General features: G+C 32.3%; 1 protein-coding gene across 1 annotated transcript; it reads left to right on the plus strand.

Annotated features, from left to right (window-relative positions):
* The first annotated feature begins 31,410 nt into the window (after positions 1 to 31,410).
* LOC134683999 (uncharacterized) lies at positions 31,411 to 57,849 on the plus strand. Its single transcript, XM_063543298.1, has 7 exons — positions 31,411 to 31,470; positions 32,004 to 32,110; positions 45,249 to 45,319; positions 46,729 to 46,782; positions 49,875 to 49,942; positions 54,728 to 54,842; positions 57,715 to 57,849. Exons 1-7 carry the CDS (start codon positions 31,433 to 31,435, stop codon positions 57,778 to 57,780), a joined length of 519 nt encoding a protein of 172 aa, XP_063399368.1. The 5' UTR covers positions 31,411 to 31,432; the 3' UTR covers positions 57,781 to 57,849.
* The last annotated feature ends 14,240 nt before the right edge of the window (positions 57,850 to 72,089 follow it).

Genomic DNA, 72,089 nt, shown 5'->3' on the forward strand with positions numbered 1-72,089 from the left:
GCTACAGAAAATTTAAATAACACAAAAAATCCGTATTTACATGCCAGTACCAGTACCAAGGAACTGGCTACTAGGCTGGTGATACCCCCGGGAACTGACAGTCCACCAGCAGAGACATCGACCCAGTGGAAGTAATAACATTAACGGTCCCAATTTTCATGCACTAGATGCGCATTTCGACAATACAATGTCTTTGAGGTGATGATCGTTGCCAAAATATTTTAAATCCAAAGCTTATATAAAAGAGGGAGTGCTATAATCCAAGGTCCAAAATATATAGCTAAATTTGTAAATAAGCGTCCATGTTGATAATAAAGACAGTTTCTGATTCACAAGATTTTTTTATTTTCGTTCGATTTGAAGTTGTTCAATTTATAGTCTGAGGCTACTCAGTTGGTTTCTTCAAAGATCGGGACAACAGCATTTGTACATTTTAATTTGTTTGGAATATTTATTTTACCATTTGAATATTCATTGCTGTATTGAATTGGATTGTTTGAATGAATGTTTTTTTTTCTTTTAAGTAATGATTTTTTTTTATTTCGATATTACCCATGTGGATAGGCTATAGGAGTGTGACCTCAAGGGCGGATTCAGCCGTTTCTAAAAGGGGGGTTTCAAACCCAGGATAAAAGGGGGTTTAACCATATATCCCCATTGAAATGCATTGATCGGCCAAAAAAGGGGGTTTCAACCCCCGCCCCCCTCCGGATCCGCCACTGGACCTTTATTAGAATCGAATAGGTCGGTAGACTATTTACAACCGCATTCAAATTCCGCCATTGCATCATCACTTCAAATAGAATTTGTCGGTTAAAGCATGTGATTGCAAAACAATAGACTAAACAGGTTGTTAACACTTTCAAATATCAATAGGGTCAAGCAACATTTTAAAAATGATAAGATCGTGTAAGCGTTAATTTTGTTACAGAAACGAAATTTTAGTGATATTGATACTCAAACATTAAGCCGGTCATGAAATACATTTGTGAATTATGTTTGCGGTTCTTTTGACATGCATTGTGACGTATCATCGTATTCATTCTATATTAGAAAACTATAGCAGTTATATTAGAAAAGTATCGCATTCATACATTTTTGATACTAAAAAAATATTGCTTTGATATAAGACAAACATCGCATTGATATTTTAAGATATAGCAGTATCTTTTACTTATAGGCGATTTTGGCTTATCCAACAATCTAATTCATCTCGATTGCATTCCACATAATTTGCTACATGACATTAATCGAATTTGTACATCTACAAATGATAAATCGTGCCTTTATGTCTCATTTATTCAACAATTCATTTTTTTCGTTTAAATACATCTTGCTTGGTATAACTTAAAATAATTCATGGAAATTATACAGCAGACGTATGTCTTGTTAAATGTCAGCCTGTTTTCAGAAAAGAATCATTACTTTATACCGAGAAATCTTCGTTCCTTCATAAAAATGTAAACATTCGTCTGAGATTTCCCACAATGCAACTCGTTGATATAAGACAATATCGCTCATTGATATAAGACAATATCGCTCATTGATATAAGAAAAGTTTTTATCGTATCGCACCTTCCATAGACTGACACTGTAATAGTTTTTCTTTCGTCTGATACAGAATACCCCATATCATTTCTTTTTCATACCTATCTGTTTATTATGTCCCCGGGATTATGTCAATTATACGTTGTTGCAATACCAACATGCTTGTACTTTGTCACATAAAAAACTGAAAGAAATTTCCTTCAAATCGAAGTAAAAAATACAAATGTTCCCTTTAACATTTGAAATGTTGAAGACAAAATTGCTCTATTTCTTAAGTTATTGACGAATATTTGAAATTTAAACCTCTATCAGATGTGATGTACGGCATTTCATTTTATCATTGGTAATAATCCATATTTGACAGAGAAGAAATATTCATAATTCTCAGAAATTTTTCGTAAATATTGTTAGATACCAGTAATCGTTCCAACAATCAAGACAACAGAGATCAAGACAAACAGGGAAAAAAATATGAAAATGAAAAGATATGACTTAAGTGTTAGCATGTTCAGGCACTCAATTTACCAAAAAATAATTGATGTTTTAAGGAACTGTAGAGGTCTCCACAGGTTTTCAACAAGAGTAGAATTCAAAATCTTGAACATGAAAGCCTCGAAATCCATAATACTTTTTCTGTGCGGTAGTTATATTTACAAAATCCAATCATGTACACGACATATAATACATGTATATTCATACATGTATATTTATATATTGGGAATTTATTTTTGTTTTCAAACAGAATTATAAGGTTATGTATAAGTGCCTCCGTTCACTTGACAATTTTACCTATTATGTCTGTTTTGTTCCCGCATCGTAGTAAATAATACAGATTTTGATGAGACTGTCATACACGTGAGAGGTTTAACTAGCTATGTATAACAATTATTGTTCACAAATACAACATAAAGCAAATTTTATAATGAAGCGCTGTGTTTTACTTATATACATAACTAAACAAATGCTATTAACTCTAAAATCAATGCGATACTTTTAAAATATCATAGCAGTGTTTTTTATATCAATATTAGTACTTGTTAGTATTGATATTCGACTGCTGTACCCATAACTTGACAATTTTACCTATATGTCTGTTTTGTTCACGCATCGTAGTAAATAATACAGATTATGATGAGACTGTCATACACGTGAGAGGTTTAACTAGCTATGTATAACAATTATAGTTCACAAATATAAAATAAAGCAAATTTTATAATGAACGCATCGAAATAATACATATCCGATATTCTCCAAACACACGCATGGAAGACTTTCTTTATTGGTAACAATGAAACTAACTTGTGCCAAAGACAAATCATAAGACCGTTGGTTTCCTATTTGAATGGTTTAACACTAGTAATTTTTTGGGTTCTATATAACGTGGTGTTCGCTGTGAGGCAAGGCATCGTGTTTAAGGCCCTACTTTGATCTATAATGGTTTACTTTAAACAAATTATTACCTTGATGGAAAGTTGTCTCATTTGAACTCATGCAACATCTTCTTATATAAATCTTTAAAATTTCCCCTTATAAAATAACTGCTTACAGTCCTCCAAAACGTCATTTGGGTGCTGAATCTTTATGTTGAGTAGTTATTTGGTCAAGTCAAAAAGGGTGAAATTTTATTACGTCTGAAGCTATCATACTGAATTTTACACCCCCTTAACACAGAATTGTCCATTTTTAGAGTTAGAGCTGGTAGAAGTTTCTATAATTTTGATATTATTTGTTCCACCAGTACTACACTGCACAGTAAACATCTTTTCAGAATAGAGCATGTGCAATTTTTTTTAATTTGAATTTATTGTTTGAAAGAAATGCACTACGAAATAATTGTGTTCTCGGGCCAAAAGGAAGAAGTTTATTTGCAAGGCCTCTAAAAATTGAATAAAATTGAATAAGAAAAAAAAGTAATAGAGTACTGAACACCGGATGACCGTAAGTTCTTGTGGATGGTCACAAGCACTTGTCTTTGAAAATAACCATATATTACCTGAAAGTGAGGTTAATGTACCGAGACCTTATTTCATTGACACACGTTCGAGCGTAAATGGTGAATATATAAATGACAGGCAATTCGACCTCATCGTTATAACTATTACATTGCAGTATACTCTGGTTTGTTGTTATATACTAATTTATATTAATATTTGTATATACCAATAACATGTATATTTAATTTTCATCCATTTTTATATCATTCTATTCTTTTATTTTAATAATAGAGCAGTGCAAATGCATGGTGGACACTTCTGTAATAATTCGATTTATCTAATCGATTGAATTTTAGGAGGCATTTATATTTTCCCACATAACGTTTTTGAGATATTCTTCCGTGTGTGCATAGATATTTATGATTTTTTTTATCATTATGTATATACATATATATGTATATAAAACGTCTGAATAATAGTCAACGATGTTCCCCACGAGTAACGATACATATACACAATAAATAAAGTATCATAGACGCCTAAAAAAAACACAACACCAAAAAAAAAAGAAAAAAAAAGGTAACTATAAAATGTAATTATTTATAAATATTTCGGATAACAGGTATCCTTCCTTAGTAAGATTCTGATGTTAATCATCTTTTAGGCCGTGTTCACACCAAACGCCATGTACTGTAAACATGTTTACAATAAGTTTAATGTAGTGTACACTGGTTTCACATTAATTTTGTTCACATCTATACACCTTGTTTAGTTACCTGTACATAAGTTTTGTTCACACTTGTAAACTGTATGTCATTTAAATATTTATTACGTAAAATGTAGAACCGCATGCAAAATGTTTCGGACAACTTTTCTAGAAGTTGTGGAACGACCATTTGACTTAAAAAAAGGGTGGGGAATGGATTTTTCCTTGCAAAATATTCTGATCCCCAATTTGATTAAAAAAAAATTATTCTGGTCATACAGATGATTAAAAAAATATTTTGAATCCCGTGCTTCCCAATCCATTACAGTGTTAGATATTGAAAACAAATTTTTGATTTCTAGCATCGAAAAAAACTGAATAAAAACGTTAGCGAGAAAAAAAATCTGACTCAGAAACAACACCCCTTTTTTTAAGTTAAGTGGTTGCTCCTTGCTATTTTGATGATTTGCAGTAGTTTAAAGATACTGAAAATATCTCGGTTACGCATTAGATAACGTAGGCTGCATCAGCGTGTTTATAGACGAAGAAAATGGATTATATTTCTATCTTTTAAGTTTGTTTGTTTCTTTTTATTTTGTTGGTATTTTTTCTCTAAGGAGTATATTTGGCAAAAGGAGGGGTAATGTTTTTCTTATATTTCTAAGTGTATTTAAACGGATCTGAGATACGAGACAAAACAATTTATCTCACACTTTTTTTAGTAAAGTAATGCATTTATGAGTAAATCGTTGTTTGAGTAAAGACCAGTGGCAAATATTTCTGTGTACGTCAAGTCGATCCGTGAAGACCTTTTCAAACGAATTATTTGTTCGGAAAGGATGATGCTTTGAGTCTTGATAAGGGTTAATAAAGCTACCGTACGATAAAAGTTTTTTATAACAAATAAATATATCAAGTAGGTTATACAAATATTTCTGCAAAGAACTTTATTTATAATTGTTATGAATATCAATTTTATTTAACAATCGTTTCTTCTTTAAATATACATGGTAAAATGCATGTTCTAAATACCTTGTTTTGTGTACACTTAATCTACACAAGGGGCCTACATTGACTATCGACTGCGAGTAGACAAAACATGATTTAAACTACATGTAAACATTGAGTTTTATCAATGGGAACGTAGTTTTGTTTAGTTTACGTGTGAGTTACACTAACACAACACCGAGTTTAGGTCAATGTGAACATGGCCTTAGTCTTCTTAGATTAAACTATAACAATCCTTTAAGTTTATACAATAAACAAGTCAAACCGAACATCAGTTAAGACGCTTGCACCATTTTAAAAATTTGTTAAACATGACATAGGTTATACGACTAATTACAACAGAGAGTTCAAATATCGTCCTGAACATGCATGAAACATTTCTGGACGTTAAGCAACCAACAATCAATCAATCAATCAAATATATGCTTGAAATAATAATAATAACGTGCGATATGAACTAGCACAATTCTAAAGCTTTAACGGTAACGACAGATATGATGGTGCAAAAACGGTTACGTCAATAAAAATACCAAATAAACAGCACTGAACGATCTAAATTTATAAATATAGATATATACACATTTCTAACGTCAAAAGACATTAACATCTTATTTATTTGTGTTCTCGAAATTCTTTTTTTTGAGTATTCATTTAAGAAATGAATTTTAAACAAGCGATACGGATTGTTATTTTGCACTAAGAAATTTACGCGTATTTATACGATCGGTTACCAGTCAAAAACGAAAGTGAAATATCTATGGCAACAATACATCGGAATGCCCTCACGGTCTTCGCGATGTAAAAGAGCGTCCAAGCGGCGAGCTGATTATGTTCATAAAGATTTCGATTTACCAACGGGAAAAGTCTTTGATATCCAACAAGAACTCAATATGGTTTTCTATGTTAATAATAAATACATTTTCTGTTTGACAAGATTTTTGATTTTCGTGGTATCTGAAGTTGTTCAATTAATAGTCTGAGGCTACTCAGTTGGTATCTTCAAAGTTCGAGACATCAGCATTTGTACATTTTAATTTGTTTGGAATATTTATTTTACCATTTGAATATGCATTGTCAAGTGTAATTGGGAACTGTATTGGATTGGATTGGATTGTTTGAATGAATAGCAGTGTGACCTATATTGGAATCTAAAAGGTCGGTAGACTATTTACAGTCGCATTTAAATTCCGCCATTGCATCATCACTTCAAACAGAATTGGTCGGTTAAACCATGTGATTGAAAACAATGGACTTAATAGTGGGAGATATTATGGACATAATTGTGCAAATCGTGATACAAGCATGAAATTTTGTATAAAGGTTAACTAGATGATACTTATACAAAATCCGCTGCTGGCCAGAAAAAAAATCATTTTTTCAAGATGGCCACCACACATTTTGAAAATGGCGTCATAACAAATTAGCCATTATTTGTTAATCCTTTGAAAGGTGTATTACATGTAAAATCCATTGTTAGATTTGATAAAAAGAAAATGACAGTTCATAAATAACGACTAGAAAATACATTAATGAAACTTCAGGTGACTTCCGGTTTCAAAATGTCGGCTAACGAGTCAAAAATTTCGATTTTTTGTACTTTCAAGCAATTTTACAAGGGATTTTAATCCTTGAAAGAGGAGTTATGTATAATCCAATGTAAGATATGATAAAACGTTAAAAACAGCTCCTTAGTACGACAAAACAACACATAAATGATGAAAAATAGTGGTTTCCGGTTCCAAATTAAAGGCAAATACGTGGAAAATATTTTAATAATTTTCATCAACTTAACAAGTAATATCACAAGCATGAAATACAAGCATGAAATTTTGTTTAAAGGTGGACTAAATGATAATTAAAAGAAATTGCTGGCCATCAAAAAATATTTTCTGGATGGCCACCGATTATTTAGCAAATGGCGTCATATCCAGTTGTAAATCTTTGAAAGTTGTGTTATAGGTATAATCCAATGTAAGTTTTATTAAGCGTAAATTACAGTTCCTAAAGTGCGAAAAAACAACACATAAATGACAAAAAAGAGTGATTTCCGGTTTCAAAATGGCGCCAAATGTTTTCAAAATGTATTTTTTTTTATAATTTTCATCAACCTAACAAGTGATATCACATTCTTTGTTAAGATAAAATGCCTAGTTTTGTTAGAAAGACATGTTCGTTATATATATTTCATTTCGTTTGAAATTGGGGTTTTTCCCTTTAGGTATTTGTAGTTATTATATATAGATGGGAATTAGTGTAACTAGTTTTAGAACTAGTTCTGCAGGAGTATGTACTATTTATAAAGTCTGATGTTACGTGTACAAAGCACGAGAAAAGTTTTGGCGGTTTCTACGGGTGGGGTACTATATAAAGTTTGGCATTTAAATGTATTATTATCGAAGGTGCTCGCAGTTAGGTCGTATAGTACGAAGTTAGTCACATTAATGGCTGCTATGTTTATTACATGTATTTATATTATGTTGTTTGTATCGAAGAAACTTGTATTATAGAGTGAAATAAAATTTGTGTCGCAAGAGAAGATAATAATGTTACTGCGAGCAACTAACTCTATTTATGTGTTTGTTTTGTTTAAAGCCTAATTGAATTTAGAGTAGAAATACTTTAAATTCGGACGAGCAGGGCGAGGGAGAATTTAACTTATAATTATCTGACAGTAGCCAATAACAAAACTCGCACAAGGAAGGACAGTAGCATTTACAGTCACCAACACCACTGGATTTTTCGCCTCCTCATTTCAAAAGATCCCGACAAGAGGATGCAACTTTAACGGCAGCAGAAGAAGTCCTTTTTGGTTCTCAGCTGTCATCGATTTTTTTCTTTTATCCAACCCCAGTGTTCATGAATTGGTACATAAATCAGGCTGAGCCCAAACTTATCCTCCGTGATACGGTGCTCTTTGGATGTGCTCCAGAATAAAAATTCTTGTAGGCGGAACTACATCACAATGCCGCTGCTTCCTGGATAAAAATTTACATCGTGATGCAAACAAGTGCTTCTTTTATGTCCATGTATGCGTCTTTATACTTCAGCAAGGAAATTAGTACGTCCCTTACATGTTGAAATACTTCCCATGTCATCTAAACTGACCTATTCCCTAAATGTCAAATGCACTGAATGTATGAATGAAAGAAAGAGTAGCTACACGAGGACCAAACGCATTTGTTATATCACGTACAGGAAGCCATCAAAAGTCTTCATTCCTGCCAAAACCTATTCACAGTTTGTTCCACCATATTTTTTGGGTATCCTTATTAGTCCATACAGAAGCATTTATGTCGGCAAGACACTTGAAAATTTTCGTTACGTTGTCATCTTCATAGAGAAAACTACTCCAGAACCCAACTTTTGTCTTCTCACATCTAGCCTTTCAAATATTCATTTAGTAAATCTAACACAATATCTACTCTTGAAAACTTTGCAATATTTTATTTAAGGCCGTATGACACAATTGCAAAATCATCCAATATTAAAATTGAGAATAGAAATAGGGAATGTGTCAAAGAGACAACAACACAGCTGGCCCCTAAACAAATATATACTAGTTCAGTGATAATGAACGCCATACTAATTTCCAAATTGTACACAAGAAACTAAAATTAAAATAAAACAAGACTAACAAAGGCCAGAGGCTCCTGACTTGGGACAGGCGCAAAAATGCGGCGAGGTTAAACATGTTTGTGAGATCTCCCCTCCCCCTATACCTCTAACCAATGTGGAAAAGTAAACGTATAACAATACGCACATTAGAATTCATTTCAAGAGAAGTCCGAATCTGATGTCAGAAGATGTAATCAAAGAAAATAAACAAAACACCTTGTTTCCCTACAAGGTGGCCTGGAATTAACCATTGCTGCACTATCAACGATAAATGCGTCAGAATTTGGATCTGAAAATTGCAAAATGTTTCAAGTTTATCTTTTTGCACCGATTTAATACCCCTGTTTAAAATGACATTCGAAGACAAAAACGGAGGAGCAGTTTGTCTTTATAGATTAAGAAATATTCCAAATCAATTTTTCCACTGCGACAAGAAATAAAAGTCTAGAAAAGATATCTAAGGTTCTCTAGCTTTGATTTTTGACAAAAACGTTTACAGTTTTATTGGACCGACATAATAAGAAGTTGTTCTTTTTGATCTGGTTATAAGAATCCGGTTCTCCTTCGTTTTGTATTTGATTCAAACGATCTTCAAATTATTTCCATTTGATCTTTTTAAAGAAATCCTTTTGTGTTCATTAAGTCGTTCATCTATTATAGAATGCCTCAAACCACTAGATCTTGCAAATTCATCTGATAGTCTACTGACTTCTGGTCTAGCTAATATCAATACGAAATGAGGTATTCGGTTAAACCTATAACAACACATCGCCCTTTACAATTGCATTATTCTGTTTTTTACTGACCAGTTGTGTTATAAGAAAAATATGTACTGGTCTTACGTACAGTAAAATTATCATTATCAAAATCAATTGCCACCTGTGGGCGACGTTAGAGAATGGAAGCCATATCTCGGAGAAGGTCGGTCGCGATCGAGAATATGTTACACGATCAAGACCTAAATGAATACAGTATCATGCTTTAAATGGATTATTTGTACAAAATCTGACTCATGAAATGAGCATCCTACCAAATTCACAAAGAGGTTCTTATTTTATAATTGAAAACCAGGAATTAAACTGTGGTAGAGATGACTATATTTTTTTTACACAAGTCTATCAAATCACTGAACGTCACAGAGTCATGACATGATTTTAATTTCTGTGTTGAGCTTTTTTAAGCCGATATATACCATTCAAGCTAAAACACATAGAGTTATCTGATGCGCATGTCTAGTCCTAGGTACATTTGAACATACATACAAGAATATGCCGTTCTAGGTGTTGCAATAATGGTTTTAGTTAGGACATATGTCCATCTACTTTCACGTAATATATCACTCAGAATTTTAAAACAAGTCATTTCAATGTGAAATCCACCTCACATGACGATAAACTTATCTTCTCTGTAAAAATCAGGCAATTCCCACTGAATATCCATTACCAAAAGTGGATGATCTGCCGTTACTATTGATGTTTTTCTCGTTTTAACCACATTTTCCGTCTTATCCATCAAATACCTGATCACTGCAACTGAATGGGCTTGTTTTTAAACAGTGGCATCATATATTTTAAACTTACTTGCTTTTTAGAGTAATGAGATGAACTATGATTTATACCATTTTGCCCTGGTAGTGCATACAAATCACTAGTTATGTCTATAAACAGTTTGCGCATGCGCAAAAGGGTTAAATCATGTGTGTCATAACCTTGAAAAATGTTATCAAACCAAATCATATTTTATCATTGAAAATCCCAAATCACTTATTTGATAGTAAATAATTAAAATATTTTTTAATGAATTTTGTTACATTTTCGCGCATGCGCAAACCCTGTATGTGTCAAATATTCATGTCACATGTAAGGAAGGTAGCTACCAAACCCGACAGCTGGTTTTTTTCACTAAAACAAGGTAGTCGAAAAGTTTTCCAGAAAAAATCAATATTTTCAAACTAAAAAAACAGCCATTTTAGAAAACGGCGGTGGCCATCTTGAAAAAAAATGACATTTTTAAATGGCCAGCAGTTGTTTCTTTAAAAGTATATAATAATGATGCTTTGTGGTAATTTTCATGCTTGTATCATCATTTGCACAACTCCCTCGATTTTGCCTGCTAATATCTTCCACTATAACAGGTTGTTAACACTGCCAACTATCATTAGGGTCAAGCAACACTGTTTTCGAAATGATAAATTCATGTAAGCGTTGATTCGTTACAGGTACGAATTTTAGTGATATTGATCCTCACGCATTAACCGGTCATGAACTAAGTTTGTGAACTATGTCTGCAGTTTTCTAAACTTGCATTTTTTTTAAAAATTAATTCAATGCTTCTTTTTGTAACTTCATTGAGGTGTAAAAGGGTTGACCGAAGTACATTTTGTATGAAGCGCGGAAAAATCATCGAATAAAAGTGGTATATACAATTGACAAAATTGTTTATATTGTGAAAAAGGGATTTAAAAAGAAGTTAGATGAAAAATATCAATATATTAATAGCACTTATTTATGTTCAAACCAACAGTATTCATACAGATGTATATTGCAACAATTGCTTTGAAACTTTATCGAAAAGGCTTTTTTGAAAAAAAACTTAATTACATAATTTTCAAAAAGATAAGATATCTGCGTTGTGAATTATATTTTGTCTTTGAGCAAAAGAGAAAGATAATATATATTTACTGGTAGGCAGTAGTGTCCTCCCTGATAGATTGTGTTGATTCATAGCCTTGACGGAGGAGAACCAAGACTGTTGTGATTTTTATAGTATTTCTTACTAGTAAAATCCTTGAACGAGTATACAGAGAAATTCTTTTATCGACAGATAACAATATGTGCATGGTGTTACTTCATACAAGACTATGTATTACCAATGCACATGTATTACTCCTCGTTCAAGGGTCGTCTAATTTTATAAAGTACTACATCCCTCAATCACATCCCAATCATTGAAACGGTTCAAAATTCCATATCCATGACGTATTTATAAAGAAAACATGTCTTAATTTTAGCTTCTCGCTTGGTGTAGATTATGTAGGTTGTAATTGTAGGTATATGCATTATATTTGACACGAACTATTCAAGTCGCTTATGTCGTCCAAGATGTTTTTTTTTGTTCTGTTTAATTTTAATAGAATTTTTGTCATTTTCTCCTGATTTGAAATGTTTCTCTTTTTGTCACTCCGTTTTTTTTATCTTAATATTCGGTTTGATGGAACTTTTCATTGTGAACATAACGTTGATCACATCTATGCACTGGTGTCTTTGGTGAATAACTGTCTCCTTGTTGTTTTTTTTTCAATTTCTTATTCAAAAGTTTAACATTTCTTTTTATTTATATTATTTATAGAGAGAATTCGTAAAGTATTTTGCAGTTATGTACATATTCACAGAGTTAATCAAAAATTGAAACCATTACTTAAAATTTAGTTTGCAATTTGCTTTTGGATTATTTCTGTAATGTGGCCTTTATCTTATGGATTGACCTGTGTTATGCTTTTGTGTAGTATAAATACATTTTTTCGTATTTTGAAGAGCGACAACACTACGAAGACGGAAGCGATAACTAGCAAAAATAGTTAAGCCAATATCCCAAAGCACCTCAATTTTAAAGTTTCCGTTCTGTTTTTTTTTAAAGAAATGACTGAGCTAAATCATTTGTGTAAAATTGCAGAGCAGATGACCATTGCATAAAGGTGTATTGATAAGAAAGTGCTTAAAGCAAACCGTAATTAATGCAAACATCATTGATAATCTTTTGAATTACAAAAAGGGTGAAAGCGACATGATGCATGTTTGGAATATGAAGGCACAACGTCGGGAATAAAGATTCATTACATTATTGTAGACAAATTGATAGCGAGACAGTCGTCTGCCATAAATGATATTGATCTTATGTACAATCTATAAAACCCTGAGCATAGATCAATATCCGAGAAACACACGTCATTTAAAAAATACTATATATATGGGATACATATTGAAAAGTAAAAAAACTACACTATCGATTTTGAAAGAACATTCATATTGATGAAATGTTTTATTTTATTTTTATTTTTAGGTGAAGAACAAGAAACAGAAAGGGACGAGTTCTATGGAAATGAACTAATATGAACATATTAACTTTTCTATTTTTTCTATTACATATGAAAAAACTATATATATATAATTGTATGTATGTCTAAACAAATGTAAAATTAAAATTTCTTAACCCTCACATATAAATATTGATAATTTTACCACAACTTCCAAAAAAATACTAACTAACTACTCCAGCTCATTATGTACTTTATTCCACTGCATGTTGATTTTGATAGCGAAATCAACATTGCATTGGATGAAACTATCACACATGACGTCGAACAAAACTTCATATTCCCCTCGGAGTATCATATTCCCCTCTAAACGTCGGGATTGCCTTGTGTGACGTTACCCGCGGTTAATGTTTAAATACAATATTTTGATAGGGTTTATTTTGAAAATCATTTCAGATAGAAAAAACAAATAGAAAAGAATAAATAATTGATTTACTTTAAATCGACACTGATTATCATTGTGTATGTTGTGTTTAGTACGAATAAGACAACAATTATGTAAATTTTATATTCAGAAGTTAAAAAAAAGTAAAGGCAATGGAATAAAACATTTATTTCCCTTGGTTTTGTGAGATATGAAGATTTGTTCACCCTCGAAAAGTCATATTTCCCTCAATCGATGCCCTCGTGAATTATGATTTTCTTTGGTGAACAAATCTTCATATTTCCCTCAGGCACGGGAAAAAATGTATAGTATTACATATTAATAATTTGACTATGAATAAAAGTATACAAATGTCTTGAACATTTCTTTCAGTCTTGAGGTATTCATTGACATGTTTATAATGATATTTGCTTATGTTTTGTGGACTGTTTTATATTTATTAAATGAAGAGATATTTCACAATGCACGGAGTGTATTACGAAAAAGGTGATACGAACACTGCTTTTATTTGATTGTCTTATCCATCATATGGAGACAATATAACGACGCGTTCATTGGTTATTCGTTACGTCATTGGTGACGTCCAAGGGTTACGACGATGTACATTTCGACCATGGCAACGGACATATCCATGCTTTTCACAAATATATAAAACTCTCACATTTTTCACTTGGAAATCATCTTTTGTAAAATCTTATTATATTCTGAAGCGTATAAAAAGTTTAAACATGTCTGGTGTAAAAGTTTGGCAACAGCACATGAAATATGAAGTCATAATGGTAAGTGCAATCGACTAAACGTATGATTTACGGATACATTTTGTATTATACTCAATGAGTGTTGAATTCAAAAGGAATATGTTTAACTGCAGGGAATTGGATTGAAATAAACTTTCGTTATTTTAGAGGGCATTCATTAGCTGTCAATTCATTGTTGATTTATAACATACCAAAACCTATATATAAAAATTACAACAATGAAAAGACTCGATAATATAATTCAGCGTTTCCTGTGTATTTCAATCTAAATGCCATGTATTAAACACATTAGGATGACCTCCAAAGACTGTTGGTTGTGACATAACAGATATAAACATACACATAAATATAAATATTCAATTGGACTTTTAGATTTGTTTGATTCATGTTATAGGTTAACCAAATCAGTCAAACATCGTTCTTATCTATATAAGAAGGTTTTTTTTTGTGGATCGAATCAGTCAATGAAATGGTTGACCTGTGTTTAACTTTCAATGTTGGCACTCTTTTCTTTGTAATGGCTCATCAAGGTAAAAAAAATGTAACCAATCGCCAGGTAATGGGTTGAATTGAAAGTCACATGAAAACGGAATAAAAGAGGTGGAAATATTCATTTGCAAGTGAGTAATTTAAATATTTTTTCTCAGCTTATTTTCACCAACAGAAGAAAACATGTCTTTCATTTTGTTTTATAAATGTCTCGTAATTGATGCCCCTTCAATTCAAATAGTAAAAACAAATTGCAAAAGGCTTGTTTATGATAATATTGTAATTAAATAACTCGAGTTAAGACATTCTAGGTAAGGTCCATTTTATACTGTACAATGAATGACTCGCACGCACCATGTCATATTTCCATGTACATTTAACAACCGAATATAATTTGACATATATCTGAAACCGTAGATATCATAATAAGCAAATGCAAAGTTTAAAACAAAATTATATAAAAAGTAAAATTACAAAAATACTGAACTCCGAGGAAAAATCAAAACGGAAAGTATCTAATCAATTGGCAAAATCAAAAGCTCAAACGTATCAAACGAATGGATAACAAGTGTTATATTCCTGACTTGGTACAGGCATTTTCTTATGTAGAAAATGGTGGATTGAACCTGGTTTTAGCTAAACTTGTCACTTGTGAAACAGTCGCATCAAATTCTAATATAATGACAACGATGCGTGAACAAAACAAAAAGACATAATGGATAAAAATGTCAAAACTACAGCAGTCAACATTGTGTTATAATCTTAATCACTAAAAAACCATACAAATATGTAACAAAGAAGCAAAAAATGGCATATAGACCAAGCATATTAGCAATAATTAAAGACAAGAATGCACAAATTTACCATAATACAACAACACAATGACGGGTTGTAGGAGTACAGAGCCACGCCAGTGTTTTTACTTTTTATACACGTAACAAAGAAGCATAAAAGGCATATAGACAATAAAATTAGCCTTTTTAAGGTGGCTTCCGATATTAAGGGAGATATCAACGTGAAACTGATGTAAAACTGGTTCCTTTTAAAAAAAATTAGGATATATCGCCTATATAATTGGGTCTCGGTAACAGTTACATTGTCGTCTGTTGATAAGGTGTGTAAACTTACAAGTTATGTACAGCTGTCAGCTCGCACGGCAGAGAAGAAGGTTTAGCATAAAGGATGAATTCATGCGTTCTTTTAAAATGAAGAATATGAATAGCTTTAGCCTGATAGTTCGCACAGTCTTACATGATTCTCAACTATAAAGATATTATTATTTGATTTGAATTGCAAACCAGGCTCTCCGTCTTCTGGATCTGTCTCCTCCGCCATGCATTGGAGCACCACCGACGACCCCGAGGTACTACAACCCCCCGACTTTATAAAAAGAGGAGTGAATCGAGGAGGGAAGGGGGTCAATCCCGATGGCGACTACACAAGGGTGAATCAAAAGGTTTTGGGTACAATAAAAAATGGGGACCCAGAAATTAAGAACCAAGCGGACCCTCCCGGTTTCACAACAACCCTGGAAATTAAACAACATGCGAACCCCCCGGTATCTCAACGACCATGGAACCCCTTAGACATTTTTCCCTGGATCATTTATATACAACTCAATTTATATCTGAAATTCATTCACAATTGGCCAACGGGCTCTTAAATTATTAATGGGTAGCCAACGGGCTCTAAATTTAATAACTGGTAGCCAACGGACTCTAAATTAATTATTGGAAGTCAACGGCCTCTTAAGTCAAACTATTTGTCCAAGGGGAGAGATGCCTGCCTACGGGTTAACTCCGTACAAACGACCAACATTAAGGCGGGCCAGCCGAAGAATATCTCTTGGAGAGTATGCCCTCACGTCCCCCACTGCCTTATTTACCTCATACAAGTTACGAGAATGGTCATGCCGTGCATTAGGCGAGGGAAAATAAGGTGCATCACTCTCTAATCGGAGACAAAATCCTCAAAGCGTCATTCTGCTGAAAGCTGAAGGAACGGGCGCCCATTCCAAACTCGAAGTAGGCGTTGCAGAAGGAGCGCTGCCACTCCCTCACCTGATCTATTCCTCCTGGATTGCGTCTATTGCCATGCTCCTCATGACCTTCAGTACCTCTCGATGAGCCCGGGCGTGAACCCGGTCCATTCGGTCGCCCCGAAAGTGCAAGACCACAGGCTGGTCAAAAAGATACAACTGGAGGGCCCATCTCAAAGTTAAGATCTGACGAGCATTCAACTTATCCTCTGCCGTGAAATCCACCCCGACCTATTCAAGGGCCGACACACTGGGATGAGACACCAGTTCATGGAACGTTAACTGGTGCTGAGTGGCTTCCTCAAACTGCCCAACACTCATAGGGTGGATCCCCACTGCCCCGACCCATCCCGGTTCCAGCGTAAGCGTCACACGGGGCCACGGCTTCGGATCACAGAAGACTGCAACCCCCTTTAGGCAGCTTAACTGGATTCACAGGATCGGGGTCAACCGTATCCGAAGGATATTTCCCAAGGATGTCTGGGGAGTCATCCCATTCTTGCTTAGGGACCGATTCAGGTGCATGTGTCTGTCAAAAGCTTTTGATGGTCCCTATAGAATTGTGGGTCCACTCCCCTACTTCCAGCTGATGAATCTCCTGTATGCTTTGATCTCCGTGCCCAACACACAGAGATGAGCCTCAAGATCCTAGACTTGGAAGTGACCGGCTGGGACTGGGACACAAAAGGGACAAAATGTAAAGTACGGGTCGGGTAGGGAGGGACATGACGGAGGGAACGGGCCTCGAATGGTGCCTCATTTGGCTGAACACCCCAACCTCCCCCATGGGCCTGTGAGACCCCTGTGTGCAAACTGCAGTCCCTTAACTACAGAAAACTCTTGCTTTGGCTGGTGGACTCCCCTACTCACTGATGGAGCTCGAATTGGAAGGCTAACTGAAGCTGAGGTTAACCTACCCCAGAAAGGCCCGGCGTTTACCATCCTGCAAGAGAGCCATCAACTCCACCTGCGCCCTTCAGTGAATGAGCACTGTAGGGAAGTTGATTGGCGACAGTGTGAAGGAAGTACACCGCAAAGTGGAAAGGGATTAATATAAGTTGTCAAACTTGTTTCCCAATCCACTATAAATAAATATGTTTAAACTAACTAAGTACATCACTATTTTATTGCCCTATTGCTTTCTATGTTAAATTCCTCCATTTCAAGCAGGCACACCACTTTTGTTTTAAGTTCAAATAAAGTGGAAATTATTCCATGTCCAAGCAACACTTCATTGTGTCTTTACTGACAAAATCAGCATACCTTTAATGGCATATAAGAAAGAACTGGTCCCCGGAACCTCGGATGTACCAAAACAGGTACTACAGATCTAATAAACAGGGAAATGAACCCTTTTTAAAAATTTGTTCGTGTTATTTTGATATTCAAAATTATAATGATCACCAGTCCTTCAGCTTTCATCTGACGCCAAAAATACCTAAATATTCTACATATTTTGAAAGTTACACTCATGCTTAGGAACTACTTTGTGTTAACAATGTACTATTTTCTGGTACATGTATGTGCTTTCTGAACGGGACCCAATTAGTTGTGTTACTCATATAAAGTCCGGGGAACCTACCACTGTGCCAATTTGCAAACTGCGGCCATGGCTCCCCACTCAGCGCTTAGGTCCTCTTGTGTCAGCCCCACAGTCTCCAGCTGATCGATTACCCGACGGACGGGGTTCCCCATTTCAGAAACCCCTAGGGCCATAAAGAGTGTGCTCAGGGAGGTGAGGCACACTTTTGCTAACCCTGGGTCGGTGCACCCAGGTCGCGGAACACATCTGCCACGTGTTCCGCTAGAATGTGCACTTCCAGGCCTGTCCCCGAGCTTCGCAGCCGGAAACTGGACATGACAGTCCAGCCCCAACCGATCCATCCTGCCCCTCAAAACGAGGTGTTTACTCCACACTTGGGGCGGGGAAGCCAGACTGGCCTTCTACACATTCAACCTGGACCCCCTTGAAAAAGGCTGTTGATGGGGAGGTTAGGCTCCTGCCTTGTTCATCCTCTTCGTGGCTTTCCAAAGGCGGTCTCTTCTGTTCCTGGTTCTTTTGTTCTTATTCTTTTCCCGACCTCTAACTCTGCATCTTTCCCAGTGGCGTCCTCAATCCCCCCTTTTGTCCCCTCTTTCCTCACTTACCTCTTCTATGAGCCCAGAATTTTTTTACACCAATATTGAAAGATATACAAAGAACTGCCGTTGATCACTGTGTCGTCAGGGGTTACACAAACGTTTTTCGGTCAAAAAATAGTCTGGTAACCCATATTTTTTTTTTTACAGCTCATTGTTTTTACCATCTTATGTCAAATTTAAAAAAAATATTCATTGGACCATTTTTTTCTGAAATTTAAGAAAAATAAAAATTTCTTACAAATTCTGTGTTTTTTGTGTGCAGCAGTGTTGATGAAATTGGAGTCAAAATAAATAAATATGAATAAAATATTTGTGTTATATTCACATTTTTTAAAATAATTGTGTAATTAATGAAGAACAAACCTTTTAAAATAATTTCAAAGGCTTGATAAGAATCCGGAGTTTCTACGTCAGGTATGTATCAATTTTTAGAAAATTGCGTCAAACTTAAAGTGAAAAAAAAGAACGAACGGTTGAACGGACTCTCTCTCTCTCTCTCTCTCTCTCTCTCTCTCTCTCTCTCTCTCTCTCTCTCTCTCTCTCTCTCTCTCTCTCTCTCTCTCTCTCTCTCTCTCTCATTAAACAAACAAACAAACACTATAGTTGAAGTGGTAGACGGTAATCGTTTGAAATACATTTTGAATATATAGTACTGTGTGTTTTGAGTACTAATATGTTTTTATATTATTTGTATATACATGTTATCTTGATTTAAGCAATATTGCATGAACGTTGAAAAATGAGAAAAGACCTCAGCCATTAACCCCATAATATAGTCGATTTTAAACTATTAAGTGAGACCTTAAGATAGCGGAGATTTCATTTTTTCGGGAAATGTTTAAAAAGAACTAGTAACGCACTCAAGGTCAATTGTGATTGGAATGAGGGTCAGTTGAAAACAAAGCTTTACGACAAAAAATGATTTCATCTTCCTAATTGTTTTCTCTAAATTTCTATATAGCATATGCCAGCAACACCTGTATCCGGAGTATATATCTCCTAGTTGATATGATATTCCAAGGCTGGTTTTCCCATCTATTTTCCTTGATAGATTTTGCTGATCACAAGGAAACTATCAGACCAAGAGTTTCAAGTGCTGAAGTTAAAATCATACCTTGAGGGATTCATTGCATGATGTTACAGACTCAATCTTGAGTTGGTTGACCGTTATGAGATACGATTATCGTAGATGAAAGCAAATATGTTCCGAAAGTCGTTACTACAATCCCCCTCCCTTTCCAGAGGACATAAGATTACTCGAAGTTTGTCAATTTATTTTCAACTTATGAGTTTGAATGTATCTTTGGCAACTCTCGTCTATGTTCATCAATTAATTTTATCTATACCAATTTTACTTTATAGAAAGTGAATAAACAATTATTTTTCTATGTTAGTACTCAATAGCTGACAACTGAGCTAGAGACACCTTTGTGGATTTTACGTTCATTAGCAGTTCATCGACCCAGTATACGTACTTGTTTAACTCATCAAAGATATCAGACATGCGTTTTGTCTACATCAAACTTTTTAAGGAGCTTTGATCAAACCATTTTGAAGGTAAAGTTAATCGCAAAGGCGCAAATATAATTGGATAAGTTGTATATAAAAATAATTTGGTAATTATTATCGGCCATCACAATAATGTAGTTGTATGCACCATGTGCACTATATTATTATTTTGAAACATGATATAGTTATGCCAACAATAATAGAAAGATAGAAAACAAAAACAAACTTCCGGTATTTAGGTAGTTTACTCTGTTTGTAAGTTCTGCATGTTTGATTAGGTTAAACAAGTTTCAACTAACCATAATATATTTTTTAATGCAAACAACCGTCATTCTAAAAATAGTTTGAGTTTGTATTTAAACTGTGGTATCACATTACTGAAGAACAAATTGTTGACAGAGGCTCTATTGATATGTATGAAAAGATGTGTACTATATTCATAAAATTATAGGATAGATATTGTTATTTTAGAGTTTGGTGAGTATGTGTTTGCTATATTTTTTACATATGTATATACTGTATACGACCGTACTGTTGTTATGTAAAAGGAAAATCATATACTGTTCCAGGCAAACTAAGTAAATTAAACAACACGTACATAATCCAAGATCAGGATAATATATTAGAGGAGCTTTAAAATATACGATCCAGGTAAAGTGTGACAAACACGAATTTTCAAACACATATATATGATAAACAGATAAGTGTTTTAAGGTTACAGGTCGATAATATCTTTTTATATGTCCTCTTTTTCAACATTGCGAAGCAATGACAACAAATACCGTTTTAATTAGAGAACAAATACAAGTCGTCATTTGTTTTATATACCCAGCCACAAATAACTTTGATATAATTGACAAAAAAAAAATACGGCCTTGTCCCAACCGAAGATTCAAAAACTACCATTAGACGCCTTACGTGACCTACAATTGTTAACCTTATGTCATGTGTTCCTTGGTGGAGATTTGTCTCATTTGAAATTATAACACTCCTTCTTTTTTATATTAAGGAAACAAGTTCCCAAATCTTGCAGGCAGAGTCGACTTAAGATGTTTGACAACTAGTTTTTAGTTTTGGTCAGATAGTTCGTAAACGTTAAGCCTTTATACACATATCTTACTTTGGAATGTTTTGATTTGAGCTTTTATGATAAAGGTAATTTCACAAAAGCGCGTCGGACGTATTAACATTATAAGAATGTTATTCATTTTCGGAACCAACATACTCTTTAAAGTCACATGCAATCGGACTTCAAGATATCAATTAAGGATTTTAACGGTATGGTATCTTGCTAATCAAGATATTGATGATATGTAGTCCTATATGTTATCCTGGTAAAAAACCCGAGCTAATTCCACAAAACTTTGTCTGTGGGGTTTTGAATAATGTTTTAATAAAATGTTATTTTTATATCCGTAAAATGTTGAATAAAATATCAGTAAGACTATTAAGTTATGTGTATGTCAAAATATTTTATAAAAAAATATTTAGCTGATATTTTTCAGATGTTTTATGTAAAACTTTTTAATTTTACGTTATAAAACATTTTATGCAAATAGCAAACTTATATTTTCTGTAAAATATTTGTTTTCAGAATGTTTTTTGGATATTTGGAAAATATTTACTTTAAATGTTGTTGCAATATAAAATACCAATTGAAGAATATTTTTTTTTTATATTATAAAATATCTACGAGATATTTTAGAACAATGTTTGTGAATTGAAATCATGTATAAAAAATATTCGCAAATAATATTTTGTTTATGTTGTAAAAACATTTTACTTAAATGTTAGAAATAAAACATTTCAAAAACAATAAAATAATAAATTTTGATGTTTAAGTTGGATCCCGATACTTTACTAATGTAAAACTGGTTCTCTGTTATAATCGTATGATATATCGCCTATATATTTGGGTCACGGTAACAGTTCCGTTGTCGTCTGTTGAAAACATGTGTAAACAACTTGCAAGTAATAATAATAATAATAAATTCTTTATTTAAAGAGGTTTCGAACTAGTCTAATTTTCATTGAGGCCCTCAAACAAAATACATGCATACAGTAAACTATCATACATTTGTACATTAAAATACAATTATATATTACAATCTATATTACTAGTATATACATAATTCAATAATTGAAATATACAAATGGTAATAAATGGCAATATTTGATAAAGTTTTGATATAGGAAAACAAATCATTTGACTTGCATATAATTTCAAGAAAATTATTTTAACAAAGTTTCTTAAAAAATTCCACATTCCGAAATTTTTTTCGAGTGGTAAATTATTCCATACTGTTGCAGAATAATGATTTTTTTTTACAATAATTTGTATTTGGTCTTGGAACAAAAAGATCATTATTAGAGACAGATCGTAAGTTGTGGGGTTACACATCATCAATATTTAGCATTGCTAAGTAATCAGGTGTTAGTCCATTTACAATTTTATACATTATAATTGATTGTTGGTATTTTATTCTTTTGGTAAAAGTCAGCCATTTTAAAGATGAAAACATGAAATTAGATGGAATAGAAATATCGTATTCCAGTATAATTCTTGCTACTCTTTTTTGAAGTTTTATGATTCTATTTGAATCTTTTTGTTATAAATTTCCCCAAACTGAACTATACTAGTCTATATATGGTAGAATATATGCATTATAAAATAGTTGCCTTGTGTGTATAGGCAGATATATTTTAATTTGATATAAAAGTGATATTTTAGATGAGATAATTTTACATATACGATCAACATGATCTTCCCAGCTTAAATTTTCATCAATGTCAATTCCAAATAATTTGAAAGAATGGACATTCTCAAAACATGTTTTGTAGACGGTAATACATAATTCTGATAGTTGTGTACGTTTTTGTTTTGAACCTAATTTCATACACTTAGATTTATGTACATTGATTTTCATGCTGTTATTTTTACACCAAGATTGTATAGCCTTTAAATCATTTTGCAATATGCTGTTTATTTTTTCAATGTTTTTATCATGAAAATGCAATGTTGAATCATCAGCATATAAATCCATGTTGGATTGTTTAACATCAAGTGGTAAATCATTTATATACAAACGATTTATCAGATTAAATGTTAGCGTATTGAACTTCTTGCTGTCTTTCAGAAAAATATGATTTCATCCAATCTATCATATTTTCTCCGAAATGATAAAAATCTTAACTTTACTAAAAGTATGGCATGGTCAATAAGGTCAAAAGCCTTACTGAAATCTATGAACACTGTACCGTCTATTTTTCCATTATCTAAATATTATAACCATTCGTCAATTAGTTTAGTTAGCGCTGTTTGGCACGAATGACCTTGTCGGAAACCTGACTGGGCGACATGTAACAATTTTTGATTGTTTAGGAATTCATTTAACTGTGAACATACATGTCTCTTGAAAATTTTAAATATGGTATTAAAATAGAAATTGGACGGTAATTTGAGGGAATTTCTCTTGGTCCTCCTTTATTTATAGCAGTTACTCTTGCAAGGTTTATTTTTTGCGGAAAACGATTTGAAGTTATACTTTTGTTTATTAAAAAAGTGATTGATAGCGATATTATTTCTGCACTTAGCTTTACAGAATTGGGATCAATTACATCTAAACCTGCGGATTTATTAATATTGAGATGTTTTAGTTGAGAACACACCTCTCAAACAGACATGAGTTTAATACATTTTCAGTTTTCTTTAATTCTTTACTAGCAAAATTTTGTAGCATAGAAAAATCCATATCTGAAGTATTATTTCCAAAAAGTTTTTCAGCTACGGATGAAAAATGAACATTAAGAGTATTTACATTATTTTGGTTGTCATAAACAGTTTGATTTTCATACTGCATTTTAGGTGGAAAATAGTATCCTCTTTTCGATTTAACTCTTAAATATGATTCAAATGTTCTTTACTATATTTGGAACTAGCGTTTTGGTAATATTCCTTTTTTGCATTAAATATTAACGACGTTGTTTTAATATGCCACTTTTTAAAGTTTACCCAGTCTTTTCTTGAATGATACATATTCCTATATTGAATCTAATTATCAATTTCTTCATTGAACCATTCAACTTGTTTAAATGTTTTTACTCTTTTAGTTTTCATTGGCGCATGCTTGTTAAGAACTTGATTTAAAAATGTCATACCATTTGTCGACAGCAATATCAATATCATCTTTCATTTCAACAATATGAAAAGGTGCTTGATGTAAGAATAAAAGTCATCTTCGTTATTTTTTTGAAACACCTATACTTTATTTCGATATGATTTTCCTTCTTTATCTTTATAATGATTTTTTCTATTTAAGCATAAAGGATAGTGATCACTTAAAGCATATGAAGGAACATGACAATGGGAATATTTTTAGGATTAGACGTGTTGCAGTGCAAATTTGTTGTTGAAGATTAAGATTTATTCATGAAATTCATCCATTTTTTATTCTCAATTTTTATCAAGTCAATATTAAAGTCCCCCATTAAAGTTATCTCTTTGTTCTATATTCTAAAAGAGCTGCATTAAATTCCTCCTCAAAAAGAATCCTCATTTTTTTCTTTCACTCGTTTTACACATTTTACTGGTTGAAAAAGATGTATGGTTTCGTGTATTGTAAAAATGAACCTGCCCCACACCTCTCTTTTTCTTTCTTCAATCCTCGCTATTATGATATAGGGTTTATGTGGTTTGAGGGCTTCAAGTTACAGCTGGTCGTACGGAAGGGATGAAGTTCTTTTAAAAGGAAGAATATAAAAAGCTTCAGCTTGAAAGTTCACACAGTCTTAAATGATTCTCAACTTATAAGATCATATGATATAAGTTTTTGTGAGTTGGAGAAATTCGGCGTCAAATCACAGACATCGACCTTTCGTTTTTCCTGAAAAGAAGGTCGACGGTTAGATCTAACTCACCACCTAGCGCAGAGTATGTTCGTTAAGATGTATGACTGTCACATGCAGATACTGTCTGCGAACGGAAATACGATTTTGGACCAGGAGGTGGAGGACGTGGTCGTGGAGCATATTGTCTACACCATTTTGTAGTAGCTGCAGTGCATGTAATCTGCATATCATGCATATGTAACAGTGTAGAAACGAGAAAAGGAAATGGGACCAGTGAATTTGTTATCACTTCAAAAGCTGGACATGGTAAGAGATTTAAATTTTCTCTTTATATTCTATTAACACATTTTACTAGTTGAAAAAGGTGTATGGTTTCATGTCTTGTATGAATAAACCTGCCCCACACCTCTCTTTTTCTTCCTTCAATTTCCCTCTGTTATGGTCTGGGGTTTATGTGGTTTAAGGGTAAAAAGCATTATTTTGAGGGGAAGTGCTTCCCAAATTTTGTATTAAGCTGGACTTTTTTTCTGGAATTTTGCCCCTGGAAGTTATTTATCATTTTTGCAATGAACAGAAAGACATCTATGCATAAGGGGCTTATTAGTTTTGCATCCAAAAGGGGAGGAAATTGCTTTGTAAATAATTAATTATCATTAATGAAGTTAGAATTGAAGAAAGAAAACAAATACAGTCACAATGATTCATTCACAGAAATAAAGTTTTACAAACTCAAAATATTAGTTGTCTATTTTCATTATCAGAATTTTCATATTAATTAATCTTTTGTCTGTGATCATAAACCAACCTTGTGGTCTGAAACCTCACAGATTTAGTCATTTGAAAACACACGAAGAATGATGTGTAGAATGCAGGATAATGCATGAAGGCAAAATAGAAAATGAGGAAGGGGCACCTACCCTCACTCCACATTATTATAAATTTGTATGAGTCTGTGATCTATAAGAAAAAAGCCAAATATGAATTTACAATCATATTATATAAATATAAACTAACAAAACAATTGTTTATTCCAAATACAATTATGAACTCAAGTCTAAATAGTTTATAGTTTATCTAATTAACCAATATGCAGACTGACATATCATATCATATTTTTCAGGAATGATACATGCAGGAATAGGTGCCATACATTGTTGCAATTTCCGTAATGGATTGAATGTACTTTCTGTGAATTCATGAACTATATATAAAGAAAAAAGGAGAATGAAACTGGAAAGAAAATATTTGCAGTTGCAAAAGAATCCTGTAAATTTATTCAGTAGAAGACACAGAATTAAACATGGTTAATATAATGAGTAATTGGAAGGTAATTCAATCTTTAGTTAAAAATGTATATAATTTCAAAGTTTTTTTTGGATAATTTTCCAAAGTAGATATAAAGTATAATGAGGACCATAATTATATTCATATTTGCCCTAGCAGTCATAAAAATGAATTAACAGATCTTGGTAATTATTTTTCAAGTTTAGTGTCAAGTTTTCAAATTAATTTTGTGGTAAAGCAGTGTACTTAATATATATACTTAAAGACTTTTAGGTAAAGATCATGACAGAATTTGTTCCTAATTGGTTTTGAAAGCCTTAATACATTATTATTACAAAAATAACAAAAAATCTGAGTTTCCAGTTAAATTTTAAATGAAATATGTTTTAGCTATAGTATTTGAACACTGCATGTACTTTCATTTATACATTTGGTACTACTTTTTTTCATTAGGTTGAAGCCAGTTTGTTTGCAGAATGGCAAATGTTTGGTACTGGTTGGAACTATGAAAGTAATACAGATGAATATAAAGAAGTTTGGCTTTAACTTTATTAATAGAAAAGATATTCCCAAATGTCAAGGTCAAAGTGGACATTGTTGATTCTAAAGACCCTTGTGAAATCTATAGAAGCAACAGTCTTCTGTGGTGAGAGGATGCCATACTTTGCAATGCTCTTGTTATTATATGGAATAAGATTTTGTGTTCAGTTTCAATGTGAGTGAATTTATAGTCAAAATTGATGACAAAAAAATGGCTCGTTTGTCATTCTTTTCATTAGTTTGTTATTGAACATCCACAGTTGATAACAAGTAATATAAAAGTTTCACTCATTATGAACCTTATACTTATAAAAATTTACTCTTAATACAATTTTTGTTATATTTCTCATCAATTGTAGGTTGTTATGGTCATCCTTTAACAGCAGGTTACATGTATTAACAAAAAGTGCTTTTATTTATTTGTCTTGTGGACCTGTGTAAGTTTAACAAAGGATATGGCAACATGTGTCACACTTTTTACACAGATTTTGAAAGATATACAAAGAACTGCTGTTCATCGCTGTGTCGTTAGGGTTCACAAAAACGTTGTTCGGTAAAAAAAAATAGTCTGGTGACCCATATTTTTTTAATTTTTTTTTAAAGCTCATTGTTTTGACCATCTTATGTCAAATTAAAAAAAACTATTCAATGAACCATTGTTTTTTTAAATTTAAGAAAAATAGAAATTTTTAACAGAATCCGTGTTTTTTGTGTGCAGCAGTGATGATAAATTGGAGCCGAAATTAATAAATATGAATAAAACTGCCATTATGTGAGTTTTATTTACATTTTTAATAATAATTTGTAATAAATGAAGAAAAAACCTTTCAAAATACTTTCAAAAGCTTGAAAAAATCCAGAGTTTCTACATAAGGTACATGTTTGTATTTATGCATACATGTGATGTACCAATTTGGTGACCGTTACCATGGAAACGAGTCTGGTGACATAGTATTTTTAACTCAAATTTTTATAGAGGCCATTGCAAAGTAGATGTATGCAAATTTTAAGAAAAATTCAATGGTGAAAAAAAATTTGCTAAATCTGTAGGGATCCACCTTAAATGACATCTTATTGAAATAATTTGTAAGAGACGTCCATATGACATTTAAAGTGTTGTGTGTGTGCTGGGTAATTCGCTAGACTGGTTTCCGATCGCAATATTCAGTTTGATAAACATATACCAATATAACAAGTTTTGCAAGTAATAGCTCTTCCTTTATGATTCCGATTTTAATAATTCTAACACCCAAGCCAAAAAAACAAAACAACCTCAAAATGACAACCAAACTTCTATTCTTTGATTGTTTACTATGCCGACATTAATCAACTGGTGAATGCGTGATCACTGACTATTGATTGGATGAGATTTGTTAAACACGTGTTGCCTCCTTTGGTAAAATTTCAAAATCGGAAAAAAAAATATCTTGCGTGTTAATTTCCATAGTATCGTGTTTTGGGGCTATTGTGACAAACATGTTCGTGTAATCGAAGGGTCAACATCATGTTGTTCACGCCTAAATCGTTAAAGTTCGCAGGTATTAGTCTTACACGAAACGTAAGTTCGTTTCATTCTGATGTTATTTAATAAATACACGGAAATCGGTGTATAGGTCAATGTTTAAAGAAATGCGGGACAACTCGTCCCAGAGACAAGTCGGACCGAGTCTACTCGGACCCTTTGTCAGATTTATTTAAGGTATTCTTTAATTAGATGTAAAACTAACATGGGTAGCGGAGCCATCAATGTGTTTTTTTAAATTTTGTCCCAACTACAAAACCTAGGTTTTCTTTACCTAGATATATTTAATTCTGAACGTTGACTGAAATACATATTTAAGATCAATATATAACCAAGGTAGATGTATAGTTTGACGAAAATTCAAGTTGATTTGAAAAAGTAATAAAAAAAAATAGTGTAGTATCTGAATTTCGTCCGAACTGCAATTCATAGCTTTTTTTATCTAGATTATTTTAATTCTTTAATTTGACAGCAATACATCAAACTACATAAAGACATTAGATTCAGTAAGATCAATACATTACCAAGGTATATGTATAGTTTAATGAAAATCCAAGTTGATTTGAAAAAAATAAAAGAAAATTAAAGTGTGCTATCTGAATTTTGTCTGAACTACAAGTCCTAGATTTTTTTGCCTTGATTAATTGAATTCTTAAATTTGAAAACAACACACCAAACTAAATAAGGACCTGGGATTTAGTAAGATCAATATATTACTGGGATAGCTTTAAAGTCTGATGAAAATCCAAGTTGATTTTTAAAAAGGGATAACAAAATTAAAGTGAAGCATCTGAATTTTGTCCGAACTGCAATCCATAGCTGTTTTGACTTAGATTATTTAAATTCCTAAATTTGGCAGCAATACACCAAACTACATAATGACCTGGAATTCAGTAAGATCAATATATTAATTACATAGCTGCATTGTTTGATAAATATTTAAATATATTAAGTTGATTTAAAAAAAGTTATAAAAATAATTAAAGATTCCTATCTGAATTTAATAATTTTTTTTTAACTATTAATCAAATTCTTTAATTTCACAGCGATGAACCAAACTACCAAATAAACTGGAATTTTGTAAGATCTGTATTTACTTTAGTTAGATGGCGTTATTTACGCCAGTCAAGACTAAATTTGAAGGTCCACACTAGTCAAAACTGGTCGAGCCTTGGTCGAGACAATTTCAGACTACACCAATATCACCAAGTACTAAATCAGACTTATTATGTAAAGTCGAGACCTAGTCGATTACAGTTGAGTACAGTTAATTACTGTCGAGACAGTGTCAAGACTAGACGAGTAAAATGTGTGCTCAACTTAACTGATCGAGCACAAAATCTGGTCTTTCAGATTTTGAGCAGTTTGTAGTGTTTTCATGCTGTTCTTTGATGGTCTTAGTTTGTAAGTAGGATATTATTACTGATAATTAGTAATTCAGCCATTTGTCATATACTTTTGACTTGTTTTTATTCTTAATCAACTGAAAAGGTGGAAATTTGTGAAGAATTAAAATTGGGCTTAATATGTTGCTTTTTTTTAATCAAGTCAAAATACTAAAAGTTTTAAATAGAGATAGTTTTGATATAACATTAAATAAAAGACATTATCTTTTGCATATGGTCATCAAACTTGATGAAGAACGGACTTTTTAAGTGTGCATTAGTTTCGTTGAAGCGACAATTTTAACAATACTTAATAGTTCTAAAACATATTTTGACATGAATATCAATTATGTTGCCCATTTTTTATAAATTTTCTGTTTACAAAACTTTGAATTTTTCGAAAAACTAAGGATTTTCTTGTCCCAGGAATAGATTACCTTAGCCGTATTTGGCACAACTTTTTGGAATTTTGGATCCTCAATGCTCTTCAACTTTGTACTTGTTTGGCGTTATAACTATTTTGATACGAGTGTCTCTGATGAGTCTTATCTAGACGAAACGCGCGTCTTGCGTACTAAATTATAATCCTGTTTTTTTTATAACTTTTGTATTGCATTATCTACTTTTGTCGGCATTGCTGACGCAATAGGTGTTCGTGAACAGGGACTTATTGGCAGCTTTTTGAAACAAAACATTTTGACTCCATTGATGCAGCCAAAGTATCTCATAAGCTCTAATACCCGAACAACGCACACAACCATTGCCAAGACAGTGTTTGATGCTTAGAATGTACTCTTATGAACACATTTACTTAATCTTAACTTTGAAATAGAACCTTTTGAGAACCACATTAAACATTGTAGTTTGGAAATCATATGATAAAGTTTTAACTGACCGCAATATTTGACATTTGCAGTTAAGGAAGTTTGTGTTTAGTATGTGTTATTTTCGACTCATAAAATACACTGATCTTAATAATTATGTGTTAATACTATAATTTTTATTGTAGAATCTATCCTTGTTTTGTATTATACAAATGTTGTTAATTTTGTAATTATAATCATACGTTTGCAAATGTTGTGTGGTTATAGACCAGTTATATTTGATGATAGATTTTTCATTATGTATACTATTTTTTTTTCTACTAAGAGTGTTGAACCAATATTTTTTATCTGATTTTAAATTTCCTAAAATGACAAATAATTTGTTAAAAGTGTGTAAATGTTTCGCTTTGTCCGTATGTTCTGTGTATATAATGTTTATATAATTTGTCAGTTGTTCAATTGATTTGAAAGGGTTAGAAACGATAAAAATATATTTTTTTTAATATAGTATACATTTAACATCCATACACATGGTACTGATATACATTTAACCCTATTCATCATTTGCATATAGACAAATGCCATTGCAAAAGTAGACACAGCGGTTATTCCTTTTAATAATAGGTTAATTAGTATTATATACTTAATATTATGGAGTATTCTATTTGGCAATTTGTGTCGACTGCATATTACGTAAAAAGTATTTTAATATAATAGTATTTTCCAAAAGATTATAGACTTGTTCTTCCCAGATATTATAACATTTTTTTTTAATTTTCTAGTGCCAATTGACTTATTTAGCTGATGCTGAAGATTGAAAATATGGCAGGTTTAACAGCAAGGTATGATCAAATGAAAATCGAACACTATACCTTTTAGCATGCTTTTCAAAATAAAAAAAAAACAGTATCTAAAAATCTTCAATAACATTGTTATACATGTATTTGATTGATTTAATCATTAGATTATAATCTTATGTATATCTTTCTCAATGGAGTCTTTTCATTTATGATTTTATACTATTTTGTTTTCTGTTTTCACTTAAAAAATTGCAAACTGTATTATTTCAAATACCATTTATATGAACTAGAAAATGTATGCTAATACCACTATCAGATATAACAGCAATCATATTCTTTAAGGACTATGATAATAGTGAATTTTTAAATTCATATTGATTTTTCATATTGTTATAGCACATTTACTCTTCACATGAATGTTCTGGCATTAGTAAATTATCATTTTCAAAATCTGTGTATTATTTTATTGTAAACTTCACTCGGACACTTCTTTCCATTTCAACGTTTTAATTATGAAGATACGAGCACAGGAAAAAATAATTACGAATACATTATTCCGTACCTTATTTTTACAGGATAGGAAGACATTTCCTAAAATTGAGAAAACCGTATATAAGACACAACCTTAGACATTTTTCATACATTAAGACGTTTAAGGACATTTTTACCAAAAAAGGTACCGGTATGTATTTTACATTATTATCAAGATACTGTTCTATCTTTTTTTACACACACTAAAGCCTTCCTTTAAATAAAACTATTAGTTCATGCCTTACGTAGCACTATGATTTCTATATCAGATGCATTTTGAACACCGATGGAGTTCAAGAATTGATTTTTTTATAGTCATAAATTTTGAATGCAATCTAAAAAAATCAGGAAAAAAGGTTATTATTACTGTCAAACAGACGATATCAGCAGAATTCATCATATCATGTTAAAGGTGTTAATCTTGTCATAGCGAAATTTAAGATGGCATAATGGCATAGGAAAATTCAGATATGGAGCCACGAACAAACATTTCAAATATGACCACCAAATAATAGATGACTGCCATGATAATATATACATACAACAATTTACTGAGGAAGCCTACCAATATGAGTTGGCTATGATCATGATGATTTCAAGTAAGGTATTAAATGAAAGTCCGTGGTAAACATGTTAAGCTTTTGAAATGTTATCAGGGGTTTTGAGCTTCGTTGTTCATAATCAATATCCCAATTGAAATATAAACCCTAACCAATAAAAAATTGACAAATCGCTAAAATTTTCAATTCATTGTAAACAATAACCAAAATATAATAAACAATATTATTTGATGATTTTAAGTGATTATTGAAATATAAATGCAATATTCGATAACAAAAATTTAAGCTCTGAATTTTAAATATGATGTGTGTTTAAAATATTAAGCGTAAATGAAATAAATTTTAAGATTTCCAGATTATATAAAAATCACATCCTTTTGCTTTTGATGACCATTCCGCTTTAGGTAAAACAGTTCGGTTGATTTATATTATAAAAATAATGTATACACTCTATAAATATATTTATGTAAATCGGATGATTACTACACATTTTGAAAACGTCAACTCTTCCTCATACAAATTTCAACCCGAAAAGGCGAAAACAAACAATTTTCTTAAATTCAGTTACACTTATCTCATTTTTATCAAAAGACGATGGTATTTCATAAACTATAATCTTTACTAGGTTTTGTAATGAAAACGGACAAGATATTGTATGAACCATATCGATGTAGCATTTGTATTTATAACAAGAACACATATATATATACATGGCCAGCGAAAGCTCTTTTTTTGAGAGGCCAGGTGGTCGTGTGGTCTAGCGGGACGGCTGCAGTGCAGGCGATTTGGTGTCACGATATCACAGTAGCATGGGTTCGAATCCCGGCGAGGGAAGAACCAAAAATTTGCGAAAGCAAATTTACAGATCTAACATTGTTGGGTTGATGTTTAGACGAGTTGTATATACATTATGTACACAGCCATGTATCAACATCATTGATGGCGATCCGATGGATACATCTGTTGTAGAGTTGTCACTGACTCAGACGTACTTATGAATATAATTATTTTCTGTGACTGTATATTACATTAATTTGTAGGATCCTTTTATTATAGATAAATTAGCTGATCTGTAACAATAACATCTTCATGCCTTATATATCATGTACTGTAGTACGCCGCTAGATTAAAACTGACGTGGAAAGGTTACACATGGCCAGCGAAAGCTCTTTTTTTTGAAAGCCCAGGTGGTCGTGTGGTCTAGCGGGACGGCTGCAGTGCAGGCGATTTGGTGTCACGATATCACAGTAGCATGGGTTCGAATCCCGGCGAGGGAAGAACCAAAAATTTGCGAAAGCAAATTTACAGATCTAACACTGTTGGGTTGATGTTTAGACGAGTTGTATATACATTATGTACACAGCCATGTATCACCATCATTGATGGCGATCCGATGGATACATCTGTTGTAGAGTTGTCACTGACTCAGACGTACTTATAATATAATTATTTTCTGTGACTGTATATTATTAGTACATTAATTTGTAGGATCCTTTACTATAGATAATTTAGCTGATCTGTAACAATAACATCTTGATGCCTTATATATCATGTACTGTAGTACGCCGCTAGATTAAAACTGACGTGGAAAGGTAACATATGGCCACCGAAAGCTCTTTTTTTGAGAGCCCAGGTGGTCGTGTGGTCTAGCGGGACGGCTGCAGTGCAGGCGATTTGGTGTCACGATATCACAGAAGCATGGGTTCGAATCTCGGCGAGGGAAGAACCAAAAATTTGCGAAAGCAAATTTACAGATCTAACATTGTTGGGTTGATGTTTAGACGAGTTGTATATACATTATGTACACAGCCATGTATCACCATCATTGATGGCGATCCGATGGATACATCTGTTGTAGGGTTGTCACTGACTCAGACGTACTTATGAATATAATTATTTTCTGTGACTGTATCTTACATTAATTTGTAGGATCCTTTACTTTAGATAATTTAGCTGATCTGTAACAATAACATCTTCATGCCTTATATATCATGTACTGTAGTACGCCGCTAGATTAAAACTGACGTGGAAAGGTTACACATGGCCAGCGAAAGCTCTTTTTTTTGAGAGCCCAGGTGGTCGTGTGGTCTAGCGGGACGGCTGCAGTGCAGGCGATTTGGTGTCACGATATCACAGAAGCATGGGTTCGAATCTCGGCGAGGGAAGAACCAAAAATTTGCGAAAGCAAATTTACAGATCTAACATTGTTGGGTTGATGTTTAGACGAGTTGTATATACATTATGTACACAGCCATGTATCACCATCATTGATGGCGATCCGATGGATACATCTGTTGTAGAGTTGTCACTGACTCAGACGTACTTATAATATAATTATTTTCTGTGACTGTATATTATTAGTACATTAATTTGTAGGATCCTTTACTATAGATAATTTAGCTGATCTGTAACAATAACATCTTGATGCCTTATATATCATGTACTGTAGTACGCCGCTAGATTAAAACTGACGTGGAAAGGTAACATATGGCCACCGAAAGCTCTTTTTTTGAGAGCCCAGGTGGTCGTGTGGTCTAGCGGGACGGCTGCAGTGCAGGCGATTTGGTGTCACGATATCACAGAAGCATGGGTTCGAATCTCGGCGAGGGAAGAACCAAAAATTTGCGAAAGCAAATTTACAGATCTAACATTGTTGGGTTGATGTTTAGACGAGTTGTATATACATTATGTACACAGCCATGTATCACCATCATTGATGGCGATCCGATGGATACATCTGTTGTAGGGTTGTCACTGACTCAGACGTACTTATGAATATAATTATTTTCTGTGACTGTATCTTACATTAATTTGTAGGATCCTTTACTTTAGATAATTTAGCTGATCTGTAACAATAACATCTTCATGCCTTATATATCATGTACTGTAGTACGCCGCTAGATTAAAACTGACGTGGAAAGGTTACACATGGCCAGCGAAAGCTCTTTTTTTTTGAGAGCCCAGGTGGTCGTGTGGTCTAGCGGGACGGCTGCAGTGCAGGCGATTTGGTGTCACGATATCACAGAAGCATGGGTTCGAATCTCGGCGAGGGAAGAACCAAAAATTTGCGAAAGCAAATTTACAGATCTAACATTGTTGGGTTGATGTTTAGACGAGTTGTATTTTTTTTTTCTGTGACGCATTAAATTTATATTAGGATCCATTTTGTAACATCTTGTGATCAATTTTATTTGGCAATCGCCAATGGCAGTCAGCAGGGTTAAAGAACATCAGTTGTTCGACCTGTTAGTCAAATGCGTTTTGTTTAAATATACTTTTTCACTCTTTTGGTCTTTTGGAAAATGTTGTTTGTGCTGTTTTTAGACCCTTCTACAACGAAATTTGTTTGACATGCACACGTATAAAAACTGCGGTTTTTATCCAACGCAGTCATAGGTTTGAACGTAGTTTTCAATTTAGACTCGTTTATATTTTTTGTTTGGGCATGTATCATATTTTCCCTCCGGTTTATATGATCCGTTCATCCTATATATTGACTCTTAAAATTCAAGAGTTAATCTAAAAATGAGGGTACTTTCTCTAAAAATGAGGGTACTTTTTATATGGCCTTCCAAATACCGTTTCGATCCCTAACATCACTGAAGAGACATTTATTGTCGAAATCCGGATATGGTGTACTAAAGAAATATTGACACCGAATGTTTGTGGCACAACATCCTGTCCACAAGTTAACATTTTTTTTTTTCTGTGACGCATTAAATTTATATTAGGATCCATTTTGTAACATCTTGTGATCAATTTTATTTGGCAATCGCCAATGGCAGTCAGCAGGGTTAAAGAACATCAGTTGTTCGACCTGTTAGTCAAATGCGTTTTGTTTAAATATACTTCTTCACTCTTTTGGTCTTTTGGAAAATGTTGTTTGTGCTGTTTTTAGACCCTTCTACAACGAAATTTGTTTGACATGCACACGTATAAAAACTGCGGTTTTTATCCAACGCAGTCATAGGTTTGAACGTAGTTTTCAATTTAGACTCGTTTATATTTTTTGTTTGGGCATGTATCATATTTTCCCTCCGGTTTATATGATCCGTTCATCCTATATATTGACTCTTAAAATTCAAGAGTTAATCTAAAAATGAGGGTACTTTCTCTAAAAATGAGGGTACTTTTTATATGGCCTTCCAAATACCGTTTCGATCCCTAACATCACTGAAGAGACATTTATTGTCGAAATCCGGATATGGTGTACTAAAGAAATATTGACACCGAATGTTTGTGGCACAACATCCTGTCCACAAGATAACATTTTTTTTTTTTCTGTGACGCATTAAATTTATATTAGGATCCATTTTACAAATTAATGTAAGATACAGTCACAGAAAATAATTATATTCATAAGTACGTCTGAGTCAGTGACAACCCTACAACAGATGTATCCATCGGATCGCCATCAATGATGGTGATACATGGCTGTGTACATAATGTATATACAACTCGTCTAAACATCAACCCAACAATGTTAGATCTGTAAATTTGCTTTCGCAAATTTTTGGTTCTTCCCTCGCCGAGATTCGAACCCATGCTTCTGTGATATCGTGACACCAAATCGCCTGCACTGCAGCCGTCCCGCTAGACCACACGACCACCTGGGCTCTCAAAAAAAGAGCTTTCGGTGGCCATATGTTACCTTTCCACGTCAGTTTTAATCTAGCGGCGTACTACAGTACATGATATATAAGGCATGAAGATGAAGAGTCAGTGACAACCCTACAACAGATATATATATGATCTGTTCATCCTATATATTGACTCTTAAAATTCAAGAGTTAATCTAAAAATGAGGGTACTTTCTCTAAAAATGAGGGTACTTTTTATATGGCCTTCCAAATACCGTTTCGATCCCTAACATCACTGAAGAGACATTTATTGTCGAAATCCGGATATGGTGTACTAAGGAAATATTGACACCGAATGTTTGTGGCACAACATCCTGTCCACAAGTTAACAATTTTTTCTTTCTTTCTGTGACGTATTAAATTTATATTAAGATCCATTTTGTTACATCTTGTGATCAATTTTATTTGGCAATCGCCAATGGAAGTCAGCAGGGTTAAAGAACATCTGTTGTTCGACCTGTTAGTCAAATGCGTTTTGTTTAAATGTACTTTTTCACTCTTTTGGTCTTTTGGAAAATGTTGTTTGTGCTGTTTTTAGACCCTTCTACAACGAAATTTGTTTGTCATGCACACGTATAAAAATTGCGGTTTTTATCCAACGCAGTCGTAGGTTTGAACGTAGTTTTCAATTTAGACTCGTTTATATTTTTTGTTTGGGCATGTATCATATTTTCCCTCCGGTTTACATGATCCGTTCATCCTATATATTGACTCTTAAAATTCAAGAGTTAATCTAAAAATGAGGGTACTTTCTCTAAAAATTTGTAAGGGTTCCGCGGAACCCAGTGTCTCGCCTACTTTTGCTGTAAATCCCAGGCTCAACAAAAATGAGGAAAAAAAAATCTATAAAAATATTCCTCTTGATACTATCTTATGATTGTAAGAAGCTTCTGTCCAAGTTTGGTAAAAATCTAGGATAGTTAATGAATCTATTAAATGTTTTGAAAACTTTAACTGCAGACTGTATGTAATGTTAACTGGAAGAAAATCTAAGTCCATTTAAAAGTAAAATATAGAAAAAATGGAGTTATCTTTTTACAAAATGTACTTCTGGATACTATCTTATGATCATAAATAAGCTTCTATCAAAGTTTGGTACAAACCCAGGATATTTTAAGAAAGTTAATTAAATTTAAAAACTTGAACCACAGAGTGAATGTAATGTTTCACCACAAAAAAAATAAGTCCATTTAAAAGTAAAATATGGAAAAAATGAATTAATTTTTTAACAAAATTTACTTCTGGATACTATCTTATGATCATAAACAAGCTTCTGTCCAAGTTTGGTACAAACCCAGGATAGTTTAAGAAAGTTATTAAAATCCTGAAAACTTTAACCACAGAGTGAATGTTATGTTTCCCCCCAGAAAAAAAACTAAGTCCATTTATAAGTAAAATACAGAAAAAATGGAATTTTATTTTTACAAAATATACTTCTGGATACTATCTTATGATCATAAACAGGTTTCTGTCTGAGTTTGGTACAAACCCAGGATAGTTTAAGAAAGTTATTAAAATTCTAAAAACTTTAACCACAGAGTGAATGTTATGTTTCCCGCAGAAAAAACTAAGTCCATTTATAAGTAAAATACGGAAAAAGTGGAATTTTATTTTTACAAAATTTACTTCTGGATACTATCTTATGATCATAAACAAGCTTCTGTCCAAGTTTGGTAGAAATCCAGTATAGTTTAAGAAAGAAATTAAAATTTCAAAAACTTTAACCACAGAGTGAATATTTGTGGACGCCGCCGACGACGACACCGACGACGACGGAAAGTAGGATCGCTTAGTCTCGCTTTTTCGACTAAAGTCGAAGGCTCGACAAAAATCAGGGTACTTTTTATATGGCCTTCCAAATACCGTTTCGATCCCTAACATCACTGAAGAGACATTTATTGTCGAAATCCGGATATGGTGTACTAAAGAAATATTGACACCGAATGTTTGTGGCACAACATCCTGTCCACAAGTTAACAATTTTTTTTTCTTTCTGTGACGTATTAAATTTATATTAAGATCCATTTTGTTACATCTTGTGATCAATTTTATTTGGCAATCGCCAATGGCAGTCAGCAGGGTTAAAGAACATCAGTTGTTCGACCTGTTAGTCAAATGCGTTTTGTTTAAATATACTTTTTCACTCTTTTGATCTTTTGGAAAATGTTGTTTGTGCTGTTTTTAGACCCTTCTACAACGAAATTTGTTTGACATGCACACGTATAAAAATTGCGGTTTTTATCCAACGCAGTCGTAGGTTTGAACGTAGTTTTCAATTTAGACTCGTATAGAGAGCCCAGATGGTCGTGTGGTCTAGCGGGACGGCTGCAGTGCAGGCGATTTGGTGTCACGATATCACAGTAGCATGGGTTCGAATCCCGGCGAGGGAAGAACCAAAGATTTGCGAAAGCAAATTTACAGATCTAACTTTGTTGGGTTGATGTTTAGACGAGTTGTATATATACATATATATATATATATATATAAAGAAACCTAAACTGTTATTTTTTTTCATAAAATAATAGTTAGTTGCAATGCTATTAACATACATTAATCAATTAGACCAATGCATTGAACTATAATCTAACATTACACACTTAAGGGCATACGATATAGTTTTGATGCCGTATTTCCATATAGACTATTTTTACCTGATTAAATCAAATATGTAATAAAATAATCTACCTTCATGGGCTACTTTTTGAGTAAAATGAGGTCAAAATTTTGTAAATTTGCACTAAATTCGGATTTGTGGCCGTATTTTTCGTTTCGAAAGATAGACATAGCTTTTTTGTTTTAAAAGATAAACACAAAAGTATCCTAAAAATGTATGCATTTTTTTATCCAGAAATAACTCATATTCGTCAAATGTTCATGAATGTAGAAAAAACAGCATTTTTTGCTGTATATCTATCAAATTTTAAAAAAAATGCACTATTTACGTTTTTGTGAAAATTGGCACTTATTATCTTCTTGCATATATAATCAAACCAAATGGCATTTTCAAAAGAGGGGTCCAGGAACTCATTTTTAAGTTAAATCAGTTTAAATGATGAAAATCAGCAGAAAACTGCATCTTTTCCCGATAAGTCACCGTTTCACGTCGCGAAAATAACAATTTACATTAGCAACGTCATTACCTCCCCTGTAACTGTATCGTATGCCCTTTGGATGAATTTGGCTACTTATTTTAGGCATGTTTGACATATAGCTCTGCAACTGTTTCGGTACTTATACATGTTCGGATTTCAAATGTTTGGCTTTGGGCGTTCTTGATGATGGTCAATCCAGAAAAGCGCTTCGGACGGAAGAAATCATTAATCGTGTGGTTTTCAATTGTATACACATTTTTATGGAAATAATCATATCATGAGACTTATTAGGATAATGTATGTCATTAATGCAAAGCCCTGATTCTTTGTCTATCAATATTTTATTTTAGATTGGTCCTCTTACATTTCAGAAGCTCTTTAATATTTGTATTTTTCAAACAAGGAGTATTACCATAAACACAAACTAGTAAAATGCGCATAATGTACATAGCACTACAAATATTGGCTTATATGTTATTACTACCATTATATATAATGAAGACGGAAGAAATAAAACATTTCCAAATGATTCCAAATATCTTATTTCTATTATGTTGATCAATGCATTTTTATTGTAGCATATTTACCCGACGATATCTAGTCGGAACTTAACATGTACTTGTGATTTGTTTTCAAACCGGTATGATACAAATAAACAAAAAAATATTGAAATGTTCAGGACTTTATTTAATCTGTATTTGGGTAAGATGATGCAAGCATACGATTTTTAAAGCGTTTTACACTTTGAGAAGCAAGTTAATTTTAACTACTTAATTAAAGTATTGTGTAAAAACGTTAATTATGAGCTATGAAAGTGAAGTGGCTCGGGCATCTTTCTGAGGAAGTTTAAAAAAAATTCAAAGAAATATTTTTTACAGTGGGTAACCTTTCATTAGTCTTCACTATTTTATAGATTAACAACTTTTGGTTATATTCATAATTTAGAATCTTCATTGAAGGTGGAGCACGAATGCAAAGTTAGTTAATTACATTGATGTGTCATATGTATGCAAGAGTGACGTTCCTTTGTATCATGTGCCGATTCGAAAAATAAGTTATGCGAGTATTGTCTCCCTTTAACAGGTTCATTATTTTATAATTAAGTATAGGTTTCTGATATAATTTTGAATAATTACAAAATGTATCAATTCAATATATTTCAGTTTTAGTTATTGGTGTATCAAAAACATTGATGTACAACTATAATTTAATAAATTTGAAACCTTTAAAATGATTCCATACCAATATAAAGAACCGTTCATCATTTTTGAAAAAAGTCTATTTTAATCCCGCTACAAATGTTTGCACCTGTCCTAAGTCAGGAATTTGATGTACAGTAGTTGTCGTTTGTTTATGTAATTTATACGTGTTTCTCGTTTCTCGTTTTTTATATAGATTAGACCGTTGGTTTTCCCGTTTGAATGCTTTTACACGTCTAGTATTTTTAGGGCCCTTTATAGCTTGTTGTTCGGTGTGAGCCAAGCTCCGTGTTGAAGGCCGTACATTGACCTATAATGGTTTACTTTAATGTTTGTTATTTAGACGGAGAGTTGTTTCATTGGCACTCATACCACATCTTCTTATATCTATCTATAAATGAAAGACGAATTATTTATCTCCTCTTTATGATAGATTGATGGATTGAAATTAACCAGAGTTGTCTAATATTAATCACAGAGAGGGACTATCAAGCAATTTTTAATTGTAGCGTATTTAATGTTAAAACATTTCTTCACTATTAACGAATGTTACTGTTAACATATGTAAGGACTTTGTAAGTTAAATGTACAAATTGTGTTAGATATTATGAATTGTTATTACAATAGATTAATATGCTAGTTATTGTCCTTCCTTTCTCACTACTGATATCAGAAAATTAAAACAGCAGCAGTATATATATATACAACTCGTCTAAACAATAACCCAACAATGTTAGATCTGTAAATTTGCTTTCGCAAATTTTTTGTTCTTCCCTCGCCGGGATTCGAACCCATGCTACTGAGATATCATGACACCAAATCGCCTGCACTGCAGCCGTCCCGCTAGACCACACGACCACCTGGGCTATATATATATATATATATACCGCTGTTCGAAAGTCATATATCGATTTGGAGAAAACAAACTATAACCGCGAGAAACTAAAAAGGAAAAGAATTGAACAACAGAAACACCGACGAGCAACACAAATAAACGCCAATATACACGGGCTATTAGATAAAATCTGCCTTATCCTGATTAATACAGAACATTTAAAAAAAAACTTTGGGCTTAACCTGGTTTTATGGCCAGCCAAACATTGCAAAAGATGAAAAGTCTGAAAAGACCAATATTTGTCTGAATTAGCATGCAAATGTACTCGAATTCTTTCTTATTTCCATTTATATTTTGAAATCGGCAAAAAGGTATGAATTTGTCTCATAAAGTTCTTGATTCGAGAGTATTAACATTGTTTAAAAATTTCTTGACACTTTCTGTATCATCCGATAAGAGACTTGACCAGTCTCGACCAATTTTTGGCTGTCTAATATTTGTCCCGATCAGTGTTGAAATATTCTTGAAAATGTCTGAATATGTCTTGCAGCATTCTTTACAGTCTTCAAGTTGTCTGAATATCTATCTCGACAAATCATTGAGGGACTTAAAGATGTCTTGACACCATCTCCCGCACCATACATGTAGTTTCTTTTGCTGTTATATTCTAATTTGCATCATCGCTAAACAGAACTTAAAAGAATATTATAAAACCCCATATTTTGGTTCAAATTGTTTATCAACTATATTAACATTGCATAGTATGCATGAATAATGAAATATGTCTACAGTATGATTAATTTTATTCATTTAGCAATTATTTGTTAGATTCATGATCAATACAAAGTCTTGTAATAATTGACAAAGCCACATTTAAATTGGATTATATCAATATACACACATTTGCATTTGTTGATATTTAAATTTTATACTTGTAAAAACATATTTATTTACAAAAATCTATAATTAAAAAAATATTTACACTTTAGACCGGTGGTTTTCCCGTTTGATGGTTTAACACTAGTAATGTTGGGGCCCTTTATAGCTTTTTGTTCGGTGTGAGCCAAGGCTCCGTGTTGAAGGCCGTACATTGACCTATAATGGTTTACTTTTATAAATTGTTATTTGGATGCAGAGTTGTCTCAGGCCGTCTTCACACCAAACGCCGTGTATAGAAAACTGAAGGACGCCTCCGGGTGCGGGAATTTCTCGCTACATTGAAGACCTGTTGGTGACCTTCTGCTGTTGTTTTTTATTTGGTCAGGTTGTTGTCTCTTTGACACATTCCCCATTTCCATTCTCAATTTTATGTTTACATTTGTTTTAATGTAATGTACACTAGTTTCACATTAAATTTGTTCACATCTATACACCTCTTGTTTAGCTACCTGTACATAAGATTTGTTCACACTTGTAAGGACTTGTAAACTATATGTCATTAAAACATTTATTAAGTAGAACCGAATTCAAATTTTCAAACAACTTTTTTAGCAGTTAGGTAACGACCATTGACTTAAAAAAAACCAGGGGTGGATGGTTTTTTCCACAATTTGATTTTAAAATAATCGGGCCATACAGATGATAATAATGAAAAAAGTTTCCCCATACATATAGTGTTAAATATTGAATTGGTACCATCGACAAAAAAGTATATATAAACTTTCGCGCGAGAAAGAATTCTGACTCAGACCCCCCCCCCCCCCCTCCCTTTTTGAAAAAAAAAAAGTAAAGTGGTTGCTCCTTTTAAAAAGTCTGTTTGTATGATTTGCAGTAGTTTAAAGATGTTTCGATTACGCATTAAAAGCGTAGGCTGCATCAGCGTGCTTACAGAGTATTTTGCAAAGAGAGGAGCTAGTTTTTTTTTATTATTTCAAATGGTATTTTAACGGATCTGAGATACTACACAAACAAACAATTAACCTCACCCTTTTTTCAGTAATGTATTTATGAGTGAATCGTTCTTTGAGTAAATACTAGTGGCAAATATTTCTGTCAGTGTGTACGTCCAGTCGATTCGGGAAGACCTTTTCAAATGAATTATGTGTTCGGCAATGACGATGGATGAGTCTTGATAAGAGGTTAATAAGGCTACGTCAAGTGTTTTTTATAACAAATAAATATATCAAGTTTAGACAAATATTTCTGTAAAGAACTTTATTAATAAGTGTTATAAGTATCAATTTTATATAAAAATCGTTTCATTTTTAAATATACATGGAACATTAAAGTTCTGAATACCTAGTTTTGTGTACACTTAGCCTTCACAAGGCCTACACGGACCATCGACTGCATGTTGACAAAAAAGGATTTATTGAGATTCCAGCATAAGATAAAAAAAATAAAAAAATAAATAAAAACATTAAAAAACATTCACTTCAAAAAACAATTGGATAACAAAACAACATGACTACATGTTAACATTGAGTTTTATCAATGGGAACGTAATTATGTTTAGTTTATGTGTGAGTTACACTAACACAACACCGATTTTAGGTCAATGTGAACACGGCCTCATTGGCACTCACACCACATCTTCCTATATCTACTTACTTTTATTTTGTTATAATAAGTGTAACTAGAAACAACAGTATATTATATAAAGAGAAAAACAGATACAGTAATAGCAGATACAATGTATATTGATCAAGATTTGTAGAACTCAGAATTGTCAAGCCATTTTAAAACACAATTCAAAATGTTTAGAATATGTAATGCCATACTGAGAAAAAATAAGACTGTCGAAAATCTGGCGAGTTAGTGAAATCTCCTGCATACTTCAAATTACTATTCTATTATGTCCGATTGTAGTCGTTCTTCTTACTATCAATACTTGCGGTTTTGTGTTATGCTCGATTTACTTTTTTCAAAGTTCAATGTTAATCTTAAGTTGATGAACGTATCATATAAGCCAGTCATATACACGACAGCTAAATTGTTTTTACGATACTGATACATCTTTTCAGTTATAACAACTGTTGCTGCTGGTTGCATTGCGACTTCAATAGCTGGATACGTGGTATATACGAAAAAACAAGTATGTTTCTATGTGATAAATCATATACTTCGACGTACAACTTTGACATTGTTTTGTATTGCATATGTTAGTATATAGTAAAGTTACCTTTAATTCATGATGCAGTTATTTGCATCAACTAATAACATCAAAGTTCTGTAATCATTTCATATCTGATGACATTAGGTAAGTTAATATGTCGAAGAAACTATTAATGCATGTATTTGTTACATACGGTATTGTTCTTGCGAAGAAGGTCTTAAAGATAATCTGTATATAATATTATTAACCATGTTTTCTCCAACCTAAAAAAAAGGAAAACAAATTATCAAATTGTACATGGTAAGTTTTCCTAAATTTAAAAAATATGAAATCACAGAATAAACTGCGTGACTGGTTGGCATTATTAAAAAGTGCATACAAGTAGATTATAACTATGACCAGTTGTTTTTCTTTGTTGACATATATAATTATATTTTTTTAATATGCTTGTGCAATGTAGAAATATGATGGATGATATTTCATATCATACCTTTATGTTACGGCATGGCTAAATGAAAATAATATCGAAGACCAAAAATCATTTAGAGTAAACATTTCCTATTTTTTTTTTCAATATCTTAATTCTTTTTGTCTTATTAACATACACATGCGTATTCGTTTTATTTTTACGATTTTGCAACTGGAATGAGACCTTAAAACGGCCTCTATATTCAAACGTAAGCGACAATTCACTAGTGTCAATAGTATAAAGCCTGAGGCAAAATCAAGACGTTACTGATATAAACTAGCACAACCGGTGAAATGATCATCCATTTTTAGTTGACAAATTTCATTTTTTGTATGATTTAAAAAACATATGCTGCAAAAAATATGCTAAAGACGAACATATATACAAGTTTTACATTTTTAATCTTTCCACAATTCCGGAAAAAAAGAGAGACATCGTTATATGCACTTCTGTTATTTTTAAATCTTCAAAACAATAGATAGAGCATGTTTTAGTTGAAATATCAATTTTTATACTAAAGAAAATGCGAAATTTCATTGATTAAAAAAGGTGGTCGTTTCTGATGTTATGAAAATGAGTAAGATTTGAGTACAGGATATTTAATGGATGCAATTTCAGTAACCCACTGAGTTAACGATACATCTGCTTGTCTAAAATATACAAAACATAGTTTTTACTACAAATTGATAAGGTTTGATATAAGTATTATCTAGTCGTCTTGCGGATGCGACGCCATACCCATTTGTTTTTTCAAAAACGGTTGTTTGACTATATACAGTTATATTGTTTTGTTATCCAATTATTTTCTGATGTGAATGTTTTTTAATGTTTTGATTTGTTTTTTATTTTGATCTTATGCTGGAATCTCAATAAATTGTATCCTGATTTAAATGTTTTTAATTTAATATCTTACATATAGAACTATTCAGATGGGTGCACTTCAAAGGCAACGTTCCAAAACACAAACAACAAGGTATATACGTTTAATATTAAACTCTAGTTCACTCAACTATGTAACCATTTTCTACATATAGTTGATTATGTAATTGACTGAATGAACTGCAAAATGTGAACTAAAACAAATAGTATATAATTCTAAACAAAATGATTTCGAATAATTCATTCTAAATACAGTTTGATACCAATTATTCTTATTGAATATACACAAAGCAAATGCCTAATATTTGATAATGTGTGTGAGTTTTAATTTAACCCGACGTATGAGCGTTATTTAATTCGAGGACTTCTTTATAAAGGTCTTTTTCAGTTAAGTTGATTTTACCAGGTTGTTGTTTATCGTTAATATTTTTGTCTATTATCTAAAAGAAGAAAGGAAACATGACATGTCTTTTCAGGCCTTAAATATATGCAACAGTTGTTTACCACTGTTCATGGGTCATACATCAATTGAGAAAAAACAAATGCAGATTGCAAACTGAAACCGAGTAAAAAAAAACAACAAAGGCAAAACAGAAACGCTGAATTGAATAAAAAAAACAGACGTCACACTATATAGAAACGAGCAGTTTTATAACAACCGCCATATTCCTGATTGTGTACAGAAAATTTTAAGAAAAAACCTGGGTTTATAGCTTCATGTAGCAAAACCTCCTGCATATATCATGTATATGGAAATGTTAAAAAAACTTGCTTAAATAACAACACTACGGGACAGAAATACAGCACATTAACAAGCAAGAACACTCATCAGAAGGAGACGCAAAAAATAAACGAACATAAATAGTCAATACAAAATATAATCCGCAGAATAATCACAAACATCTTCCATATCATAAACGACAGACAGCACGATACATCAAAAACACTGACGTATTTTTGTAACAAATACTGATCTTGAAATTGACACATGTATTTTTAAATAAAATAAAAATACTAGTCAAAACAAATATCATGCTAATGACGGTATTGAAAGACTGTTTTATCATTAACATATTATCCAAACGAAACCGGAACCACAACAGAAACAAAAAATAGATACATGTATGTTGGATCTATAAATTATTACCGAGACACGTCGTAAAGCAATTCAAATTCCCACTCGGCAAAACAGTCATATTCGGGTTATAGGTCACATTCGGTACTTACAGACGATGTAGATGTTAAACCAAAATTAAAAATGTCATGTTAATTTAGACACAGACACACCATATAAATCAACAAATGTGTTATGGTGTCAGAAAATTTACCGAGTGTAATTTTGATTCTTTCCTTAAAATTCTGATAGAGCAATTTCAGCGTAAGGAACACACTCCTGTATATAAAGTCTGTATAGTGTGAACATGCACGTGCATAACGTATTCATTGGAAATTGTTACTGCTGAAGAATGGACAATTGATAATTTGGAAGATAAAATTATCCCGTTTTAATACATTTTAGTGTGAAGTCGACCATCTATGTCAATATTGTTTATCTTTTTTGTATCAGTACTGACTGAAATATGAATTATTCATTGATAGGACACCATCAATATATCTGAAAGTAAAACTAGAGAATTTTGCAAGGTGCCATTTATTTTTGTCTTTTAGAAGGGTGCAAAGGAAGGCTCTGAATGAATTCTGCCTCATACTAGTACAAACACGAGTTGGCTAGAAGTGATACACTATAAGTACCCACTGGATTACCGACTGTTAAAATGTATTATTGAAAACCCAATGGTGGCCTTCGGTTGATTTTTCCATTTTGTTCGGGCTACTTTCCCTTTGACACATGCCCTGTTTACATTCGCCATAATGACGTTATTTCAATGACACCGTTATCAAATTGCCTTAATAGGTAAAAGCATTTTCATGAAAGGTTTCATTAGGTAGGATGGAAAAGAAACCATTAGTTGTGCATTATAATTATTTCATTTTTATCTAATTTGCAGGGCCAAATAAGTATAACATGTATAAGATTGTATTTCCATCTCTTATTTCAATATTTAGGTTTAATTATTTTTTTGATACGTTAAATGAATCTTCAGCGGATATTCACCGTGTCTCGTATACCTAATTGTTTGCAATAATTCTTTAAAACAATGAGTGAGTTATTTTCGTTTTTTACATCATGATCTTCGAGAGAGAGGGATGGTACAATGAAAAAGCTTGAGCATTGAAATGCTATGGAAAAAATTACGACAGAAATTTTGATACCAGGTTTCGGGTTGTATTTATGTTCTCTCTGTGACAGGGGTCGAAATAAGCGGTGGTCCGATGGTCCAAGACCAGTAGAATAACGTCGGACCAGTATATTTTGTCAGCTGGTGGTCCGGCAGACCAGTAGAATTTTGTCCATTAAAATCACTGATTGCATAGCAATCTCTGTTTGTTTATTAAAAAAAAAATACTTCCGAAATCAATAACACCGTACTGGGAGGTACTAAGTATTACAATTGACCAAGTTAATTTATATCTCGGGTGAACGTCCATGTCTAAACATTCATCATTGTTTTATTTTCTGAAAACTTTTATTCTTGTTTTTTTGGGGGGTTCCTTGCTGACTTCTTTAAGAGCAGCCACTTCAACAAATTAAGTATTTTATTTTGTTTCTTGCCAGAGAAACAGTTATTACGTAGTGCATTTCTCTTTAAGACAATAAACACCAAATTTAAAATTTGGCAACGGCTCTATCCTGAAAAGATTTTTACAGTGTCATGTATTACTTTTTTGGACAATTGATATTAAAAAGAATATCGGCTCTAACTCGAAAAATTGACACTTCTAATTTGAGTGGGTCTGTGATTGAGTTTGACAGTTTCAAACATACATCTGTTTTACTTTTTCAAACCTGACCAAAACACTAGTGTACCTAAAATGTAAGGCCAAAAAATGTTTTTCATGTAATCTCACAACTTACTTTCATTTTTTAGCATTACATATAAATGAAACAAATACAAGTTACACACTGTCCATACTACATGTTCGGACTCTTCTGTCATTATATCACATTTAAATGTATGTTAATATTCTCAAGTTAGGCGTTTTTTATTACATATACGCCAAAATTACAAATGATATTATATTTTGGGACCCCTTTTAAGTTAGTTTTTATATTGTGTATTCTAGTTAGAGTTTGAAACCTACCCAAGAGGAAAAATTATTGGTGAGGTGAATATTGAGGTAGGACCTACTGGGTAAGTATATTAACAACGAATACAATGGCTAATGTACAAAATGCTTGTGTTTCTCAGTTGAGAAAATAACTTGATATCGTCATCAGAAGCACCCAGTGAACAACATAAGATAATGCGAAATAAACATACATTATTCCATACCCGGAAATTAAGTTTTGAATTAAAATGATAATGAACAATATAAACCATTGTGTTCACCTAATTTCCCCTTCGAGTGTGGATTATTCAAACAATTATATGGATATCAAGTTATATGACCATCGACGCCTTTTCTCTATGTCAACTGCTATATATCAATTCGAAGTTTTTGAACATGGTTTAACGACAACAATGTTCTTCCACTTTAATTACCTAAAAGAGTTGTATGATTGAAACATAATATGAATGAAACATAATTTGAATGAAACATAAACATATACTACTGTATATGCCTTTTGGTGTTACCTCGAAAAAAATCGTGTTGCTCATCGTTCATTTTTGCTATAACCTTTGTCTATATGTTTCTTTGTTACGTATATGACGTGGCTCTGTACTTCTGCATCCCGTCATTGTGTTATGGTTCTATCGTAAATTTGTGTATTCTTGTCCTTTATTTTTGCTAATATGCTTGGCATGTATGCCTTTTTGTGCTTCTTTGTCACATATTTGTATGTTTGTTTAGTGATTAAGATTATAACACTATGTTGATTCCTGTAATTTTGATATCTTCACCTATTATGTCTGATTGTTTTGTTCATGCATAGTTGTCAATATAATGGAATTTGATGCGACTGTCATACACGTGAGAGGTTTAACTAGCTATAACAGCAGGTTCAATCCACCACTTTCTACGGAAAAAAAGATGTCTGTACCAAGTCAAGAGTATGACAGTTGTTATCCATTCGTTTGATGTGTTTGAGCTTTTGATTTTGCCGTTTGATATGAGACTTTCCGTTTTGAATGTTCCTAAGAATTTTGCATGTTTTTGTAATTTTACTTTTTATTATCATGATTTTTCTACCGATGAGTGATAACTATATAAAATTTAGGTGGTTCAGCTCTTTAACATATTTTTCATGTTTTATCCACGTCCAATATTCTCCTAGAATTCAATCCGTAATAGAAATTTAGGAATGCAACTGTTTGCATGGTCGTATTCAAATCAACATTCGCAGATCATAATAATCCAATAAAACTATACAAAAAAGTAAAAATAACACAAATTCCGAATTCCAAGGTAAATTCATATGGGAAAGTCTCTTATCAAACCGGAAAATCAAAAGCTAAAAACACATAAAACGAAAAAAAAATGGTCGGACTTCTGACGTGATACAAGCATTTCCTTGTGTAAAAACTAGCGGATTAAAACTTGTTTAAAAGCTAGCTTAACTTTATTCTATCACCGAAAACAGAATTAAAATTTAAACGGTAGTTTGGATTTGAACAGGTGTTTTAAGACTAATAATAACAAATCTTGAGTCTATGTTTAGTCTCTCAATTAATTTCAAACTGATTTAATACTGTTAAACGTAATCAAACCAGCAACACACTGAATTGTTTGAAATACAACTGAACAAGTACTGGAACTAGTGCTAGCAAAATGTATGAACAGTACTGCTTTTACAACAAGAACATACATGCAAATTTACTTTCTGATGAAGTGTTTAATGTTTTGAGTTTTCTTTAATCTTTGACGTGATATCGAAATAAGACGATTCTAGCATACTAGGACACACTCGCGAAATCGCGGGCATTTACAACTTGTAACCTGTTGTAGGACGAATTTTTGTAAAATATTGTTTGTCGAGAGAATTTTCGAAATGGTATCAAAAGCCTCCCATTTTCAAAAGTCCGTTATGTTGTCCCTTTCTGTTCAACTAGTAACAAATATATATACTAGTTCAGTAATAATAAACGCCATACTAAACTCCAAATTGTACACAAGAAAATAAAATTAAAAATAACACAAGACTAACAAAGGCCTGAGGCTCCTGACTAAGGATAGGCGCAAAAATGCGGCCGAATTAAACATGTTTATTAGATCTCAACCCTCCTCCTATACATCTAGCCAATGTAGAAAAGTAAACCCATAACAATACGCACATTCCAATTCAGTTCAAGAGAAGTTCAAGTCTGATGTCAGAAGATATAACCCCAAAAAATAAACAAAATGACAATAATACATAAATAACAACGGATAATTAGCAGTTAACTGACATGCCAGCTCCACACTATAATTAAACTGATTGAAAGATTATGTCTTCATCATATGAATATCAGCCACTATCCTTCCCGTAAGGAGTTTAGTAGCATACCATCATAACAAATATGAGAAGAACATAAACTGTGTCATGCCAACAACTGATTAAATATATGTGTTTAGTTCCGATGCAAAACCCCTATAAGTGAATCAATATTAACGCCTAAATATGCAGTTTATAATGACCTGACAACAGTATCGTACCTATATCCTTTCATAATAAGTCTATTTAAAGGTTCTGTTAGCTTCTTATGTGGATACTGACATTTTTATGCTTTATACAGAATATTTCCATAAACAATTGGATGTGAAATACCTGAACATATAAGACGTCTGCATGTTGAGCTATGCATTTTTTGGTAAAGGTCTAATTAAATTGAAAATTTTTCACCGCTTCAAACATGAAATAAAGGTTACTGCTTATAAACCATTGTTATTGTAATTTATTGTAAAGTAATATGCTTCTAGGACAATCCATAAGTGATTTTCTTTTGAGAGCCCTATTAACATGCCAATTGTAGGATTTGAATCATGTATAAATGACTAAGGCTAATTCCTACCCTACTTTCAATTTGGCCAAATCACTACTTTCACTTTCAACAATACATCTTTTCCTCAGTATGTATATTAATGAAATTTATCCTGCTGAACTTACTTTAAATAAAGCTAATACTAACAATGACCACTGCCCTTTCCTCGATCTTGATATCTATATCACTAACGGAAAGCTGAATACTAAAATTTATGATAAAAGGGATGATTTTTCATTTCCTATCGTTAATTATCCGTTTTTAGATGGTGACGTTCCCTTGTCACCATCTTACGGTGTTTATATATCTCAACTTGTACGATTCGGTCGTGTATGTAACAATGTTTTAGATTTTAACGAGAGAAATTTATGTATTACTGAAAAAGTATTACACCAGGGTTTTCGATATCACAAACTAGTCAAAACATTTACTAAATTTTATCATCGGTATAAAGACATAATTCGTAAATATAGCTCAACATGCAGACTTCTTATACGTTCTGGTATTTCACATCCATTTTTTTATGGAAATATTCTGTATAAAGCACAAAGGTGTCAGTATTCACCTCAGAAACTTACAAAACCTTTGAATAGACTTATTAAGAAGAGATATAATTACGATACTGTTGTCAAGTCATTAAAGATTGCATATTTTGGCGTTAATATTGAGTCACTGATAAGGTCTTTGCGTCGGAACTAAACACATTTATTCTAAAAACAGTTGTTGGCATGACACGGGTTATGTTCTTCTCATATATGTTATGATGGTATGATACTAAACCCCTAACGGGAAGGATTGTGCCTGATGTTCATATGATGAAATCATAATCTTTCAGTCAGTTTAATTGAAGTCTGGAGCTGGCATGTCAGTTAACTGCTAGTAGTCTGTTGTTTTTTATGTATTATTGTCATTTTGTTTATTTTCTTTGGTTACATCTTCTGACATCAGACTCGGACTTCTCTTGAACTGAATTTTAGTGTGCGTATTGTTATGCGTTTACTTTTCTACATTGGTTAGAGGTATAGGGGGAGGGTTGAGATCTCACAAACATGTTTAACCCCGCCGCATTTTTGCGCCTGTCCCAAGTCAGGAGCCTCTGGCATTTGTTAGTCTTGTATTATTTTATTTTTAGTTTCTTGTGTACAATTTGGAAATTAGTATGGCGTTCATTATCACTGAACTAGTATATATTTGTTTAGGGGCCAGCTGAAGGACGCCTCCGGGTGCGGGAATTTCTCGCTACATTGAAGACCTGTTGGTGACCTTCTGCTGTTGTTTTTATTTGGTCGGGTTGTTGTCTCTTTGACACATTCCCCATTTCCATTCTCAATTTTATCTTTTCCTCATGTTTACTTATTTTAATTTATATGCAACTGACATGACCCCTTAAATAGTAAGCTTTAAAAGAAAACAGTTGACAGAATACCCGATATTATAATTTGGAACTATATTCCACGGCGATCACTTCTATAATTATATACAGTCTCTATATGTCATAGTAGTATAATCATAGTATACAAGTAGATAAACGCGAGAAAAAAAATGTCCTGTCTCCGAGTATTTATGAAAATCATGTGCAAGTTTTAAACAGGAAGTCTTATCCATGACTAAAATTCGTTCTGATGACGGAAACAATATCCGTACGCCTCTTTTTCTCACAAAATAACTCAATCTGAATATTTACAAGAATGGATGACGCATGCGACTATGCATGGCACCTATATGACACAAAGGCAGAATGATTAATTAAGTTGGAAGGAAGAGAAGCGACACACAAAATGAGGTGTTCTCGTTTAAAAGTAAAAGTGATGTTACTTCATTATTTATCTTCTTGATTTCATTGAACAAGAATGTACTGCAGATCGACCGAGTTTCTAAAGGTGCACTCATGAAAATGTACTCGATGTACTTTTATCGCGAAGATTAATAATAAAAAAAACCATCTAATTTATCTACTTTAAAGATGTATAATTACGTATTTTCATATATTTTGTGTGTTGATTATTTTGTTTGCAGAACTACAGTAGAATGTCGCACTGACTTAGATAATGGGACAAATCATGAAAAGTTTTTTGAAAGCTTCAAAAACGACAAATACAAATTCATTCGACAGAATAAACACAATCCTAAGGTATGGTACTTTAATCTAAAACAATATGAATACATGTAGCATGCACAATTTAAAGAAAGAGAGGCGATAGACACAATACGTATATATTCAAACGCATAAGTTGAAAAATTGGAAAACACCATGCCTAAAAAAGAGGACCAACAGACACACAAGAATACACACAACTTTTGATCTTGACAGTGTTATCTATGTTTGGGAAATTAACTGTAAATATTTTTCAAAACCATTTGTTTTATATGATGTTTGGACTTACATTCACGAATAAGGAATAAGCCAAACAATGACAATTATTCTGAGCTTGATTAAAGTTGACAAAAAAACTAGAGAAAAAACCCAAATATATTAATTGATGTCAGATAAACTAAAAATCAACGAATTATGTTGCCTTAATGTCATTTACAAAAAAGAAGAGATTGTAGCAATTCAAAATATTATTATAACATCAGCGTATCACGTGAATGAATACTAATTTAGTATTTTGTAATTCCAAAGAAATAAAAAGCGACTACCAAGCTAAGACGCAATTATTTGATAAAATCTATAAATTAAATGCAAAAATTAAAAAAACATCCTCTAATTATAAAATCCAAATGTTCACTTATGTAACAGGAATCGAATTCATTTAAGAAGTAATAAATGATCAAATACACGGTAGGTATAGTGTCCGGCTAGGATCGTGGTTTTTCGAGTGATTTGATCGGGATTTGTCTAGTGTAACCACTTTTTGTCGAGTGATTATGATAAAAAATGTAAACAAACAGACTTCCTTTCTGACAAGGCGTGATAAAGACGCTTGAGTTTAACATACAATAGTATGCAAGGTGTGTTAGTATTAAAAATAAAAATAGATTATCAATCCGATATTATTTTTTTGTTAAAAAAGTTAAATTAAGCCTTAAACTGCTTTTATTCCAAAATAAAAATGAAGCCAATTTATACACATACTAATGCAAATGTCGATGAAAATACATACATGGAATCCTTATATCATTAGAAATACAGATACTTTACAAAAAATCTTATTATTGCATTGAAAATGTTGAAAACGACATTTTGAGACTAAATTCATTTCGAGAGCAGTCCGTTTTTTTTTCGAGTGTGTCCGTTTTTTGTCGAGTGATTATACAAATTTCCTATAGCTTAAAATGATAAATGTCAGTGCATTTTTGTTTAAAAACAATAAAAAAACAGTTCAAGTTATGTTATTTGTAAGACACGAAACCAATGCATTCATCAGATTGATTATGGTGTACGACGATAAAACTGTTTCTCTAATTTTCATGCTATTTTCACATTTTCTGACCGGTGTGAGAAAAATGTTTCTAATCTGTAGTGAAAAATCTCGGCAAATGATTGGTTGAAATTTAATTGTGATGTCAAATTTTCTTGTTTTCTTCTGCATTTTCTTGTTGTGACGTCATAAAAAAAGGTGACTTCACATCAACAGTACACAACTTTCCTCAAATCTTTGAAAATAAAGGATACAAATCATTAGAGAAATAGATTCCACCACTGTAACTCGTGTATTATGATATTTCTCCACTCTCGGCAGTTAAATTTTAACTATTTAAAAAGCTCGGCAAAGCCTCGCGCTTTAAATATTAAAATTAAGCATTTTTCTAATTCGTCTATGCTGTCCAGTATGTTTCTTACTACGTTTTTAGGTAACCAGCTGCGTAATCAACGTTAACTAGCCACCAAAGTTTCGCCATAACTTCTAAAAGCACTATAAAAATATTGCCTTTAAAACTGTAAAATCACCCCTTTTTGAATCATCTGGCCCAAAAACGGTCGAGTGAGATTTTCCAATCACTTGCCGTTCGTCGCTGTCCATCTTCGGCGTCCGTTAACTTTTACGAACATTATTTCCTCTGAATCTACTAGACAAAGTTCATTGTAGATAGAGATACATGTGCTTTGTTTAATATGCACTGCAGCTTATAAACCAAGATGAGCGACACAGGCTCTTTAGAGCCTCTAGTTTTTTTTTTTAATTCAATAACTCGGAAAAAACGTAAAATCTAAAATTATAAAATCCGAAAAGGAGGATACCGCAATAGAAATTCTCCGTAAATTAATGTTAATTGGTTACAGCGTTTTTGAATTATTTTCCGACTTGCTGAATACGGACGGACAACGGTTTACCATAATACGTCCCGTATAAAACGTTGGGTTCACCACAAAAAATATTATCAGCTGTGACAACAAAAGAACCATGAAATGCATGCAGTTGAAAAGATTACGATTCCCTTGCACTATGTCCTAAAGACCTTTTTATAAAAGATCCAATGATTTCTAGTTTAATACTGAAAAGTTATGGTAGAATGTTTTCCGAATAGAATATTAATTGAAAACGGTTAATTTTTATCATCGAAGTTATATTGTTTTGGTATTGTTGGGAAGATATGATTTTGTTATTTACTTGATTACAGTTATAAGCTTGGAAAAAATATTTTTTTAAGTCAAGAGTATCTGTTTTTTTATCACCATTTTGCTTTGTAAAGACCAGGACCATTTGTTTAAAAACCCGGACGATTTCACACTTGCTCTCGAAAAATCCTGGACAATAATAAACACGTATTTTTATTGTTAGAAACAAGGACATTGTGCTTCTTTGTTGATTAAAACATTTATAGTAATCAGAATAAGTTGGATGGTCATGAAACAACTATAATTTATAATTACGAATTAGCAGTTCATTGACCTTATCGCATATTTTTTAACTCGAAAAGCCTGAACTACACTCGAACAAATGGACCGAATCACTCGAAAAACCACGATCATAGCCGGACATTATACCTACCGTGAAATATGGGGGAAATGAACTCACAATGTATCTAATAATAATTTATATTTATAATTGTATTTCCAGGTAACCTACAATAAAGAAACTGACATCAGTACAATCGGATTCTATCTTTTAGACATTAATGAATAACAAAATGCTTATTCTAAAGAATCTTTGAACACTGAATTCATAACAAGTCGTGAATGTTCTACGAGGAAGTAACTTTTAGCATAGTAAATACAAGCTATTTATACATTTCATGATTTATGAAGTGCATAGTGCATTTCGTCCAAATCTCAATACTACGTCTCATCAGTTTTTATAGAAAAGGTTCAAATTCAATTTCGAATAGTTTCGAGGCGTTAATTGTTTCTCTTTATTAGCCTGAAAAATAATTTTGTATAATCCTTCTGTATTAGTCCTGGTCTACGTATGTATTGACCTGTAGATACAAAAAAGATTGTTTTGTTGTCCCGTTTGATTCTTCATTTATGATCCTATATTGTGTATTTGCAAAATATTGTTTTAGAATACTAATAAAGCGTTACTTCAACCAGGTTCAATCCAACATTTTCTACATTTGAAAATGCCTGTACCAAGTCAGGAATATGACAGTTGTTACCCATTCGTTTGATGTGTTTTGTCATTTGATTTTGCCATGTGATTAAAAACTCTCTGATTGGATTTTCCCCGGAGTTCAGTATTTTTGTGATTTTACTTTTTATTATTAAATACCTTCAGTTGAAATAGTCATTCACATGCACTAAACTGCTGAATAAAACAAAACATGAAACAAAGGATAAGGCTATAATGGAATACAACTTCTGTGAAGCAGCTTGTCCCATACGTTGCTCTCATTAAAACAGTACAAAATTGAATTTTACAAGACGACGAGACGATACGAAGAGGACTTTTGAACTCGTAAGACGCACAAAAATCGACAACTTGATATCTAGAAACGAAAATAAACAACCAATAGTCAACATAACACAACATAGAAATCTAAAATCTGAGCAACATACTTTAATAAATAAATTTTGTGTATTTACTGTCTTCTGATTAGTTAAAATTATTAGTTTTATTTTCAATGTTGTCAATTTTTATGGTGACACGCCCACTCTGACGTTGTGTATTCATACGCCAACATGTGTGTACGTTGTTATTGTCAAGGTAAATGATATAAAAAGTTCTTTAAGCCGTATTTTTGATAGAAATTTATTTATAATGAATGGCAATAATTTATTTTGATTTAATTGAACCATAAAACTAATTTTTGACTCTTCACATTTAACATAATCCGCTTTGCGGATTATTCAATGTGAAGAGTCAAAAATTAGTTTTATGGTTCAATAAATTCAAAATAAATGATAGCCATTCATTAAATATATTCAGAGAGGCTAATAAATCTTTTATGACACATTCGAGGGAAAAAAGAATGAGGTTGTTATTACGACACTTGAAACATATCAGTTGTCATTATAAAAAGAGAAGTTCAATAACTGTCAACTAATTTGTGATGGCTTCTAAAATATTTTCAAAGGAATTATTTCAATTTCACTACTAGATTCACTTCTTGCACAAATCAACCCTCCATGGCGACAATTATTATCTACCGCAAGCTCTGGACTTTTTCTTAAAAACCAATCGGCGTTGTGAATTATTGACCAAAAACAAAGATATCAGAAAAGATTTAACTTTATCTAAGATATCACAAATTCCAATCAAGACAGATTAGATGCATTCAACATAGTCACAACATTGTGTAAGTGGCCATTATCTACATGTATATATCAAAACGTGAAGTAAAATGATAAAGCTAGATTATTGACTATGTCATTGATTTTAATTTAATTTATTTAGTGCACATTTCCCCAACACAAAAAATACTCGAACAGACGTCATTGATGTCTGATTTCTATTTACGACTACAACAAATAGAAATCACTGATTTTGTTTGGCAAATGAATTGTCATGGCAACATCAAATAAAAATTTAAACAACAGAAGTTTACAGTACAAATACAAAATGTCAGTAAACAGAAAAAGATTGAACTATTTTTTTTATTCACAGCTGTTCGATACAAAGCTGATGTACAATGTTTCAGAAGTAGTAGTTGGGATATGCCACATTCATATACCGCATAAAATCAAGTAAACTATGCCAATTTATCATGTGAACGAATGGTAAAAAAAATATATTTTGCCACTTGATTTACCGACGACAACTCAAGCCGTAGCAAAAGCTATCAGCAATTGTCACAACATTTCAAATAATCAAAAGAAGAATTAAATCATGTACGCATCAACATGAATTATGTTTTGTATGTAAATCACATCTGATCATGAGGAAACAAAAACGAATGTCCATGGTTTAATAATGTTTCTTCTGATGATTGTATTTGACACAAATACAATGTAATGTTCAATAAAGGATAAATTTAGTCCTTCGACAAAATATATCGCTGGATGGCGGCCATTAAAACCTTGATACTTAAAAATCAAATATCAGTACTCTTTTGAAAAAAAACAAAGTTAAGATAAGCATGATTTTAAAACCTAATTTTTTCCAAAACCTTCAAAAAAAATCCCAGAAAAAAATGATGCATTACATTTTGTTCGTTTTAATAATTTGAGATAAACTAAACTCGGTAACAGTGATAAAGCCACAATCTCATAAGTCGAACTGACATTTAATGATTTGTAAAACTAAAATTAATTGAAAACAAAAAGGGAACAAAAATAACGTGAATCAATGATTTCTCTATTCCATTTTATGTTCTTTTAAATTTTTTGAGATATGTAAAGATAGCGTTCTTATTAATTTATAGTTTCAGTATTTATCTCACCATTTCGAGTTTGCAAAGAAACTTGCTAAAATAGTGCTTGCGCGTTCAATGTTGATCCAACGGTCTATAGTAAATGATTGTATACTTCAAATCGCATTTATCCCAAGCTGTTAAATGTCTTGGTGGTTCAGATACATTCCGGTTTGTCCTTCCACGTCGTCGATTTGGTAGTTGGTTCTCAACTATAATTACTCCTGTGAGCGAATGTCCAACCCCGTGTCGACAAAACTAAAGTTCATTTAGGTTTTGTTGTTAAAAGGAGTTGTTTAATTTCATGAATTTTAAGTATTCGTTTTAATGATTATGGTTCCTGGTATGTCGCGGTCCTAAAATTAGGACATTTTATATCAAATCCACAGCCTTTCCCTTTTTATCTAATGAATTAAACTTACTACTGTAAACCGGGAAATTTTCGCGCCGTCTTTATTTCGCGATTTCCTTACACTATCCAAATTCGCGCCGTTTTGAATTCGCGATTTCCTTGTTGCCTAGATAAATATTTTCATAAATGATTTGGAAAGTGAACAGCTTTACATATATCTCAAGTCAAATGATAAAATCAATCAGAAATCTTTTGTTTTCGGTTCATTAATGTTAAGTAGATTAAAATGTTGGCATGTTGCAATGCTCGTAAAAACACATACACAATAATAGAAAGGTAAACCTAATTAGGAATGAATTAAAATAAAAAGCTGCCAGGATTAATGCTAATTAATCGATCCTTTGATCTGATCAATCTTTGTAGTTGATTCAACGAGGTGATACCTTTATTACTGATTGACAGGTGTCATTAACATAATTGTAATGAGTGTTGTTTACATAATAATATCCGTAATGTTCGCTTCAGTGAAATAACTCATTTGAGTTAAAGACCTGACTTTTAACATTGCTTTTCATTAAGAGATACAGTTATAATTTAACTTATATATTTGTCGTCCTTGAAATCAGTTTTATACATTAGTTCTATATATATTCTATTCATATACATACATATAAGAAGATGTGGTATGAGTGCCAATGAGGCAACTATCCATCCAAGTCACAATTTGGAAAAGTAAATGTAATTAAAAGACTTTTCTTTGATATTTTCGCGGTCGTTTTATTTTCGCGTTTCACATCTCACCGCGAAAATAGCAAAAATAAAACTATCGCGAAAATTTCCCTGTTTACAGTATATATAAGGGGAACGCTGCATACACTGCTACTCATGAAAACTTTTGAACAGGTTAAATACAGTATAAATATGGACCGTTTCAATAGCTTAAGCACCCTATTTAGGAACTCTCGACTTTTTTAAAATATTATAACAATACATTGTTTGTTAAAAAGTCTATTTATATTTTCTCGTGTGTTTTTCTATGTTTTTGTTGTGATGTTATGCTATTGTTTCAGAAAAAGGGAGAATGTTTGATACGTTTAAAACGTTTAATCTCGCTGCAAATGTTTGCACCTGTCCTAAGTCAGGAATCTGATGTACAGTAGTTGTCGTTTGTTTATGTAATTTATACGCGTTTCTCGTTTCTCGTTTTTTATATAGATTAGACCGTTGTTTTCCCGTTTGAATGGTTTTACACTAGTAATGTTTAGGCCCTTGATAGTTTGTTGTTCGGTGTGAGCCAAGGCTACGTGTTAAAGGCCGTACATTGACCTATAATGGTTTACTTTTATAAATTGTTATTTGGATGGAATGTTGTCTCATTGGCACTCACACCACATCTTCCTATATCTATGGACCCTCTACAAAGGTAACAATCTAAACAGCCGATGTTATATCTATCCAGGAGCAATTTGGCCTATTCTTTCTTTCTGGTACTATATACAAAAGACTGTATCTCCAAAAAATTGATTCGAATAATAATACTGTACAATTTTATTATCTCCTTTAATTTTACTACAAAGCAGAGGATGTGATGATTCGTTGTAACATTCGTCTTGATAACGTAACTGCCAACATATTTTCTACTTAAGTCAAACAATAAGAGAATGAAAACGGGGAATGTGTTAAAGATAAAACAACTTGACTAACGACCAGAAAATATTTTATGGCCACACATGGGTCTTTAATACAAGGTCTTGAATACAGAATTGTTTACATAATTATATGATAAAACGTATGAATTTTAGAGTGTATTTAACTCGCTTTAGATTGTCTTCTCATATTTTTTGTTGTTATCATGGGGTAAATAAATTAGATAGAAAGTGTACTCTTTGTAGTTTGAATATCACTGAAGATGAATTCCATTTTGTTTTACAATGTGAATACTATAGAGACTTAAGGAAACAGTTTATAAAACCTTATTATCATAGACGTCCATCGTCGTTTAAATTAGTGCAACTTCTTAGCACTGAAAATATAAAAGATTTGCGTAATTTGTGTAAATTCTTGATTAATGCACTTAATCATAGGACCGAACTGTTATTGGTCAATACTTGATATTTATTTGCTTCTCTGATGTATAATGTCATTTTGTGTTATAAAAATGTAAGTGTATTTATTGCACTGATAATCATAATGTGCTTAAATTAATGAAGAATTGAATTGAATACAGCGAAAAAAGACGCAACCGCGCGCAGGCGGGCTTCAGCCTGTCCTTTAGCAATGATGTATATTTTTCAACTTAAATGGACCATGTCCATGACTTGGGACAGGCTCAAACATGCGGCGGATTTAAACAAGTTTTACGATATTTCAATCATCTACTTTTACCTCTATGTACTAGGCAAACACACAACAATACGCATAGTGAACTTTAGTTCGAAGGAAGTCTGAGTCCGATGTTAGAATATGTCACAGAAGAAAATTAGCAAATGGTCAATCCTCAACAAAAAATTACAAAGTACTACTAGCAGTTACTGACATGCAAGCTGCATAACTCAATTTAACTGAATGACCGATAATGTATTCATCATACAATAATCAAGCACAATCTATCCAGTAAGGGGTTTAGTTTCATACCATCATAAAATATACGAAAAAACGTACTGCTTGCCACATCGACACTGAAGCTTTTTTTAAGAGACTTGCTGGACTCCGAAAAGATAAGACAGGAGGTTTGGGAAATATCTTGAGTAACTTTGGGTGTTTTGCAATAAGCCGCCAATTGGCACGGATCAAACGAAAAAGGTAAGCAAATGGGCCATTGTATGTTAAAACAAGCGGTAATATTTCGCTTTGCTTCCTACTTTAAAAGGTCATTGTTGATGTTATTAATAGCACGCGGCAGATATTTATGTCTTTTGCATTTCTTTAACTCTTTTGGTAAAAAAAGTTCTTGTAACCGGTTAGTGGCAGCCTCCTCAGAGGAGCAACTTTACTAAATGAATACAATGTGCATTCTTATATATGAAAATGTGATGGGGTTAGCAACGACGGCTATTAAAGTCCTGCATGACACACTTTGAAAACATCTAGAGTGCAAGCACCCGTGCGTGGTCAAATTATCAACACGTGATCAACAAATGTACGTGTAAATTGGATAAAAAAAGTCCAGTGGTACCAATGTCGTATGTATAGTGTTTTCAAGTAGATAAGGATTGTTCCTAGTTTGCTTCTACAACCTCCCGTATACGTTAATAGTTAAACGTATTTAATTTAAAAAATGGCCATCCTTTTTAGGGTGTTACTTACAGCTCCCTGGACAATAATAGATCAACAACTTTCTTTGAAAATCTTAAAAAATTGTTTTACAACCATTTGATGATCAAAGAATCGTAGAGTGCCTTCATGAACAGTTCAAGCGAACTGTTAAAGCTTTATTGAATTAACCGGATTAGATTTGTCAGAAAATTATCGGAAAGACTGAACATTACTTAGATTTTCGTTGTTATTATTTGTAAGCTCTAATCAGCTTCTTAATTGACATTTTTATGAAGACATGTTTTGGGGGATTAATTGCAATCTTTTTTAACAGTTTCGTCATTTTAACAATTTAGTAATGAAGCATTTGTTATTTAAAGTTAAAAGATTAAGTGTTAGCACCCATAAACTAAACCAATGTAAAAAGTTCGGAGTGTTGGTCATGTGTTTTTTTTTGTAAAATCAAATGTATTTGTTTGCACCTGCCCTATTCCAAGAACTTGATGTTCAGTGGTTGTCGTTTGTTGATGTGGTTTATGAATGTTTCTCTACGTTATTTATGTTAGACCATTGGTTATCCAATTTGATTGGTTTTACACTAGTCATGTTGGGGCCCTTTAAAACTTGCCGTTCTGTGTGAGCTAAGGCTTCACTAAAATAAATTTTGACTTGGATTGACAGTTGCCTCATTGGCAGTCATACCACAATGTCTTATATCTATGTTTTTATCTATTTTCTACAGAATAAAGACTACTAAATTATAGTCATGTTGGAGTTATCAGGTAAAGGGAGTTTTGGAGTGTAGGTTTATAGGCACACCCAAAGTAAATGTTTCATCTATATCATTTATATCTAGGACGAGAGTACATACTACACGAATCTTCCAAATTGAATGAAAACATCTAGTTTATTTGGTGCTTGACTAGATGATTTCTTAGTTTAATGTATATTTATTCCATCAGAATGTTATACGTCACGTATAATTGATGGTTAGCTAAATGATTGAACAGTAGGAACACTGTACGTTGATGTAAAAAAAAAGTCACATACAAGACTGAATGTATATAGTTTTACGTTACATATCTAAATGAAGACTCCAAACAGAAAAAATATTCGAATCAGTTAAGAAATGGTAAGATTTTTTTTGTACCTTTGATAAAATTTACCAGTTAAGGCATGCGATAAAATATAACATATGAGGTTTTCTAACCATGCTTTTAGTCTACGAAGACTCATAAATGGCGATATACTAAAGGCATTTCTAAATACAGATAAGAATATGCATGCGTATGGCATGTAGAAGTAGTAAGTCCTAAGTGTTCCAAATAATTAAAAAAGTATCAACATTCAATTTTCAGTAAATGAGCACGACAGTGCTAAGTGATTTTAAAACAAAAGTACTGACTACTAAAACGCTAATTATCTATAATAAAAATATGTCAATATTTCCGGCATATCCTGCAACACATGAGTTTACAGGCCTGACATTTTCAAAGTGAAGCATTTCATGTCAGTTTAATTTTTGGGAATATGAACTAATCGACAAACAAGAACTGAATGGAATTAAGCTGATTATGATTGAAATCATTAAGGTTATCATTTGTTTTGGTTTGTAAAACATATTTATAATCAAGTGAAGGTCAATTATTATCACAGTTAGTAAATAAATGTCAAATAATTTCTTAGAACTGGCTTTTTTTTTTTAATATTGTCGGAAAACCTTTGTTTCAATTAGCATGATGAGTGGGGAAGAAAAAGATATTCACTGTTTTAAACTCCGGGAAACGAAAGTTAAAATATTCTAATGAATAAAATGCAAATAATATATGTATTCGTTATTGTTTAATGGTTGAATCGTGATTCCGACAAACAGTTTTAAAAATAGAATGTGTCCCATTTATCTCTTCAAGATTTATTGAACTGCTGTATACATATTGTCGCTTTGACACATTCCCCATTTCCTTTCTCAATTTTATTGTGCTCATAATTGTGCACTAACTAACACATTATCCGATTTTGTTTACTTCTGAAATATATTTCTTTTTTAATTAAGTTTTGCTTTCTTTACAAGTTATAAAGGAAATGTAATGCAGCATTTTAACAAAAAAACAAAGAAAACGAAAGTCTTCATAACAATTTTTAATAATAAATAAATTAATAATTAAATGTGCCTTGATGCAGTGTTTTGAGTAAGGCCAATTGCAACAAATGTTTACAGTTTGTTCAAATATTGTGTTGTTTTTAAAACCACTGTCCAATGTAAGGGTGGATTGGGTACTCACAAAATGTTTTTTCTATCAGTTGACAATTGCTTTGAATTAGCTGTCAGTAACTGTGAGTTCTTACGGATCTGTATGTTGAGACTTTGGTCATTTGCTTTTGCCATGTGACTTTCCGATTGTATTTTCCTCGGAGTTCAGTATTTTTGTGATTTTACTTTTTTTTGTTAAAGGGAAAGAACAAATTTCCAGCCACATCCAATCTGTATTTTTGCCAGCTGATTTTTTTTCTGCTTTGTGGTAATGAGTTACTCAAATTGAGAATAAATAACCTGACCCAAGAGTAGAAAAAAAAACTTTTACTTAGCTGATTTTTATTGTTTCTATATTGAACGGACACTTACACCACTTTCCTTAATTAGAAGAGGATTTGGCGCCTATCCACATTTTTTAACCATGCCACACGTGTTTGTCCCACGTAAGGGGCTTGTTGTGCAGTGGTTGTCAATTGTTGCTATATATATCATATATTTTTTTTGTTTATTGTTTTGTGCAAAAATCAGGCACTTAGTTTTAGTGTCATTTAATCCCGATTAGAGAAAAGTCTCATTGGAACTCACATACCGTGATTTATTTTTATATCAATCTGGTCTTATTTTGCATATCCAAAATCAGGAGCCTGTACATAGTTTAGTGGTTAAAGTTGGTTTACGTCCGTCATATTTTTTTATTTCAAAATTATTTATTTTTATAAATTAGTCTGGTATATTTGATGTTTGAATTGATGTTTTGTTTTAAATGTTATTTGTGGTGTCTTTCATAGATGACTATATAATGTATAGAATATGGTTTCCTCATTATTTACTGGTCATCAACGGCCTCGTATTAGTAAGTGCATTGCTCACATCCACTTAATTGAACTCGGGTGGATAGTTTTCACATTAACATTACCACATCTTATTTTCACAATAATCATTTTCAAGGTCAAACACTTTTATATAACTGGATTTATCATTTAGGCTTTGTTCTGTAAATCTATTTTTGTTGATAAATTCTTATGTTTATAGTTTCCCCTTATCTGTAGTGTCCTTTACGTACACATAAAAGGATAAAATCTATCATTTAATGACCATAACTACTATTATTTAATCAGTAGGCAACTGACAATTTTGGATCATTTATATTTTTGGTCTTGCTAATCATTTTAGCTGATTAATAATATCAATGTTCCATGAAAATGAGGTCACAGTAACATAAACCTTGGCACACATTTTCTTATCTTTATATGACACCTTGCAGTCATTCCATACAAAAAGAAGTAGACATATGCTTATAATGTTTGATAAAATGCCAAAACCAAGAAAACCTAGCAACCATAAAATGCGGTCATGGTAATATGAATCTGCCAGACAGACATGCACACCTTACAATCGTTACATCCACCAAATATAATCTACCTTACATTATAATTCGTTAACTCAAACAACCCTAAACTATTTATCAAATATCAACAAACTCTTACATGGGAGACGTCACTTGCAGAGACAAGCGCACATTTTATTGTAAATATAAGTATAACATTGTGGACAGTTCATATAAATACACAGGTACTAAGCAACTTGTGCATGTACTGGTGTCCCTATACCAGTGGTCTACACATCTGAAAATAAATAATAAAATTAATAATATTATTTATTTGGTAATATGGTCCTGTACACTTTAACTGCAATGACTCGAATGACTTCAAACAACCTGAGTTCACTCGTGCATGAACTCAATTTCCCAATCGAAGCGACCTTATAATAATTTAACCAATCACTAGTCAACTATAAACAAACAACATTTTTACATGTTCGATTTTTGTACAACTTTGATAAATACATTGTTGCTTAGAAAATATGATAAAATGACAAAACAATGCAAACTTTTCATTGACACATGAACCACAGAGGCGGATCCAGAACTTTTCATAAAGGGGGGAGGGCACGCTGACTAACCTAAGGGGGACCCGCTCCAGTCATGCTTCAGTGATTCCCATTATTATCAACCACATTTTTCTAACATAAGGGGGCAATGACCCCAGTGCCCCCTGAATCCGCCTTTGAATCATGAAAATGAGGTCAAGGTCATATAAAACATGCCAAGCAGACATGTATATCTTATAATCATTCTTTTCACCAAATATAGGGGATTGTTGATTACAGTATCCAAAATTAGACCACACCACAAATGTACTATGAAAATAAAGTTAAGGTAAGATAGAACTTCTCAGTCAGAAATATGCACATTATAATCCTTCCATACACTAAATAAAGTTGACCTATTGCTAATTTAAAAGTAAGAAAATAGAAAAACTGACCAAAAAGCAAAACAACTACATTGAGCAATGAACCAAAAAAATGAGGTCAAGGTTGAATAAAACATGTACATCCTTAAAATTTAATACACAACCTTAACTTGACATGTTGCTTACTGTATTAGAAAAACAGACCAGAACACAAAAACTTAACAATAACCACTGAACCATGAAGTTCGTTTTTGATACGTAAATTAGGCCGCCCTTTTTTGTGTTTTTTTTTTTTTTGGCTTTAATTGTTCTACAATTGCCATGTTGAAAGCTGACGGCGTTACATGCTTTGCTTATTAGTGAAGACCGTACGTTGACCTATCGTTTTTAATTTCTGCGTCATGTGATCTCTTGTAAATAGTTGTCACATAACCATAACTTTTTTTTCATATTGAATTGTTCTGTTGGGTTGCATTTCTTGGAAACTAGAGTCGTGTCTGTATGTTTGAAAATGTTTTAATTTTCAACATGTAAAGTGAACCAATTTTTAAAACATTGGTGTAAAACACACGCTCATAAAGCAAAACAGCCTAATTTCCCCTAAAACCTTAATATTTATATTTAAATATCATGTTTATATCAATCATTATCTAAATATACAACATGTTTAATACTAATACAACAACCCGATGCATACATACTTACAGCGAAGCAGTCAACAGCTTTTTAGAAAGCTCAAACTTCTAATTTTCTTATTTTTCAAAGTGTATATCATTGATGATTTTTATTTTAATCTGTGTCAAAGAATCGTTAACCAAAACGAAATCGTTGTTTGCACATAACGTAATAGGTGTTTTTACATAACGTAATAGATGTTTGTACATAATGTAATAGACATTTGAAAAAAAACGTAATAACTGTTTGCACATAATGTAATAGGTATTTTCGCATAACATAAAAGCTGCTTGCACATAAAGAAATAGGTGTTATACATAACGTAAAAAGTGTTTGCACATAACGCTATAGGTGTTTGCAAAAAAATGTAATAGGCATTTGCACTTAACGTAAAAGGTGCTTTTACATAACTTAAACGATGTTCGCACAAAATGTAATAGACATTTGGACATAACTTTAAAAGGTGTTTGTAAATAATGAAAACGATGTTTGCACAAAATGTATAAGTTGTTTGCACATAATATTATAAATGTGAGCACTTTATGTATTAGTGTCTGAACATGAGGTAACAGGAATGTGCATATAACGTAATGAATGCTTACAGAGAGTATTAATTGTTCTGCAAAATGTATGGAACGCCATCACTGCCTTATAATAAGAAAATACTATGACATGATGCAAATGTTGCTTACATGATGTGAATTCTTCTTTACATGATGTGAATTCTTCATTACATGATGTGAATTCTTCTTTAAATGATGTGAACTCTTCATTACATGATGTGAATTCGTCTTTACATGATGTGAATTCTTCTTTACATGATGTGAATTTTTCTTTACATGATGTGAAAACTTTTGTACATGATGTGAAAACTTCATTACATGGTGTGGATTCCTCTTTGCATAATGTGAAAACTTCATTACGTGATGTAGTTGTTTCATTACCTAATCTGAAAGTTTTGTTACATGATGCGAAAATTTCTTTACGTTATGTTAAAAAATCTTTATGTCGTATTTCTATTACATTATGCCAAAATATATACATCGTAATTTCAAATGGGTATTACGAGGTAAGAAACACATATGACGTTATGTGAACGCTTCATTATGTCAAAACATCTTTATAAGAACACGGGACCTCTCGGACGTTATTATTATTATTATTATTCAGACTCCTTGGATTTTTTCCAAAAAAATATTTTGCCCCATAACACTTATTTTTATTTTCATAAAAATCTTCAATAGCTTATTTGGAGATCCAATTAATACCAATGCAAATGCAAGGTAAAAGTCCAAGTCAGCCTTTTCTCGCCATTTTTTAAAACTGAAACATCTCAAAAAGGAGCTCCATGACCTATCAATATTTTTTTCAGCTTGTTTTGTACCTTAGCTGATGCTCTTTCGACTCATACTATCAATTTTAATTACAGGATTCTTAAAAATTTCAACTAAGTACATCTTTAAATGCATTCAAATGGAGCGGAATATTACATTTCTGTAAATTATGAGTGATGCTATACATTTAGAGCTTATATAGCTTATATATATAAGCGTGGCAGTGACGGTGTCATATTTAAAATTTTCGTATTAAGTATACGTCTTTTTTATTTATATATTTATATAAATTTAGGAACATAATTCAAATTTTTTAGTGGCAATGTTGGCAAACCCCTTCCAAAAAATATTCGAAAATACTTCTCCTATGTCTTGTATATCCAGAAGCTCTACGGTACATGTACAATTGTCTCACTTACGTTACTTTGTTACATATCTCACTTTCAAATTAATTGATCTATTAAGGTAGTTCAGGGGTATAGAAAAAAATCGACAGAATTTTCTTATACTTTGTGAAATTTATCTTTGAAGTATTGTAAATGAAAAAATGCAAAAAAAAATGGGGGTCACCGGCCATCTAAGAGATATTTTGACCTCTGAAAATGAGTGCAAATAGGTTATAGGGAATTATAGGCTAAATGGACACAAATACACTTTGATTGAATTTTCAAAGCAAAATAAACGACAGAGGTGGCTCATTTTTTGATACTGTAAAGCTTGATGTCTCTTTTTTACAAAATTAAAATAAAATTTGGGGGTCACCGGCCATCCAAGAGATTTTTTGACCTCTTAAAATGAGTGCAAATAGGCTAAATATAGGAAAAACAGACATAAAATCTCTTTGATTGAATTTTCAGAGCGAAATAAACGACAGAAGTGGCTCATTTTTTCATACTGTATAGCTTGATGTTTCTTATTTACAAAATTGAAATAAAATTTGGGGGTCACCGGCCATCCAAGAGATTTTTTGACCTCTGAAAATGAGTGCAAATAGGCTAAATATAGGAAAAACAGACCTAAAATCTGCTTGATTGAATTTTCAGAGCAAAATAAATGACAGAAGTGGCTCATTTTTTCATACTGTATAGCTTGATGTCTTTTTTTTACAAAATTGAAATAAAATTTGGGGGTCACCGGCCATCCAAGAGATTTTTTGACCTCTGAAAATGAGTGCAAATAGGCTAAATATAGGAAAAACAGACCTAAAATCTCTTTGATTGAATTTTCAGAGCAAAATAAATGACAGAAGTGGCTCATTTTTTCCTACCTATAGCTTGATGTCTCTATTTTATAAAATTGAAATAAAATTTGGGGGTCACCGGCCATCCAAGAGATTTTTTGACCTTTGAAAATGAGTGCAGTAGGCTAAATATAGGAAAAACAGACATAAAAACTCTTTGATTGAATTTTTAGAGCAAAATTATTGACAGAAGTGGCTCATTTTTTCCTACCTATAGCTTGATGTCTCTATTTTATAAAATTGAAATAAAATTTGGGGGTCACCGGCCATCCAACAGATTGT

Source organism: Mytilus trossulus, chromosome 9 (genome assembly GCF_036588685.1).
Source record: "Mytilus trossulus isolate FHL-02 chromosome 9, PNRI_Mtr1.1.1.hap1, whole genome shotgun sequence".
Taxonomy (NCBI): Eukaryota; Metazoa; Mollusca; class Bivalvia; order Mytilida; family Mytilidae; genus Mytilus; species Mytilus trossulus.

Bases quoted from the DNA above. Each gene is read 5' to 3' on its own strand.
- LOC134683999 (XM_063543298.1), top strand. From the start codon at position 31,433: ATGCTGAAGATTGAAAATATGGCAGGTTTAACAGCAAG. The intron at 45,320-46,728 runs GTATGTTTCTAT...TCTTACATATAG, and splicing joins TGGTATATACGAAAAAACAA to AACTATTCAGATGGGTGCAC. The intron at 46,783-49,874 runs GTATATACGTTT...TGTGTATTCTAG, and splicing joins TCCAAAACACAAACAACAAG to TTAGAGTTTGAAACCTACCC.